Raw genomic sequence first — 72,089 nt, 5'->3', positions numbered from 1 at the left:
AGAGAAACCCACAAATAATGTCTTTAGATAATCTATGGAAGGTGGCAACAACTTGGAGGTGTTTCTTCTAATGAACAACCTGTTTTGGCCACCTGTTTGTGACAAAAACAAAAGAAGAAATGGATGGCAGGTAGAACCTGGTGCATCTTAGTGATGTCCCCTGTAGAGCGGAAGGGGAAGTCTAGGCAGAAATCACCTGTTTTTTTTTTTTAATTTTTTTTAACGTTTATTTATTTTTGAGACAGAGAGAGACAGAGCATGAACAGGGGAGGGGCAGAGAGAGAGGGAGACACAGAATCAGAAGCAGGTTCCAGGCTCTGAGCCATCAGCCCAGAGCCCGACGCGGGGCTCGAGCTCACGGACCGCGAGATCATGACCTGAGCCGAAGTCGGACGCTCAACCGACCGAGCTCCCCAGGCGCCCCAGAAATCACCTGTTTAGAGTCCCTCTATGGTGAGCAGGATTTGGTGGGAAGTCCAGTGTCACTTGAAGGAGTATTACTCACCTTTTTTCTCAAAAGTATACTTATCATGTAAAACTACATCATTTCAAGAAAGAAAGGATTTATTTAATACCTCACAAGGAACTCTTGACTTTCAGGGTAAGCATAAACAACATTGGACACTTTCAATAGGTCAAAGAAGTGAAAGACAGTGTAAAATGTGTTTCATCCACCATCCTGCGATTTAGATCTTCTAGGAAAATATTTTAATTCCTACAGTAATAATTTAGTGATGTCATTGTTCTTTTGGGGACAATGGATAAAGTTATATTTGCTCTTCAGTTTGTTAATGCTCACACAGAGAATGGGACTTTCTGAATGCCCTCGTCTCAGTACCTCTTCACAGTGACTATAAAGCAAGTGTCTATTTATTTAGACAGGTGCATATCAGCCTCCAATTTCATATGCATATAAATTGTGTTTAGTTCTTCTAGAAGTCAGACAATGTAGCTTATCTGCTTGTCAATGTACTATAGGCTAACTATATATAACTTTATAATATAACTATGATAGATAAGTCTTCAACATTCAGTAGGCTTTTATTGTAACGACTTAAAATGACAATTAAGATGGGTTTGCTGGTGTTTAAAAAAGAAACAGGTTCAAAACAGAGTCAGCTGTGCTAAATGCCCTCAGCAAACCAAGACTTGGTACCTAACCTAATTGCAGTTTTATTTTTCCCCAGTAATCGTATCTTAACCCAGTCAATCTGAAATTTCCTGGTCAGCAATAGTAAGGAAACCTGCCTGACAGATCCCTCCTGTCCCGCCCCCCAGAAGATGAGGTAAGCCTCTCTTTCTTTGCCCCTGCCCCCTTCTGTTTATTAAATTCTTCCATTTTGTACAGCTTTTTGGATCTCCTCTCAATTTGCTAGATGGGATGCTCCCCAATTCATGAATTGTTGAGTAATGCCAATTTGACTTTCAAGTTTACTGAGTTAAATTATGTTTTTTTTAATGCTAGTATAGACCAAGAATATTAGATTAACCAACTGAAAGTTATTTTATTATCGGTAAGTGTTTCCAGACCTGGAGTTTGGGAGATTTAGGTGGAACCATTTAAGAACACATTTGAAACATGGAAATATAATTGTTGTTGTTATTGCTGTTCTTGTTTATTGTTCACTAAGAGAATTTATGAATGCTAAAAATCAAAACAGTGTTTATTTGAATAGATGGTTGCTAGAGGAATATTCTGAATTCAATAGCAAACAATTCTTAGAAATCTCCCCTGACATTGACCATGGTCAGTGTTAGTACTTAGTTTAAACTCCAAATCTATAGTGTTAAAAATCTATATTTAGTGTTTAAATATAGCGTTTAAAATCTCTACATAAGAAAAATGTTGTAGAAGATTGAATACTTTAATCAAATACTTTATAGAATTGTGAATTAAATAAAGCATATAAATTATAAAATCAAAAAATAAGGACCCATAATTCTATCCTCCAGCCCCCTTCCTCCACAAAAAAATTTTAAAAAATTAAAAAAAAAATAAAACTCATTCAGGGGAAGTCTTCCAAACTTATGCTCATGGGCATTGAAGGTCATATTTTGCATCATTGGCCAAGTATGTCAAACTTGACATGCAATGTCAGCTGCATTCCAAAAGAAAAGAATATTCTGTTGATACAGCTGTAGCAGGATATGCTTTCTTCCTACAGAAGCAATTGTCTTTTTATTGAAAATAATGGAACTATGGGAGATAATGTCTCCAACAAACTTGAGGTGTATCCAGTGTATATCTAAATATCACAAAATAAAAATGAACTTTTTGCTCACTACATTTGTCTTCTTAATAGTTTGTGTGAATTCATGTACATGCCTGAGTAGGTTACATCTGCATTGTAACTTTTGGTTTGTTATTTGCCTGAAAGTGGTGATGATGTTATTAAGACCTCTAAAAGCGGACAGTGTTTATTCTCCATTAATAATAGCTAGTACTGACACTTAGAAAGTTTTCATTGTCCGAGAGCAGAATATGGTAATTTTTTTTTCTGCAAAGGTCCAGATAGTAAGTATTATAGGCTCTCAGAGGCATCTAGTCTGTTCGGCAACTATAACTTTGTTGTTGTTGCATAAAGGCAGTCATAGATAATATATATATGAAGGAGTGAGACCCTGCTCCAATAAAACTTTATTTATAGGCACTGAAATGTAAATTTCACATAATTTTCACATGTCACAAAATATTATTCTTCAATTTTTTTCCCTAACCAATTTAAATTATGAAAACCAATTACAGCTGGCGAGATGTACAAAAACAAAACCAGGCACTGGGCTGCATTTGGCCAGTGGGTCAGAGTTTGCCAATCCCTGTCCTAGAGGAATGTTTGGACAGACATTCACTACACAGTTTGACTCATTTTATGTTATTTTTGGTGTAATATTTTGGTTCTCTGGAAGAATCAGCTTTATATATTTCTTCATACTGAATGTCAGAGATTAATAATTTTCTTTGAAGATCAGGAATGCAGAAGAAAAACAGTGAAGAAGAGGTGAGAAACTAAGCTAAAAAAAAACAAGAAGGCAAAGTCACTTGAATTTTGTTTTTCCAAAGGAAAGCTGTTTTTTGATATTTGACAGTCTCTCAATAATGATGTTGCAACCTTGAGACTCTCTGGAGAAATGTGAAAGTGACACCTTCTATAATGTGTTCATTACTGTGTTACGTTTGTTAAGAAAATTAACATAATCTGAACAAAATGAAAACTAGCAGTTAGCATATTAGCAAATTTCAGCATATTTCTGAAAGTGTAAAATTGAAGTAAAAGTTTATTTTCTCAAAATACTACTAAAATATGATAAACATGTTGATATGAAAGAGGTTCCTAATTATTATGTACAATTATCATAAGCATTGATATTTATGTTAACTCTAGAAGAAATTTTTAGTTCTATGACCTTAGACAAGTTACTTAACTTCATTAAGCCACAGTTTATTCCTATGGAAAATAGGTATAATTTTACCTACTATATAGGGATTTTTTCAATGTTTAAATAGGTAATACAGTTAAAGTGTTTAGTATGGTTGTAACATGGAAAGAATAAATGTTCAGTAAGTGTTAGTAATTATTATAAATAAAATGATATCACTTTTTCATTTTTTAGCATTTTATTTGAAAATAGTGCATGGAAATAATAAAACTGTTATGTACAGTCTTATAATATTTGCCTGTCCTTTGTACCAAAAGACTTAACCTATAGAGGAAACCACTTGTAACAATTGTAACTGTTTTTCAGTGATTAACTTTTTTTCTCCAGGTGATGTGATATTACTATTTATTGATTTATTAATTTTTTACAATATATGTGAACCTCATATTAAAATAGGTAAGAATTGGGGCACCTGGGTGGCTCAGTTGGTTAAACATCTAACTCTTGATTTCGGCTCAGATCATGATCTCACAGTTCATGAGATCCAGCCCCGTGTCAGGCTCTGAACTGACAGTGCTGAGCCTGCTTGAGCCTCTCTTTCTGTCCCTCCCTTGCTTTCTCTCTCCCAAAATAAAAAAAAGTAATAATAATAATAATAAATTTAAAATAGGTAAGGATTTACCTCATTTAAACCATTCTTACTTACTCTCTTCCTGATTTTAAAACATTAATTATCTTTCTCTTCTTTCTTTCCTTTCTTCTTACTCCTTTTCCCCTTCTACTTCTTTCAATTTTTTTTAAAAAACTAGATATATACTTACTCTTTTCTATAACAAGTATGTTTAGAGGAATCATTGTGAAACTAAGGATATATATCAGAATCACTTGTGAAGCATTTAAAAAATACAGTTATCAATCAATCAGAATCTTCAGGGATTGAATTTAGGCATGTGTACTTTTACAAAAGCATACCTGATTAAATCACTTGTTACAAACTTATTGATCCTTTTTAATCTATAGAATGAAGAATTTCTTTAGCTCAGGAAAGTTTTCTTCTATTATGTCATTCATTATTTTGTCTGTTTCCATTTTTTTTCACTCTGAAATTCCTATAATTTTAATCTTGGTCCTCCATTCTCTCTCTCTTCCAAATCTATAATCGTCTTTCTTAGTGTTCTGATTCATGTACTTTTCTTTCATTTTAACAATGACTGTACCTTCAGCTCTGTACTCTTTTGCTTGAAGATGATGACACCGATAGGATTGTTCTCTTTTCAGTTAAATTATAATTTAAAATATAAAACCAATATTGTTATATTTAAGGTTTGTTTTGTCACTGAAGCTGACATATAATATTCCCATATTTGACTGAGACTCTATCCGTAAAACCTTTAGTACCTGAAACCTTTTTTTACATAGTGGAATGGAAGTGGTATGACGGTGTCTTATCTCTCATCATGAGTTAATACATATAGAAGTAACTAGGGAGGCTTGAGGATAAAACCCCAGGGAGTTAAACTTTTCAGGGATTCATAGGGTCCCTTTAGAGCGAATTCATCTTGTGGGAAGACAGAGACCAAGCAAACAATGGATTTGTCATGGAAGGCTGAGAAAAATGGCAGAATTTAGTTTACACTGTTCCTTTACTAGACTACCCCAATTGACTTCTTCATGGATTTCCTTTCTCCCCAATATACACAACATTTGCCACTAAAGCATTTGAGCCAAAACCATAATAAATGGAGGCTGTAAGATTTTTAAAGCACAGAACTCAAAGCATTCAGTGCACTGAAATTTAAATAAGGGAAAGTGATTGATGTCATTTTGATATGAAATACGTCATTATTTTAGAATAAGGTAAGTTACAGAATACATAATGTGGCCTTGGCATATGAATGGCTTATTAAATTTTCTATGGCCTTGGGACCCAGCATCATGGCTGTTCCAGTGATAAGACTCTGTGCTCAAACCATAGCTATTTTAGCTCTTGTAGAGGCAGTACTCTCAGCAAATAAATATTGGCAGCTTTGATGTAGACCTAGGCAAGTATCATCAACTTCCGGAGCAGCATTGTCATCTCATCATCCATGGCAACAGATAATGAGTCAGTGTTCAGATTTAACTAAGAACAGATCACAATGTCAGCTGAGACGAAGAACTTCATAAGTAAATGAATGAGGATTTGGTATGGAGAGGGACAACTTCCTAAAAAAGAGGTAGGATGCATAGAGCAATGGCATTTATTTTCTCATGAATATGAGATAATAATAGATCGCATTTCTTTGTATTTAAGATTGGTCCGCTTGATGCACGCAGAAGATGTCAGATTTGGAATTAGAGTTTTAAAGGCCAAAAAAGTCAAAAGCATGTGAAATTCCTGAGATTCTCTGTTTAGGAAAACAATCATCAATAATCGATAGGTCAATTTTCCAGATATAAACACTGTGCTTACCGTAACTTACAAAAACAACTCAAATTTTTCACAGTTCAGACTCAGAGCCTAATTCTGCTTATATCAGAGGCAGACAGGGGAGTCCTGCAGGAATCCTGGGGACTGGTAGTCCATAAAGGTTTGGCTGGTTTTGATGAAAATTAGTGTGAGATGATACACAGATGAAAGAGCAAATGGGTTTTCTTTACTTGATGAAAGCAGTGAATTCTGAAATTATGCACAGCAGGTACAGATGGAAAGATATTGCACAAATATCGCACATAGTTTTTATGCTGAAACATTTGTTTTATCCTTTTACCTTCCAGCCTTTTTGTGGGAAGAGAAAGAACAAAAAGTGAGCATATTAATCTAAATAAGTAGACCTTATTTTGTAGGGAAAAATAAATGATAAAAAGACAATGATAAATCATGCTGCTTACTCTTCCTTCCTCCATTCATTAAATAAATATTTATTGAGTCCCTACTATGTGCCAGCCATTGTGCCACAGCAGATTTCTAACCTCCCTCCACTGACTAAAATAGAATTGTGTGTTTGGGTAATTTCTAGGCAAAATTGCGAAGCAAGTGAATTTTTCAGAGACGTTGCTCTTCCCTCTCCTGAGACTCTGCTTCTTGCCTTCCCAGAATGATCACTCTTCAATTCTACCTGCTAGCATTTTTCTCTCTCCTTTCAATTATAATCTCTTCTAAGCATCAGCCTATAAAGGCCTAAGTCTGAAATTCAATGCTAACATAAAGCAATAAGGCAATGTGTGTGTGTGTGTGTGTGTGTGTGTGTGTGTGTGTGTAGAAAGATGTTTTGGAGTGAGACTTCTACTTGAAGGCCTACAGATCACATAATGTTGGTACCATTTTCTTTACCTTCAAAAACCAAATTTGTGTACATTTCTTTGAAATCCTTGGGGATAGAAACCATTTATATTTCTTTGATCTCTCTGTTAGATAAAAAAACTTTTCTAGAATGAGTTAGAAATTTTAGTTTATTCACTAATTCATTCAACATTTGAGTACTTACTCTATGTTGTTCTAGGGGTTTTGGGATATAGAAATGAACAAATTAGACAAAAACAAAAAAAATCCTTATTCTCATAGAGCTTACATTCTCTTGGTGGTAAGATGACAACAGAGTAAACATCATAAATAAGTTAATTATAGAGTTTGTAGTAATATATTAATTTTCAAGTGAATAAAGTAGAACAGCAAAAGAAAATTTGGAAATGCTGAGGGTAGTAAAATTGAGATTTTAAGTAGGATGAGGAGTAGACCTTATTGAAAAGGTGACATTTGAACAAATACTTGAAGGAAGTGAGGAAATTAGCCACTTGGATACTTGGGTAAGAGTGTTCTAGATAGAAATAGAGTATGTGCAATGGCCTGAGGTGGAAAGTATTTGGCATACACCAGGAACAACCAAGGGGTCAGTAGATAAGGAACAGAATGAACAAAGGGAAGAGAAGTAGGTGTTGAGCTCACAGGCACCATAGTGTGTGGGCCTTTTAAGACATTGTACAACTTTAGCTTTTCTTCTGATTAAAATGGAGAGCCATTACAGGGCTTTGAGTGACATAATTTGATTCATCATTTTAAGGGCTCCTTTTGGCTGCCTGGGCAAGAGTGAAGGCAGAGAGACCCATGGGAAGCAAATTTCATAACTGAAGAGTAAGTTTCATTGTTTCATTTGTTTTAAGTGGAGAACTATAGGGGTTCCTGGGTGGCTCAGTCGGTGAAGTGTCCTACTGCGGTTCAGGTCATGATCTCACAGTTCATGGGTTCGAGTCCCATATCAGCTCTGTGCTGACAGCTCAGAGCCTGGACCCTGCTTCGGATTCTGTGTCTCCTTCTCTTTCTGCCCCTCCCCTGCTCACACTCTGTTTCTCTCTGTCTCTCAAAAATGAATAAACATTAAAAAAAACAATTAGATGGAGAACTCTGATTCTCTCCTGTAGAATCTCCCCACTCCAATTAACCGCTACAGGAAAAAAATTGTTATTTCTTTGTAGGCATAGATTAGTTGAATCCTGTGCTTAAGGGCATGGAAGGCATCCATCTCAAGGGAAAGGGGGAGCAGGGAAGAGCAAATTAGGGAGTAACCATTTACTGCACTGGGCGACATTTCAGGCTTCTTACTTTAGAAACACCAGGGCATCTGAAACAATAATAGCACAGTAATAATAATAATATTCCTGGGGCCGAAGCCAAAATAATTAAATTGGAATCCTATGTTTGAAGCTTAGCCACTAGTTCATTTTAGAAGTGTCCTATCTGATTCCCATGTGCAGTCAAGACTCCTAGTTACTGGGCTACACATTGGAAACTCTAGAAATCTGTCTTCTACATATGATTTCCAAGGTTATTCTATTCATTTATATTCATTTTCAGCCAAATGGGAAGGAAACAGGAATAGCATGTCCAGGGCTAGTGTCTTTTAAGCAGAAGTTCTGCTTCCTTGTTTTTATATTTCATCAATGAAAAATGAATTTTTTATTCATACCTAATCACAGGGGAGACTAGGAAATATAATTGAGTTGGGTATCCAAATGCGGATAATTGTGCATTGTGGAGGGGGCAACTAAAGTGTTTGCCATATTATCTTGGTATGACAAGGGGGAAGATAAGTTTGGGGACTACTTGACATGGGCCACTTTTTTATCCAGCCAGTTAGAGACAAAAACCGAAGTCTTTGAAAGCTGAGGAACTGAAACACTTGAATTCTAAAAGGTTTTCCTTTCTTGTCTACTCTGCGTCAAAGTAATGTGAAGGGCGTGGAGTTGACTATGAACATAAGCATAGCAGCATACGAATTTTCTCTGTGGATTGTTTCCATAGTTTTTATAAGTGACACTGACTCAAAAAGCCTGGAGTGTGGGAGAGAAAGTGGGGAGGTCACAGGATAGTGTCTCGTTGTACTGATAACCTAGGCTTGTTAAATATATGACCTATTTAACTTCCCCTCTACTAGAGATCCACCATCGTGAGTTTTCTTAAATGTAGTGGGTTAGAAACAGAGCATCAGGATCTGACCGTGCTGTCTCAAGTGTCTATTACAACCAGTAATTGTTAGGCAAGAAGACTGGAGATGTCATGCACAGTCATTGGGTGTCCTGACACCCAATGGGTGGTAGGAAGACAATTGGATATTGGCCGAGGGAATGCCTAGCGTACAATAAGCGCAAAGAAGCATTCCGGAAGCAAGTGAAGAAGGAGAAGAAAGGAGAGAAAGAGAAGAATAATTTTCCATTTTGGAATAGCCAACTTGAGGTCCTGGAATCTGAAAAAAGCTTGCTCGTATCAGTTCAGGGTGATTATACAATTAAGAGCAAACGAGTCTCACAATCCAAAACTCACAGCTGCTTCTTTTGAAGCTATGATTGTAACAATTGCTCTCTTAATCAGAGAGATTAATTAACTTTCCCAAGGTCGCATAGATTCATAGCCAAGCCTGGCAACTTCATCAGACTTTGTCTTTTAATCTTGCTTGATTAGTTTTATTTTATTGTCTCACTTTTCCTGATCCTGTAAGTTCCTTTTGCAACTAGACATTAAGTTGCATTGATTGCAAGGACTCAAGCATTGCTGCTCACAATTATTTTTATACAATGTACCCAAATATCGTTTTTCTAATAAATGCAAGAAAATGAAATACTATATAAAGAAGTTCCTCTCATCTTCATAGAAACCAGAATATATCCTTTTATAACACTCTATCCTTACAGAATAGCATATCAAATTGTGGGAAATTTAAGAAAATGTTTCCCCCAGGAGTAGTCAGGTTATCTCTTTTGGGTTCATTGTTTCAGCAAATATTTTCCCATTGATTCAGAAGCCTTTAAAAGTAACTTCTCTTATCTTCAGCTGGTGAAGAATGGCTTGATTTGAACTAAATGGGTGCAATTCTCCCTAATGTCACTGGGTATAACATCTGCTGTCATTTATTTTTCTTACTAAATTGTAACAGGTGAGACAGGCTGGAAGCTTAGGGGTAGCATTACTGCACAGAGACAGGCCAATTCCCAATCTAATGCCCAACTACATCGGGTGCAGTAAAGCCAAGTTAAGCTTTAGGATCTCAAGTGGATGTTATGGTGGTCTATGACACTGGTCATGTCAAGGAATACTTGACATCACACATAGCTGTGATGTTTTGGAATATTTTCCAGCATTTAAGATATGGACTTTTATGGGGAACTGTTCTAGTCTCAAATCGATTGGGGTAGGGGGTGGGGAAAGGATTTTTGTCCCTTGTTTTTTCTTCACTGATATACCCCTAATATGCAGAATAATATCAGGAACATAGTAGGTGCTCAATAAATACCATCTGTTGATTTAACACCCAAATCACATGTGGATTACCTCTACCTTCATGGAGAGGTCATGGAAGATGGAGCAAGACTGCAGTTTAGCCCAGGACCTAAAATTTAAACATGCTCAGGCCATACTCTCTATCTGAAGTCAGTGGCCTCCTTTTCACACCCACCCTTCCCTAACCCATTGTCAAGTGTCCATCCTTCTAGGTCCAAATAAAATCCTACATTTCTACTGATACCATTGCAATTTCTTCATGAGAATGTGTGTGTGTGTGTGTGTGTGTGTGTGTGTGTGTGTGTGTGTTTCTTTTTCTCTTTGCTGAGTTCATCCGGGAACTCTGTGGAATGTAGCACTTAACACCTTTCATTACTGGCTTATCACCCTAGCTTGACACAGTGCCTAGCCCCAACCCTAACATACCAACATACCAAGGAGGAAATTATTAACACTTTATTGATGATTGATCAAACTATATTACTCACTGTGGAAAACATAATTTTCAAGTTTCTTTCTTCATTTTGGGCCAGAAGAATATATGTAATAGAATAATGGAAATATCAGTGCTCCTAAAACTAAAGACTATTGCTCTAAACAAAAAGGCAGAAATATCTATCATTTAAAACACATTTCTTGGGGCGCCTGGGTGGCTCAGTCGGTTAAGCGTCCAACTTCGGCTCAGGTCACGATCTTGTGGTCCGTGAGTTCAAGCCCCGCGTCGGGCTCTGGGCTGACTGCTCAGAGCCTGGAGCCTGCTTCGGATTCTGTGGCTCCCTGTCTCTCTGAGCCTCCCCTGTTCATGCTCTGTCTCTCTCTGTCTCAAAAATAAATAAACGTTAAAAAAAAATTTAAAAAAAAAAAAGAAATTTCTCAGAGAAAAGAGACCATAGTTTCAACAGGAAAATGTTGGGAAGTAAAAGGTTGTCTTTTATCCTATATCCTGTGTGGTGATATATATATATAATTTTTAAGTATTAGAATAAAGAGGTTTTGTGAATCTTATTAAGGTAGTTGACACTTTTTTTTTTGAAGGAGAAATAAGCAATCCCATTCTTATGTCAGCAAAGCATTTCGGTAACTGTACCTTCTAGTCTCTTGAAGGTACAAAAAAAAAATCAGCTCTTACTCACAAACCTGGCTGATGGCATGTTAACCTAAAAATATTCCTTAGCGTTCTTGGGGTAACTTGCTGGCTTGTCAGTAGAGCATGACTCTTGATCTCAGGGTCATGAGTTCAAGCTCAGGTTGGGTATGGAGATTACTTAAAAATAAAATGTTAAAAAATAAGAAAAATAAAATCAAATAATAAAAATGTAAACATTCCTTAGCGTTCTATTTCTACCGAAATTAATTTATGAAGTTGGGGTAATGCTATATGAAGATGAAATGTTAAATGGCACATACCGAATCCCAGTGTCTCTGGATTAGGGGAACCCCTTTTCATTGACACAATTAGTCTCTACTCACCATGATGTGAAGATACATACCAGGAGCAGAGTATTCAATCAGAAAATTATTAGTCGTATTTAGAAATATTTGACTTTAAAATTATTAGCCAACAATTTTGTATGTAAAGCTAATTTCCTATATTGAAGTTTTTAAAAATTTTTTTCCTATATTTAAATTTTAATCTGATTTCATAGATCAGGCACTTTACATTAGGAAACAAAATATCAAACACATCTAGGATGCCATGCTGAATCCCTGAGAAAAATACTATCTGATAACAATAATTTTTCTATTGCCAATCTAAGTACATGCCGTAGTAATTTGAAACTAGCCCTAGGCATTTAAAGTATAATAAATATATCTTTAACCTTTGCTGAGTGGTAGGTGGACTAGTGATCTAAAACTTTTTTTATGTGTATATCCTTTTCCTTATAAATGTGTAAATGTACATTCCCTACATATCTATTTTTTAACTTGAAACACAAGTATATTTATACTGAATATACCATTTATAAAGCATAAACAAAATTAAAACGATGAAGTAAAACTTCTACTTAAAGGTACTTTTATGTAAAGAATTGACTTGCACACAGGCTAAGTTGCAGTTACCCTACTTTGGAAGTCACTGATCTAAATGTACATAAGGAACAAAGGGTACGGTCCAGGACCTATGGCGAAAGGGATCTTTTAGCAATATGTATGAAGGAAACACTAAATACTGCAGTGAGGAATGGTGACCTGCAGTTCTGGAAAAATAGAGGCACAACACTGCAGTAGTTTAGAGGTATTATCAAGATTTCTTTTGGCACCTGGGTGGCTCAGTCAGTTAAGCATCTGACTTTGGCTCAGATCATGATCTCAGGTTCCTGAGTTTGAGCCCTGCGTCTGGCTCTGTGCTGACAGCTCAGAACCTGAAGCCTGCTTTGGATTCTGTGTCTCCCTCTCTCTCTTCACACCCTCCCCCACCCCAGCTCACACTCTGTCTCTCTCTTTGTCTCAAAATAATTAAATAAGCATTTAAAAAATTTTTAAAAAGATTTCTTATCCTGCTTTTATCAAAATGATCACCTGACTGTATGGGATGTTTTTCATAATTGTAGAATGCACAAAAAGCTATTATGTAGTACATCTTTAGAGGTCACCTAATGTAAAAGTTTAGTTTAAAAAGAGCGGCCAAATGTTTTTGGTAAAGACTGCTGCTCTTCTGATGATACCAGGAGAAACACAATGAGTTCCAGCTTCATTTTGCCTTTTGGGTCTCTCTGGTGCTTCATGTGGTATCATAACACCATCATTTAAGTACTGCCTTGGCTTAAATTTTCCTCATTTATTTTTCAAAAGTAATGCTGTAAAAAACACTTCCAGGAACGTTATAAATCACATGGTACTATACTGAGATACTTAACTAAACCCAGAGGCATTCCTGTTTTTCAAGTAAATACGAATTCTGTCTTGTTTGAATATGTACCCCAGATTCGTGCTATAAATTATTTTGCCTTTTGTCACCCACATAAGCGCACACACATACACACACATTTCTAGATAAATATTATTTTAGCAATTGACTGTAACTAAATACTTAGGCACTTGAAAAGATTTTTTCTAAACAAATGGATCATACGAATTTCTTTCAAGCCATTAGGTCCACACCACGAATACAGCGCCACGTGGGAAACAGCATTTTGTACACACTTTGCAATGGCAAAATAAATGTGTTTTTAAAATAAAATTGAATACTTTTCATTTTAGAAGATTAATAACAAGTGAATTCTCCATTACTAACAAATAGCCATACAGATTCCGTTTAGAAATAGAGGCCCGACAGCAGATGTAAGTGACTATTTGGATACCTCACATTTAATTATCTGCAGGGGTAGCACATTATTACTCCTGAGAAGAGAGTTCTGAAACAGGTCAATCCCCAGCAGGCACCTGGACGTTATGGGGGTACCAGAGTGTCGCTCCATCACTGAAAAATGTCCTAGGAATATCTGAACACCAGGGGAGAGAGATTTTTTTAATGTGACTTTAAAAAAATCATCTTCTTAAGCTTCCTGATCCTCCTATATCATCATCCCAATGACATGACCAGTTGTCATTTTACTTTCTGTCTACGTAACCTCATGCACAGCTAGGAAATAATGATTTAGGACTTGAAATTCAAAACATAATGGTGTTCCTTTTTTTTTTTCCATTCCTCATTTTACTCAACACCCCTGCAGAGTTGATGCAAGTACTGAGCTCCCTTTGAAGTCAGCTTGCATCATCTTTGATGGAGTATAAAGCAATAGGAGATACTGACTGTAGTTTTGAGCATCTCAATTCCCATCTCAGATGATGCCGATACATTTGTCATTAAATGCGTGACATGAGTAAATCCTTGGGAGAATTGCCAAGCAGTTAAAATTGGCAGGTATAGACTACATATTTATACTTTTATAAAAGAATAGGAAAGAAAAGTATCAACCTGTGTTTAAAGCATTTTATCTCATATTGCACTTAGGTTGTTCTTACTGTGGGTGATTTTGTAACAAATTCTTGTACTTGGTTCACTCTTTCTAATACTTGGAATACTTTGTGAAAAGTTATGTTAAACGGATATATTCAGATGCCAAAAACACTCGAGGCTTTGAAGGATGATGTTCTTCTTTGTTTAAGTAATGGTAAAATAAACCGGTTCTGTGGATGAATGCTGGTAGTGTTCGCTTTTTAACATAGTTTGCTCTTGGCAATAATTATAAGCCACAGAGTGAAGATGAGAGTAATTTGGAGATAAAAAAGAGCAGGGCATTTGATTTGAAATTCTGTCCGCCTGTATGGTAGGCACAAGTACAGACCACCCATCTCTGGTTCTTGTCTTCGATAAGGCACAAGGGAAAATTGCACTCCTCTGCCCCTTTAATGGTGGGTGTCAGCCATAGGACATGTTTTGGCCAATGAAATATGAGCAGAGGAGCTGGGTGAAGCACTTGATGACTTGAGCTCTCTTCTTGCTCTTCGTTTGCAGAGATGCTCACAGAAGTATGTGTGCTACAGGATCAAAGCATGCCGGAATGCCAAGTAAATACGTGGCATACAGGTGCTGTGGAAAGTGACCAAGGAGAGACCACAGTAGATTTGCCTGCTCGAAACTTTAATTTTGTTGCTTGAAACCATTGGTATTAACGTGCTGCTCGTTAACATAGCACAACCTAGGCTATCCTAACCAATATGTGTATGTGTGTTTGTGTATCTATCTGTCTATCTATGTATCGATCTATAATTAGAAAGAAAGAGAATTTTCATAATTACAACAATTCAAAGTGGAAGATACCAAAAATCCATTTGTGAAATATCCTACGTCATTTTTGTGATTCCCATGGGCCTCAGTGCAATATTCTCCATATAGTTCTGTAGTAAATGTCTGAAAGTCTTCTCTAAACACTCACATTCTACTTTTGTTAGGACAATCACATCAATGCCTATTGCCGTATCCCCTTCCAAAAGGGAAACCTTCGAAATCACCTTATTTTTATAACAATGTAGAATAAATCTTGATTGCTGGTGAAGAATTTCAAAGGAGAAGGACCAGCAGGTAACAACTTTATCAGAGCTTTAGAGAGCATAGTTTATTTGAGAGAATGTCTAGTTGATTTGGGTGGCTAGATCACAGGTTACAAGAAGGCTGGGAGTAGAGAGGAGGATTATGGCAGAAAATATGTGTGGCTAATTCTTTCCTGTGTTGCCTTAAGTCTATATATCACAAGATATTACATTCCATTAAGTTCTACAACATTTCCATTAAAAATACAATCTGAATCCTAAGAGGAAAATAGTGACTACCAGAAACATAAGATTCTCGGAAGGCTCAGCAAACTGTATGCTAAATTGCAGACAGACATGTTAGTTTCCTTTGAATCAGTAATTTAAATCTTTCCCCTTATTTTTCCATCTAATTTTCTGTAGGTCACTCTCAAGTCAAAATTTAATTTTATGTGGTTGAAGTGGTAAAGCCAAAATGAAATTGCATGCTGTAGGGGGAAAACTTTAACCTACTTTTAATAGCCCCTTTGAAAGATACTTTGAAGACATGACTGACTCTCATAGTATGTTGACTATCTGAAGAATGAATTATTATATCCTTGTCAAATTTTAAATAGCATGCTGTTAAAAATATTAGTCACACAGGGGGCTGTTTGACAGTAATGTCACAGAAAAGCTCTGGTCTATACGAACAGGCAGAGTCTGCAACTTAATATCATGGTTCCATGGAGCTCTGTCTTCCACGGGCATCCATGGAGGAGGGGTGGGGGTGGGAACCGGCTTCAGGTTTCCTTGGAACATTGGCAGGATTCTGCCAACTGATGCATTTTGCTTGCTGTTCCAGCCAGCTGAAACGGCCTATGTCTTTCTCCCTTCCGTCCATTCCTGGCAGAGCTTAGACGAGAGCCTAAAAGAAATGGAAAAAGCTATCATTTCAAGTGAGGAAGAGTTTTTTTTTTTTTCTTTTTTTTTCTTAATACATCCAAGAAATGTGAGTTGAGATCTAGACTAGGGGTTATAAAGAAAATGATCCAAAGAATTTCTTTTAAAAGATAGGTTTCTTTTTTTTTTTAAGCCTAAAAAAATAAGATTAGAAACTGGCTTGGATAAGCCCAACTGTGATTAAAAAAATAAATTCTTTATAGTTAAGTCAAGAATTTTTCCCCTTTTTGTTCTTTGACTTTTCCTGCAGGGAAAGGGGCAATCTTTACCTAATCAGAGCAAAGCAAGAATTACTGAGGCAGCGGAAGCATCATGCAGGTGAAGGTCAGGCCAATTTTCCCCAAGTAATGCTGTTTTATCACTCATCGAACAAAGATTGGGGCCTTTCTTGCCTTGATCCTTTGTGCCTTTCCCTATTACTTTACCAGATCTGAACAAACCAGAGGCCCTTCATCCAAAAGTTCCATTTAGCTACATTTATTTCAAATCCTCCAAATTTCACGTTTCAATATTAGAGCAACTTAAGGATGATACAAAATCCACGTGTCAGGCAGGAAGGCAAAGTTACCTAGAAACAGAATTGACACGGGACAGGGTGATTGTTTTCATTGGTCCTTTGCCGTTTACTGCTGGCTGCATGTCAGCTCCATTAATTCAGGCACCTTTTGGTTTCAAAGATTTCTGTCTTCTGTGTGTCTACAAAACACGAACGTTGTTGGTGAAACATTGAATTACAAATTGAATGATGTTACTCTTGGCAACCCGGATAGGGGTCAGGCGGAGAAGCCAAGACTATAAAGCAAACACTCACCCTAGGGATGTGTGGTGTCCTAAATAAATGTATTCTGCAGTTGCCTCTGAGTAACTGCTACAGAACTGTTAACACTCCTGGTCACATGCTGGTCACGTGCTGGTCACATGCTATGTCCGTTTACCCTCATTAGTAGATGTGGTGTTTTCACAGGGGGCATCAAGATGAAGACATGGGAAGAGTGTCATTATGCAAAGACGAAATTAGGAATTAGTTTAATGTTTTTTTTTAAATCATCTCATTTTAAAAAGATAGCGTTTTGATTTAAACGTAGCACTGTGGCACTGCTTCTTCATCCTTCGAGCTTTGACTCTGTTTTCCCAAATCTGAGGGATTTTAAGTAATCCTGGCTTGTTTATCCAGTCCTCTCCCTATTTTTCTCCTTTCATTGATCTTTCTTTTTCTCGTATCTTTACGTGCCAATTACTTCTCCCTCCTTTTTTTTTCTCCCTTCCTTTCCAGGAGCCCAGCTAAGGGGATGGTTGCTTTCAAGTTGAGGGATCCATCTGGACACTTTTCCCCCTCCCAAAGTGGCTTAAAGTACCTTTTTAAAGCTAAAAATGTCACAGCCTCACAGGAATACTGAAAATGTTACTTTGAGGGTACTCCAATGAATGTCTAAATACTAGTGATCTGAATTCTTTACAGATGAACAGACTAGACACCCTGAGATTAACATTCATATTTAATCTTAAATACTTTTTAGTCATTAGGAAAGATCCAGAATTACTTGGTGGCATTTTACCAGCAAGTTAGTTCCTACTGCTCTCTCTCTCTCTCTCTCTCTCTGTCTCTCTGGAAAGAAAAAAAGAATTTAAAAGATCCCCCGTTTTTCCCTGATTTGGGGATATATACTTTCTACCACCCATTTCAAATCATGAACTTTCACAATATATTTGCTTCCCATTCTCCAGAGTTTCATTTACCTTCAAACAGAACAATTTCAAACCACAAGTTTTTTTTTTTTTCTAATTATCATTAAAAGAATTCAGTGACTTCTATCACAAACATGGCTAAAATAAAAATGCTTACTTGGTAGGTTTTTAGTTGATTCAAGGGGTTTTCAGAAACCAATAATGTATGATTCTCTGTCTGGCACAGTGAGCAACAGGACTTTTTTTTTTTTTTATCCGCTCAGCCAATGTTTGTATGCTCAGTTAACCAGCCCTTGCATGCTCTGTCTGTTCCAAGGGTTGTGGAAATTTAAATACAGTAAATGCTCTATGACAGTGCTGATGTCGTGGAGCCAATTCATTTCCTTGAGTACAAGATCAGTTCACAATTACTTCGGGGCAGTCCATACAGGGCCTCTTAGTTGGCCATTAATTAGGCAATAGGACATGACAGGCAGTATATTTCTGGGCCATTAAACATATCTCTTGAGAGATTTTTTAAAGCAGGAGGCTAAAGGTCAAGTGACTTCAACCACTTGAGAAGTTCACTGCCAGGACTTTTTTATGACTACCAGAAAATTTAAATAGGAATTATTGAAACTAAGACAAACATGAGGATTTTTTAGCGTATACTTAGGAAATGAGGCCAAAACAAAACTTTAAGAAATGAGTTTATACAATGCCGTGTATTGTACTATGGTTTCCCATATATCATGTCATTTAATTTTCCCAATGACCTTGTGATGGGTCCATTATCTCTATTATACAGCTGAGGCATGTGAGGCTCAGAGCAATTTTATGGCTAAAATGCTCTGTGTTATGTTTTGGAATTCTGAAATTAAATATTATTGGATTATAAACTCTTGAATTATCCAGTCTTAAAGCATTGTTCTCCCCAAACCGAACTCCACCTTCTTTTGATGAGAGCAAAGATCTTTTTAGAAAACATGGCTATCCCATGGGCTAGTAGAAAACCACTTCTTTAGACTTCAAGGCTCCTTTTAGTGAGTCTTGCAAAAATTAATAACAGAGTTTATTAAATAATTATTAATCCAATAAGTCAAAGAATAAATATAATGGTAGACATGTTAGGCAAACCATCTGGAAGAAATTTTTGAGCTTCACTGGGCAATATTTGAAATGTGTCTAGAAACTGACCCACCACGCTGAGATTCTTTCTTGATAACATCATCCTATTCAAGTACCTTATTTCATCTCCCCTGGCCCAGACATTTGTCCACATCTGTCTCCTAGGTGTCACCCTCAACTCCACTCTTGCTGTATGTATAGACACATTCTATTGATTTCTTATTGTGAAATGAACGTGGTCAGCTCTCTTTTGGGGTCAATTGTTTAATTTTCCCTAAGTTATTCCTGACCCCTCACTCAGTACTCGGTATGCCTTGAACTTAGCCACTCAAGTCTAGCAAACTCTCTTGACTTTTTCCTACTCTACTGATTCTCACCTTCACCTGCTTGCTGTTTTCAGTAGAGATACCCAGATAAGCAGGTACCTGATTTCATTTTTTATCCGAAGTGTGTGTCATGGTATCAGACATAAATGCTCAATAATTGTTTTCTTTGCTAAATTGATGGATGAATTATTTTACAGATTTAAAATTTTCAAACCATAACTAAATATTAATCAGGACAGAATGTTATTTAATATCTAGTTTGATTTTTTTTTTATCCAGGCTTTTTTTTTTTATAGCTTCCCAAACTCACTTTCACTTAAAAAACAAACAAAAGAAACAGCTTATTTTATTCAAATTTCCCCAAATGCATGCTCAATATATTGTTTCTAAATGTATATCACCCTTTATATAATGGTTTTATTATTTCATCTTTATTTTTATAGTGTTTTCATCTTGTCTTTATATAGTTCTTCAGCAGAAGCCAGAGTCCTATGTTGCCTAGTTGGGAGCCTCTGACCTACTATTCTGATTAAGTTTCTTCTCAATATTTTTGACCAACATCTGCCTTCTAAATGAAAGGCTTTTGGTCATTTCAACCACTCACTGATAGGGTGAGACTACATTGTTACCCATAACCATATGACCTAATTTAGAATCAGTCTCGGCATCCAAACTTGCATTTCTAATCAAATTTACAATCCGCCTTTGAGCTTCTTCTGGAGTCATGGTCAGTTTGCCTGTCAACATGTTAATGCCGATACACTAGTGGATGTGAAAAAAAGTCTTAAATACGAAGAGATGAGCATTTTCTTTTTCTTTCTTTTTTTTTTTTTAATTTTTTTTTTCAACGTTTATTTATTTTTGGGACAGAGAGAGACAGAGCATGAATGGGGGAGGGGCAGAGAGAGAGGGAGACACAGAATCGGAAGCAGGCTCCAGGCTCTGAGCCATCAGCCCAGAGCCCGACTTGGGGCTCGAACTCACGGACCGCGAGATCGTGACCTGGCTGAAGTCGGACACTTAACCGACTGTGCCACCCAGGCGCCCCGAGATGAGCATTTTCAATGAAATCCTCAAGACAAGCCAGCAAGAAGTCATTCACAAGTACTGAATCACATTCCCTCAGCTTTTTCTGAGCCCCATCAAAGTTGTAGTTAACATATAAGCATTCAACAAATTCTGTAATTGAGTCTGTGTCTGTATATGTGTAAGACTCCTGCTGAATGACTTTAATCAGATCTTTTAGCACCTGCTGGCATTTTTGAACATTTTTGTTTGTTATGACAACTGTAGTCAAATATGTGGACAAATGGTCTGAATTGCATTAAGATAGTGTGACTGGTAAAGGAAGAGATCGATCATGTTATCACACCTTTTGGGGTGGTCGAAGGCAACAAATAAAGGCCAGGGGATGAGCCATGTTCATTACTGAGGAGACCAAAATTAAGATCTCACAAAATTATCAATGATCTCTTTTAAGCATGTAAGACCTTCCATAGCTGCATCCCAATTCTGCATTAAGATTTCAGAGGCCAGTTTTCTGCCATAATGAACTCAAAGCATTTCCGTGTTTGCTGGAACCAATACTCTAAAGAAGTAAAGATGTTCTGCTGCTCCAGAGTAATTCCCACATGCATTTGGAATTCTGCATATTTAGAATGTATCTAAATATTCTTGCCATGCTTGTCCATCAGTTGGTCAAGCAGCATTTGACCATCTCTGGTTGATGGCATTTGCCTTGTAGTTTCTGGATCTTCCAACATCTTCAAAATCGGTTTAGTTTCTCCCTGAAGCTGTTTCAGCTGTGCAACAACTGTGGTCCTTTTTTTCTGTCAAAGCATGTGGAATATCATCAGAAGAAAGATTTTTGTATACATCCATAGCAAAGTCTGTCATGTTGGTAACATTAAGAAGATCCTATTTCCTTTGTAATAATTCTTTTTCATTATTTATCTCTCCCATAGACAGAAACTTGAGCAACAGAAAGACTAGATGTGGATCCAAAAAGTGTGCAATGCAAGGAGTCTAGTTGTACTCTGCCCTCTTGCCAAGGAAAAAGCCACTTTCACTTTTAATACACCCAGAGCATTAAATATATTTTCTTTGCCTTCATGAGAAGTTTCTTCTGTCAGCTTCCATGACGCACCACTCACCTCATTTTTCTTCTGTCGAATGACTTCATTCATTCATTTATTCATGTTTATTGGGGATCGGCTATGCGTCTTCTACTTTTTATATTATCAAGATTCTACTTTTATCAGGATTCAGTAGCTTTATACTTGGTTAAAATTGTTTCCAGATTCTGAGCCTACATTATTGCTCAGTCTGTTTTCAAAATTGTACGATTTTGTTGTGTGTATGTGTGAGTGTGTGTGTGTGTGTGTGTGTGTGTGTGTGTGTATGTGTACCTCTGGATATACTCCAGGTCAGAATTGAGTGAGTCAAAAGTTGTTATGCAAAAGACATTTGAAACCAAAAGAATGTCCTTTGGTCACCCTCTTGGTCAAACTCGTAAGAAATCCACATGGTTTTCTTTTGTCTCCACTGGCTAAAATCAGAGGAAATCCCTGTACATTTTTTTTTTTCATTTAAATCTAGGCCAGTTCGATTAAACAACAATCAAGGCTTTCTTGAGTTTTCAAGAGGGGGTTGCAACATTGAAGGGAAGGGAATAGCTATTGCCATAAGATATGAGCTTGTGAAGATGTGAGCAACCTTGCAGGTGCTGACAGCCTTCCTGTGGAACCAAGAGGGGTGCTTGCCTGAGAGAGGAGCCAGCCTAAAGAGAAGACCCCATGAAAGGTAGGGAAAAGCAGGCTGACTTCTGATGTCATCCTTCAAACTTCTGGATCCAGCTTTGCTCCCAAACCAGTTCTTTTTATTACTCATGAAAACCAACAACCATTCTTTCTACATCTTTTCTTTAAATCAGTTGGGCATTTAAATTTTGTTTCATTTTTTTTTGTCATTTGAAGCCAGTAAAATAAAGATAAGATTCATAAAATTCTGGGTGTAGGGGCTCCTGGGTGGCTCAGTCAGTTAAGCGTATGACTTCAGCCCAGGTCATGATCTCACAGTTCGTGAGTTCAAGCCTCATGTCAGGCTCTGTGCTGACAGCTCAGAGCCAAGAGCCTGTTTCAGATTCTGTGTCTCTCTCTCTATCTCTGCCCCTTCCGTGCTCACACTTTGTCTATCTCTCTCTCTCTCTCTCAAAAATAAACATTGAAAAATTTTAAAAAAATAAATTACATTCTCCAAATCTATTACTTGAAATATTGACCCAGTGCTCAGATTTATTCTGTAAGAAAGAAATCCTGTTTTTGCAAGGACTGTTCATATGTTGGGTCACTCATATTTTGGACTCTCTGCCCAAATTTGCAATTATTTCCATTCCAGTAGGTCCCAGAGAAGTACAAATAATGAAACTGGTGAGGAAGGAAGTATTTTCAAAATTCAGTACTATTCTGAATAATGATGTTGTCAGGAGAGTGATATAAATGATCACAAATATGCGGAACCAAATAAGGCTAGCTCTCCATATATAAATTTATGGTAGAAGCATATTTCTAACCATTTCCTCAGAGTTCTTTCATAAGGTGGATTAGATAGAATGTTTACCACATGACTTTTTCATGGTTTCACTGGTAAGGAAGATTTTCAGCCGTCAAGTTATGGTGTCATGTAAAAAATTTACTCAACGAAGTCTTCTTGTGGAAATCTCAAGCAAAATAGTCTTTACTGAGGAACTGTTTGAGTGCTACTTCCTGTTGAAATGGAGTTCCGTGGAAAGCATGCATTTTGAGGTCCACCATTGAGGCCAAACTTCAAGGTGTATTTTGTTCATCTTTTCTAGGCATCTGACGTCTGCACAAATATTAAGCTTTTATCCTTAGAATGCTTTTTCAGGTCATTTCCAGGAAGACCTGATCTGCTATATTACTGCAGATGGCTGTCTCTAATACACCAATAGTTATTAAAGGCTCAAATCACGGGTTCTTAGATTTCCTCCACATTTTTTCCTTTTTTATTTGTAAAAGGCTTCTATAGGAATTACTGTACATGCACAAAAAGGCCCCATTTAGAAAATAGTTTGTGAATCCCCATTCTGTACAGTAATGGTCCATATAACTGTATTAAGTCAGCACCTTTAATAGGGAGAGTGCCTTTTTAGTTTGTGAGAAATCTGCCCCTGCTGAGATTTGAACCAGGTACCCTTGGATCTAAAAGCATGTGCTTTACTCTTTAGATAAAGTGAAATCTTCTTAAAAGTGGGGGGAGGGGGAGAGAGATGGGAGTTCTCTTTGACTTTGGAGCCATTTCTTTGACAATTTTATTTTTCTTTCTGAGTTACTTTCTCAGTCTCTTCCCTCCATCCTTTGTTTTATCTGTTCTGGGGTCTTTTTTTTTTTTATTTGATCATTTGGCTGGTGTTGACCTTTAAAAATATGAATATGACCCTCTGAATCTAAGACCCACATTTAATATCTAATGAAAGCAATGTTGTTAAACCAAATAATCTTATACATGCCAGGTCCTAGACTTGGGCTACACAATCTCTAATATTCTCCCACCTCTAAGAATTCGTGAGTGTAAGTTATTTGTGTCAAGTTAAAAATGGAAACTTTTTTTTCCCCTGTGGAAGAAAAATGATCATGTGGTCCTTTGAATTTGCTACTTTCTGTGTATTGCCTGATGGTGGTCATTTTACCAACAAGGCTTCTGGAATCCTCTTCTTACAAATATATTTTAGTAATAAAAGAAAAGTTTGATTTTCTATATTTCCTAAGTTTCATTATATATGCAAAACTAGCCAAAGTCTAGTGTCATGTAACATTCCTTCACCCCTTGCAAATCTCATCATATTCAATAAGGTTTAATGAGAGCATTATAGGTACTTGTGAGCTCTGAGAAGATGAGCTTGTTTTATTCTCAAAACAAAATTGTGTTCCAAGTGCTTTTTAAAGTAAAATAGAGTGTGGGGATTTCTAATAAACAGATCAGATGGGATAATAGGCTGTAATAAAGTAACCGAAGTGATGTTTCCTCTTCCTTTGTCATAGCAGAGTTCCACTTAGATTACCATAGCCACAGGAAACCAAGGTTTAGATTCTTAGTTGCCATTGTTGCATCATTAAACACTTCTTAAATGCTCACAAAATGCCAGGTGCTTTATGGAACATATAAAGACTAGGTCTTGCATAGTTTATTCAAGGATGACATTGGACACATTGTAATTACTCCCACTGGAGCCATATGTATAACAAAAAAGGATTTGGGTACAAGAAAGAAAATTTAGCAAGGCATATTTTCTTTTTGTTGCCATGCCAGCCCTAACTGCTCACTCATAACTCTCTGAGGTCAAACTGGCAACAATCCAGATCTGGATTTGGTAATTTATTCAAGGTTAGAATATGGTGAAATTTGTTATTTAATAGGATCTTCGAAAAAAAAACAGTGAAACTTGTGCGGATTCTTTCTTGGATAGTCAACTGCAGTCCAGCCCTAAATTCTTGGAGTCACCCTGTATTTGTCCTAGAATAAAGTCCCAAGCAATAGCTAGGACCTTGATGTTCAAAGTTGACCCCAAATCAGGCTGAGCCCATTGGAAAGTTTTGTATTAGAGATTAGTACCAGTTCTAGTACACTAGATTGGGAGACAAAAAAAAAAAAAAAAAAAAAAAAAAAGAAATGTTGTTTAATTACCCAGAGTCTCTTTAGTGTCAGACCCAGTTGACTGCACAACACATATAAGAATGACAAATGGTCAGAGAAGTGCTTGCAATATAAAAATCACTCAATGAATATTTGCGAAAGAAAGGAATTTCTAAGAATTGTGGTAAGAAAATATCAGGCATGATACCTTGCCACAAGAAAATGAAATTAAAGTTTGTAAACCAATTAGATTGGTAATTGTGAGGTGCGGGATCTGAATTTCTAGTTTTCCGACCTCACCTTTTACATGCTATTAAATGTCAAAAATAGTTTTTCTTTCAGGGTCAACATGGACATCATTAAGTCTTAGGGGCAATAAGAAGGTTCCACGTAACACCACCCCCCGCCCCCCACCACCAAGTGATTTCTTCCCTCTCAACTGTTTTCTAAAAGAAAAAAAAAAAGGAGCGAGTTCACAATTTCAGTAATAAAAGGTTTCAATGCTTTATTTCACTAATTGGAAAAGTTAAGATGAAAAGGTTTGCCAGAAAGGTTTCTTTCTTGTTTCTCTGGGACCTGGATATTAGAAAGTAGGAGGGCACTGGATACCGAAAGGAAATAAAATAAATATCATGGAAATGTTTTAAGACTATAGAAAGGAAACATTAAAATTTACACTTCTTGCTTCTGCTTGAAAAAGAAGATGTGAAAGTTGTGTATGGCTATTTCAAACAATCATGAGCACTCCAGTTAAGAATTTTGTCATTTTTTGTATGAGTGCATTTGCCTGTTTTGTAGCATATCAAGGAGCACAATTTTCTCCAGGCAGTGGTTACTATTTCCCCAAATATGACTAATGTGATCAATACCTTTTTCCCCCCACCTTAAATTCTTTATTAAGGAAGCATAATTATCAGTAAACGTGGTCCATGGAAAGATACGGAGATGTGAAATTGCACTTAAAGGTGTATGAATGATTGCCTTCCACTGTATATTCCTTTGATTAATCGGCCTGTCGTCTCCTGCAGCGTAACTAGCACCTTGAAAGAGGGAGAATCCACAGGGTGCAGCCAGAATTCAACGCTGCCTTCCTTCTCCCTACTCCTTCCACTTCCTGCCATCCTCACCTTAATCTTTCAAACCTCTTCTCCAGCCTTGTTCTTCTCTGCTCCTTGGATGAAATTTTAAGCAAGTACCGTTACTTTCCCTGGACATCCTTAGGTAGTAAGTCCTCTAGTCAGTTTGGGTAAAATCAAGGACTCACAGGTATTATGAAAAGGTCCCATTCATGGTAACATTAAATATGACATGAATTTCACATAAAGTCAAAGTTCTTTCTCCTTGCCAGCTTGGTATTGCTTTAGGCATCGGGCAAGAAGAGGAAGAACATGGCCGGCTCCGTCTTTGTTACTTATCCCTAACACCTCCCTCCTGTATCTGCTCCCCTTGCTAGCTGAGGTTTCTAATCCTTCTTACAGATGGAGTGAGGAAAAGGAGAAGCTAGACATAGTAAAGATCTTATTTGACAGTATTAACTTAATCCAACGATGTTGTTCTTAGGAAGAACACCCTAGATTCCTAATTCTGATTCTCCCAGAGCGTAATTTTATGGATTATTTCGAGAATACCTTGTTGAGATGCTCTGGTTGCAATGATCTCATATGGTGAGGTTTCCATTTGGCTAGCTGCTAACAACTGCCATCCTCAGAGCATGGGCGGTCCATGGCACACAGACTCTCACTGAAGAGGCTCTGCTGTCACGCCAGGCATCTCACTTGGGAAAGTCCTTCTCAGACTGGCTTGAGTCTGACTCCCTTTCACATGGCCCACATTTGGCCCATGGGACACTTGTGCCTTCGTTTCTGCCAAATGAAGACGGAAATTGCCATTTCTCTCAATGTCATCATTTGTCTTTGCTCACCAGCTGCACAGATATTTCCAGTCATAGGCTTTAGCTTTTTACTTTCTCATGTGCAGGTCAAATGCCATCTGATACAAGAAGACACATTGTTAGCTCTATGAAAGTGGTCCCTTCTATCCCAACCCCTTCGTTATGGACAAGGGAAAATTCAATAATTTTCCCCAGAGAAATTCTTTCTCCAGAAACAGTCATTTTTCTTGGCCTCTCCAACCTGTAAATATCCTCAAGGACAGTGTTAAATTCAGAGTTAGAAGATGGGTTCTTCACCATCTTCTATTGTAGGTCTTGCGTGGTCTAGTCCCCCATTCTGGAGTTCTCAGCACGCATGTTTATTCTCTACGTTTGGGGTCTCAGCTAAAGCTAAGAAAGAAAGATTTTTACTTTAACATCCTTTTCTGATGGTTGCTAATTAACTTGCCTTTCTTTTCTTACTGGAGACATCCATCTACTACAAAACTGTAGCTCCTGCCTCTCTGAGCTTAGAAACATCTAGGGGAAAGGACGAGGCCAATTAGGTGAGGAAATGTTACCAAATATACTCCACCTCCATTTATTCATATTTACAGATGAAGACTCTCCTCCACTGAGATGATATTAAACCACATTGTTTGTTCTTCATCCAATTTCACCTAAATTCATAGACAAAGACCATGCCCATCTCCAGCCCTGGGTTTCTGTGTCTGATCTTTGCCCAGGCAGAGGTCATGCCTTGTGTCTGGCCTAAGTGTGAGTACACAATACACAACAGTATATTGCCATATATTCTTAATCTCTAACTAAACCATATACTGTGGGACAGTAGTGGTGCCTCACTTCTCCTTTTGGTTAATTTAACCCAATTAGAACTTTGCTTGTTATCTCTTCTGCTTCCACCAGGGAACATTAGTTGTACAATAATTGGTTGCTACAAATTCATACTTTAATCCATTCAACAATCCTTTAATTTCATTTCTGAGGAATGTTAGTGACTTATAGATAAATAAAAAGAAACAACACAACTACAAAAATTTAATGTAGTATATAATTTGTAGAGTGTTTTTAATATATTCAAGGGAAAATGCTGTGAATATTAAAAGGAAAGAGATTCACTTTAGTTGAGAGTGGTGAGACCCTAGGGAGGACTTCTGAGAAGGAATTTTATTTCATTGGGGCCTTGAAAATAAAGCAGCAGATTGAAATGGATGTGTTATGCAGGATTGAGAAAACAGCATGGATACAGTTAAAATATTGGGGCCTGTTTTCAGTAAAATCTTCTCATTGTATGTCATATACAAAGGGAAAAATCTAAAAAGGAAGACTTCTGCCAGACTTGAGAGAACCATAAATGTCAACATCAGAGAGACTGGACTTTATTCAATCAGGAGAGTGTATGAAGGATGGTGTTGAAATTTCTAAGGAAGAGAATTAATTGGGGCAGTCATTTAACAAGGTTAAATTGGTAGCAGAAAGAAACCTAATAAGTAGAATGCCTGGAAATGGAAAACAGAAAGTGAACATGAATTTATGACAAGGATCTAATCAAGAAGCAATGGATTCATGAATGAGGGAGTATGGTGGGAAGGAACGAGGGAATATGGGAGCTCTGTCCGTGGTAGAATGAACGAGACCTGACTACTGACTGGACGTGAGATTAGAAAAGAAGAGTAGTCAGTATGACTTCAGGGTTTATAGTATGACCTATAGTAATCAGTATGACTTCAGGGCTTAATTGCCAGAGGTGCAATTAAGCAAAATTCAGGAGAAAACCTTCCAGTACAAGAAACAATTGATAACAGGGGCACCTGGCTGGCTCATTCAGAAGAATCTCTTGATCTCTTGATCAAGTGACTCTTGATCTCAGGGTTGTGGGTTTGAGCCCCATGTTTTGTTTTGTTTTGTTTTTTTAATTTTAGTTGGTAGTGTACAGTGCAATATAGGTTTCAGGAGTAGAATTCTGTGATTCATCCCTTTACATACAACACTCAGTGCTTATCACAACAAGTGCCCTCCTTAATGCCAATCACCCATTTAGCCCATCCCTTGCCCACCTCTCTCCATCAACGCTCAGTTTGTTCTCTATCATTAAGAATCTTTTGTGGTTTGGGGTGCCTGGGTGGCTCAGGCAGTTGGGCGTCCGACTTCGGCTCAGGTCATGATCTCACGGTCCGTGAGTTCGAGCCCCGCGTCGGGCTCTGTGCTGACAGCTCAGAGCCTGGAGCCTGCTTCAGATTCTGTGTCTCCCTCTCTCTCTGACCCTCTCCCATTCATGCTCTGTCTCTCTCTGTCTCAAAAATAAATAAACATTAAAAAAAATTTTTTTTAAAAAGAATCTTTTGTGGTTTGTTTCCCTCTCTTTTCTTTCCCCCCTCCTTCCCATATGTTCCTCCTTTTTGTTTCTTAGGTTCCACATATGAGTGAAATCATATGGTGTCTTTCTCTGACTAACTTATTTCACTTAGCACACTATCTTCTAGCTCCATCCACATTGTTGCAAATAGCAAGATTTCATTCTTTTTGATGGCTGAATAAAACTCCATCTTTTTTTAATCCATTCATTAGTTGATGGCTATTTGTTGAGCCCCATGTTGGGTGTAGAGATTACTTAAAAAAAGAACTGATGACATAAAGTCAAGTGTTATATGACTTTCAGAGAGGAGAGCAATCAGATGTTGGAATAGTTGAAGAAAGACTTCATTGGAAGCTTTGAAAATTGAACAAGAATTCCTGGTGAAAATGTGAGATAAAATGAAGAAGTGCATGAAGGACTCTGGCTCCTTCCAATTTGTCATTAGGTTTTCTAATAAAAATTTGTTACAACAGATTATTCTGTCCTTTAGATAGTACCCAAGTTGATCAAGGATAGAAATAATAGAGTTAGATTCACTTAAGATGATATTCAAGGTAGCTCAGTCTTGGAAGGAACAGACTTCTTTTAATCTCATTTTTTTCTTCTTCAATTTATTTTTTAAGTTAACAAACAGTAAGTTTCACTATTTTTGGTGAACAGTTCTAAGAGTATTGAAAAATTCAGAAAGTCAGGTAGCCACCACTAAAATCAATATATGGAACATTTTCATTCATCCCAAAATATGTTCTCTTGCTGTCCCTTTGTAGCCAGCCCCTTCCCCTACATTTAACCCTTTTGCCACCACAGATCTGTTCTCTTTCCCTACAGTTTTTCCTTTTCCAGAAAGTTGTTGTAGGGAACACAATTTTAAGACGGCATTTAACCCTGCCCATAACAACTCCCATAATTATGCTACATGATATGGGTGGGTCTAACATAATCACATAGGTTCTTTAAAAGCAGAGAATTTTTGCCAGCTGATAACAGAAAAGGAATCAGAGATTTGAAGCAGAGATTTGAAGCCTCCTCTGATAAAGATGGCCATACGGACAGAACCTGAACATGGCCCCTAGAAGTTGAAAGCAATCCCTGACGGACAGGCAGCAGGGAAATAAGCACCTGAGTACTACAATCATTAGGACTTCAATTCTGCCAACAATTTGAATGAGCTTGGAAGTTGCTTCTTCCCTTGAACCTCTAGGTAAGAGCCCAGCCCAACTGATACCTTGAGTATCATCAGCCTGATCTGACTGCTGATATACAGAAGCGTGACCTAATAAAGGGAGGGTGTTTTAAGCTGCTGAGTTTGTGGTAATTTGTTATGCAGAGATAGAAACTTAATTGTCATATAAATGAAATAATAGAAGGTGTAGCCTTTTACAACTGGCTTCTTTCACTCAACATGTTGCATTTGAGATTCATGCATTTTGTTATAGGGATCACTGAGTTCCACTGAAGGGATTATCTCAATTTGTTTATCCATTTGCAACCTGGAGGACATTCGGGTTGCTTCTAGTTTTTGAGGATCCGAGAAAGTTTGCTCCAATCATTAGCACACAGGTTTTGTGTGAAAATACGTTTTCGTTTCTCTTGTGTAGCTACCTACGAATGGGATCTCTGCATTGCATCATAAATATATGTTAAAATTTTTAGCAACAAACTTTTCTGAAATGGTTGTTCCATTTGCCTTTCAACCAGCAATATGTAGGAGTCCCAGTAGGTATTGAGGTATTTAGCCATGCCAATAGGTGTATAGGAATACATCATTTTGAATGTGATTTTAAATACTTTTACCACAAACATTAGAGGTTCTGCACAAATTACCCTTTTAATAAAATTGTGATGCAAATATAATAAGGTCTTAGCATCTTCAGTGGTAAGTCACATTCTGAAAATATGTCATCGGTAAAGACCAAAGTTTTTCAGATAGTAGTTTTCCACTAAGATACAAGGGAAATGACTTGACCTGAGATTATCAACGTTTAGCGATAATCAGCTACTGACTATGTTCCAGGCATGATGCTAGGTGCTAGAGATAAAAGATGAGTAATACATGCCCCGCCCTCAAGAAGCCCATGCTATCTGAGGAAACAGACACATAATGTGTAATTATAATATAGTCTAGTAGTTGTCATGATTCATGTATTATTAGGTCAGTCCTACTAGGTCACAGGTGAGGGAGCAGTGAATTTCGCTTAAGGGAGCAGGCTAGTGAGGCGATAAAATTGGACTGTAGGTATACAATGCCTGAGACTGAAGACTTATTAGCAGTCAATATTAGCAGTGAAGATTTACATGATTTACATGAAGATTTACAGTTGTGCGCAATTGGGAGTCACTTTGAACAAAGTTTAAGAATTGAGAGATGTTTTCTCTCAAATTCTTTCAGATTTTTGGAATCTTCCCAAATAACTGTGTTGGATGTATAATTAAGGATACTATATAACATGATTTTGTGGATTCCCACAGGAGAGATTCTCATTCTCACAGATGCATGTTCATCTGGGCAAGTATGAAAAAATTCAGTGCTTTGGATTTTTCTTTGAGGGTCACCAATAAACATATTAAACAGGATTTCTTGGTGGAATCTTTCTCACTTTGATGTTGTCTTTGTTTTGAAGTTAGTCAATCATTTATGCAGTGTGTGTGTGTGTGTGTGTGTATCAGTAAAACAGTTAGATGGGAATCATTAGAAATAAGGCTTCACGAAGGCCAACCAGGCCAACCATGTGCTTGTAAGTGGCTACCTCTGCTAGTGATATGATCTTTGAATTTCATATTCAAGATTAATTTATCTAGCGGTGCTTGGGTGACTCAGTCGGTTGAGCGACTGACTCTTGATTTCAGCTCAGGTCATGATCCCAGGGTCATGAGATTGAGCTCCGCATCTGCTAGGCGTGGAGCTTGCTTAAGATTTTCTCTCTCTGTCTCTCTCTCTCTTTCTCTGTCTCTCTCTCTGCTCTTCTCCCCACTTGCACGTATGCTCTCTCTCTAAAATAAAAACTAAAAAAGAATTAAAAAAGAATAATTTACCTGTATGGATAGTATGTTAAAGGCAATAAAAGGGGCATTTGTAGTTCTGTTTTTCTAGTACAGCCAGTATCTCCCATATCCACGGCCGAAGCCCATGTGGCAGGACTATACGTGCGAAGATAAACTGAGAGGAAACAAACTGGTGTCAAACAAATTAGGGATTGCACATAATTGAGTAAATGTAGGGTTAATGATCCAATCATCGTAAAATCGTTGTAAAAAACATTTCTCACACACGACGCCTGAGTTCTAAGGAAACCATTTGGACACTGTGAGTTTTATTTGATTTTACATTTCAGAAGAGTTTTCACTGAGGTAACATTTACTTTTGAGGTATGTAATCTAGGCTCAGCAGGTTGTAATGCTAGAGCCTTTGATGTTCGCCAAGTTTGTTTATGAACTGTGTCAGAGAAGGCAATCCAATATCTTCCACAAAAATTCGGAAACAAACACAGGACCTCTTTTTCTATTCTATTCATAATAGTGTCCTTACTGCCCGAATGCGACCACAGATCTGTTAGAAATGGAAACAAGATTGTCTCTGTGCGCCAGAGAGAATGTGATTGGTGATATCAAAAGCCGGTGCATTTTAGATGATTGTAAAATGTGCTGTTACGGGTGCCATAGCCTCAAGCATCGCTAAAGCTGCCCGAAGCAACACATAGACACCGAGTCTACAGAATATGAGTGATTTGTGCGCATCGTCATATTTTGAAAACATTAAATATGTTTTCCTTTGTTTGTGTTTGACTTTTTGCAACCTGTCAGCTTGAGCTAGGGTTTGTGAGAGCTACTGAGACACCATATTGCAGATTTTGAGAGCTCTGCCTTTGATGGCTTGTAATAAACCACATAGGATATTCCCATTGGGGGGAAAGAAGTTGTAAACTGTCAGGGATATTACAATTTACATGATTTGGAGCTTGGGGATCTCTTGTTTAGATTTTTAACTCCAGCTAATCACAGATTTTTCTGTTTTGAAAACAGCGATTTGAATGTAAACCAACTCAAAAAAGCACAATAAGGCAATTTCAACAAGCTAATTAATTTCCTTAAAAAAGAAAGAAATTTCACATGTTCTGAATTTTTTTTTTTTTGGAGGATGGCTCCAGAACATAAACTTCATTTACGGAATCATTCAAAACCAGTTCTACTGGTAAACAAACATAAGGTAGAACTCAAGTGCCTGTGTCTAAGGATGACATCTAGCCAGGTAGCACTGTGAAAATATATTAACACTCATTCAGAAGAAGCAATTAGGAAGTGTCAGATAAAAATGCTAAAAATAAAAATAAATTAAAAGAAACACCTTTACTACAGACGGGAAAAGGATTTTCATTTTCATAAAACTATTAATTTAGAATTTTAAATGAAATATTTATCATCTCTCTTATGTTCAAAGCAGACAGAATAATAGCAGAGCTCAAGCTTTGTTTAATTTGTTTTTCCTTCCAAACAAAAATATTCTTCTTGACTTTTCTACAAATACCACCATCTTGTCGGAATTACTTTCAAAGGGAGATGTATGGTAAATAAACCAGATGCATAATCCATTTGGTATCTTGTGAAAGTAAATGTTACCTGTCTATAAATAAATACTCCTTGAATTTATATTAACAGAAGTAGAAATGTTTACTTGTGGACATTTAAAAAGAATATCTATTGATCTAATTTCAAAAAATCTTTGGGGGCACTTAGGTGGCTCAGTACGTGAAGCGTCCAACTTCGGCTCAGGTCGTGATCTCAGGGTTCCTGAGTTCAAGCCCTGCATTGGGTTCCGTGATGACGATGCGGAGCCTGCTTGGGATTCCTTCTCTTTCCCTCTCTCTCTCTGCCGAGTGCACTAGTGTGTGCATTCTCTCTCTCAAAATAAATTAATAAACTTAAAAAAATGCCTATAAAAAATCTTTGTACATGTCTTTTGTTCAATTTATGAACAGGCCATATTGTGTTTAAACGAAGTGTTAGCCATCACTGTTGAGATGGGAAACCTTTTACTACTCATTAGTTTAACAAGTATTTTCAAGGACCAGAGTCAACCATTTTCCCCATCCCACTGTTACTCTTCCATTGAGCGCCTCCATCATTTCTCACCTGAGTCATTACAGTAGGCTCTCAGTAGATCTCCCTGATTCTGCCCTTGTATTAGTGATCTCATGGCTCTTTTCTGTGTCAAATCTCCCGGTCGTTTCCCATTGCACTAAGAGTAAAAGCCAAAGCCCTTGATTGGCCTCCAAGACTCTAAATTATCTGTTCCCATCTTCTACCCCCACTTTTCCTCTCTGATTGCATCTCCCACCTCTTTCCCCCCTGGCTCATGCGGTTTCAGACGCTTAACAAAGTAAACCATTCCCAGAGAACTCCAGGTGCACTTCTGCTTCAGGATATTTGCCATTGCTGTTTCTTCTGCTTAGAAAGCTCTTCCCAGCTATCTACAAGACTCACTCTCTTGCTTCCTTCACGTTTTGACTCAAATGTCACTTTCTCAGTGAGGACTTCCTTGCCCATCCTGATAGTGGCACCTTCGCACTCCCCGCAAATGTACACATCCTATCTGTCTTGCTCTGCTTGATTATTTATCTTCTTTAACGCTTAACCACTATCTAATAGACTATTTTACTTATTAATCTTATGTATTGTGGGTGTCTCTCACTAGAATATAAAATTCATGAGGGCAATTACCATTGTTTTATTTATTTATTTATTTATTTATTTATTTATTTATTTATTTATCCCTAGCATCTGGAACAGTTCCTGACACAAAATATGATACTCTGGGCAGGACGTATTGCAAGTGTTAGGGTCCAAGAAGTGGTAAGTTCCACTCTCATGACAAGAACTTTCTAATAAGAAAAACAGATAATAAACAGGTAAATTAGATAGCATCAGATTAGGTATAGGTGCTACAAAGAATAAATATTGCCATTAAACAGCAAGGCTTTATTTCTCAAATGTGGTTAGTCGGCATGTGGCTTTTAAAGAACATAAGATAGTTACTTACTATATACCTGGGGACACAACACTCACTAATATGAAGCAACACGTAATAAAACATGGCACTTCAGTAAGGAGATACAAACTACAACGTGAATCATAATAATCAGCACTGGTGAACGTGGAGGAGTGATGACTGGAAACCATCTGGGCAAAGTGAGAATGAGCACTGTATGCAAAAAGAATAAGGAAGATTGATGACTGGGGTTTTGTAGTATGGAGAGGGGAGCTCGGGATGTAGAACACTTGCTTTGAAGGCTGGACAAATGAGGTTAGGACCCATCTGCTGGAAACCACGGGAGCCATGCTTGATTCTTCCATTTTCTTTCGTTTTTCTTTCATTACCTTCAGTTTATCAACAAGGCATGTGAACTCTGCCTCCAAAAAATATCCTGAAGCATCCACCATTCCAGCTACTACCTTACCCAGTTCACACTCCTTTCTTGCCTGGACTATGAGAATTCAAACCATTCTCTCTGTTTCCACTCTTTGACCCCCTGCATTCCATTTTCCATGCAAGGTGTGTTCAAAACATTTCAGTAACTTCATTTTGAACTTAGAATGAAATTCAAACTCCTTACCATGTTCTAGAAGACCTGTGTAATCTAACATGACCACCTATCTTGTGCAAGAACGCCTCAGTCTCTCCATGCTCCAGTCATGTCTTCTTTATGTTCCTCATTTTCTAGATAGTATGTGGGGTTGATAGGCTTTAGGACCTTACCTTTTGGTATGCTTAAATATTTTTTGCTATCTTCACATAGCTTTCTCCTTCTCATTATGTGAGATTTACCTTAAATATCAAGTCCACATGGAAGAACTCCCTGACCATCTTATCTAAGGGGTGTCTGTGTGGCTAGGTCAGTTGAGCGTCTGACTTGGACTCAAGTCATGATCTCACAGGTCATGGGTTCAGGCCTGTGTCGCGCTCTGTGCTGACAGCTCGAGCCTGGAGCCCGCTTCAGATTCTGTGTTTCCCTCTCTCTCTCTCTCTCTCTCTCTGTCCTTTCCCTGCTCGAGCTCTCTCTCTCTCTCTCTCTCAAAAATAAATAAAAATTTTAAAAAATTAAAAAAATATATCACCCCTTGCGTGTCTGGGGGGCTCAGTTGGTTAACTGACTGACTTGGCTCAGGTCATAATCTCACAGTTCATGAGTTCAAGCCCACATCTGACTTGTTGTCAGTGCAGAGCCTGCTTCAGATCCTCTTTCTCCCTCTGTCTCTGCTCCTCCCCCACTTGCACTCACTCTCTTGCTCTCTCAAAATAAATAAACATTTAAAAAATAAAATAAAATAAAAAACATCACCCCTATCATTCTCTATAACATTACTCATTTGCATTTTCTCCTTCATTTTTAATCATTATGTGAAATACTTTATGTATTTGTTTACCTATTTATTATTTGTCTACCTCTACCAGGATGTAAGCTCTGTGAGAACACAGATTCTGTTTGTCTTGTTCCTCACCGTGTTTCTCGAGCCTAAAAACCATTTTTCTAGGCATTCCTGAGATGTAGAAGGTAGAAAATAAGTTCAATTGAATGAATGAAAATAATTAACCATTGAAACCTTTTCATCTATTTACATGAAATGGAAAAAAAGTGTATTTCAGAGTAGCCTAGCAGGAAGATCCTGAGTATCAGGACTGAAAATAAAGAGGGATTGACAGCTATGAGCTATTTCATAAAAGAAATCAATGGGGGCCCCTCACTGACAGCAGTCAGAGAATTGCAGTGAAATCAAAGGAGGATATATCAAAGATGATTCGTTCTGTAATCATCAGCGAATGAGTCAAAAATAATTTTTAGAAAGAGTCCAGTGGCAGGATTATATAGTTAACACAGGATATTAATAATTAGCAAAGGGTGCTTGCTCTATGGTTGGGGAGAATTCTGTGTACAAATTTGTTCTTTTGTCGTTATCCTGGCATAGTTTTGCAATATTATTGTAGCTCTCATTATTGTACATTTATTTGCAATTGTGGGCCCATAATGAGGTGTGAACTACTCCCCTGGAGTAAATTAGGCACTTTTGGAAAGTTCGCATCACATCTTTGAAGCCATCAGGGTGCTATTGGGTAAGCTGCTACACCCCCTTGGCCCCACCCCATTTCCCCACACATGCTTTTCTCAGGATACTCTAGCCTCAAGGAAAACTCTTAATGAGGCTTGCCGCCGTATTTCTCTTTCTTAGCTCCTTTGTAGGAGAATACATTTTAGCCCTAACATTTCCCTACCTCTGTTTTACCTGGAATAGTTTGGAGAATTGACTGATCAATATACCTCACACCAACGTTTCATTCTTAAAAATTGTTAAGACCCCCAAAGAACTTTTGTTTATATAGGTTTTATCTATCACTACTCGCCAGATTAGAAATGGGAAGTGTATGCCTGCAAGAAAATGAGAATGGAAAATTAAATAATATTGCCATTAAAACAGTATTTCTCAAAAATAGTTTTGACCTCTTAGGCTCCTTGAAGGGAGGTTGAAACCCTGAGGTCCCCAGACTGCACTGGAGAGCCACTAGTATATAATAAGTAGCCTTTATATAGATCTAGCTGATCTGTCATCGTTCTTACATGACATAAAATCTTATACTCACAAAAGGACAGATTTTAGAGCTATTATTAATAACTCTCAATAAAAACTTTTTGGGTTTTGAAAAAAACTGACATCTTTCATTGACTTCTGAAGTTTTCCACAATTCTAGGTTTGTGATCTATGGATGACAGTTTTATTTTTAAGAATCACATCTAAGGCCCATTTTGTTTAGTTCAAAACATGAAATAATTTGGCATATTTACCAGCAAAATTTATAATTTTTTTTTTGCTGAGACACCATACTTTATGCTCTATTTTCAGAATCAAGTTGTATATTATGGTATACCAAAAATGCCAACTTACGACTTCTTCATAAATACAAAATAGCATTGTTAATGCCAAATGCAAAATTGAGAATTCAGGGGCTCCTTGGTGGCGCATTCATTTGAGCGTTTGACTTCAGCTCAGGACATGATCTCACAGTTCATGGATTTGAGCCCCGAGTCGGGTCTGTACTGACAGATCAGACCCTGGAGCCTGCTTGGGATTTTGTGTCTCCCACTCACTCTCCCCCTCCCCCGTTTGCACTTTGTCTCTGTCTCTGTTTCTCTCTCTCTCTCTCTCAAAAATAAGTAAACATAATTTTTTTTTAATTGAGAATTCAATCAATTCAATTGAATATTCTTTAGAGAAAGTTTGAGGGCAAGAAGGACTAATTCTTTTAAGTTATAATACCTAAAAATTTTGTGGTGTTTTTTAGTTTACAATGCTCTCTTCACAATCATCATGTCTTTTAGTATCTGCAACAATTCTGTGAGACTATGCGTTATTTTCTGTATCTTTGTTTTGCACAAGGAAAAAGAAAAAGAAAAAGGTTTTGGGAGTGATTAATTTTCTATGGCTGCTGTAAGAAAATACCACAGACGTGGTCACTTAAAACAACACAGATGTATTATTTTACAGTTCTGCATTTTAGAAATCTATTGTCATTGGATTAAAATCAAGGTATCAGCACGGCTGCATTCTTTCCTGGAGGCTCTAGAGGAGAATCCATTTTCTTGCTTTTTCCAGCTTCTTGAGATTTTACACATTTTTTAATTTCATGGCTTCTTTCCTCCATCTTTCAAACCAGCAACATGGGGCCAGTCCTTCACATACTGCCGTCTCTCTCGGTTTGTCTTCTGATTCCCTTTTCAACTTTTAAAGACCCTTATGATGACACTGCACCCATCTGAATAATCCAGGATAGTCTTCCCACTTTAAGGTCATTTGATTAGCAAACTTAATTCCACTTGCAACTTAGTTCTCCTTTGCCATGTGTCCTCATATTTTCATAAATTCCAAGGGTTAGGACATAGACATCTTTGGGGTAAGGGATCTTGTTCTGCCTATCACTTGGCCATTTACCAAGCTCACCAAGGGTGAGATTTGGACTCACATCTGGCCCGCTGACTTTCTTGTTCTTACAGGGCAAACTGTTCTTGCTCTTGAAAGTCTTACCATGAAGGACAGCGTAACTGCGGAAGAAGGATTGATGGTAGAGAGAATTGGAGTATGAAACCTGAAGCCATCGTGAGGAATTTGGGGCCTTTAAGAGGAGGTTGTATGTTGAAGGAAGAGTCGTTTTCTGAAGGAGACAAGAAATTGAACTTTCCTCATTTTTTCTCTATGCTTAAGAGTTTTGTCTTTACTGGTCTATACTCTTCATCTTCCTTTTATTTCCTTCAGTCATCATTACACGGAGATGACATATAACCACAATGTTGTCATGGTTTTATTTTTAAAAATATTTTTATATTCTTATTTTTAAATACATTGTTATAATACCTCTTGTTAACTTAAATTTTCTTATTTTTTAAATTAAAAAACAGTCTAAAACCAATTCTGCTCTAATTCTGTAACCCAATGTCTGCATTAGATAAGTAAACTTCTGTTTTTGGGTGTGAAAATGATTTTTATTTCTGTGAGTTGGCGAATTTTGATAGTAAAAAAGACCCAGCTATTACTTCCTTCTTTTATTTGATACAAATATATTACCTTGGAAATAAGGCACATTAAGCTAAATGATTAGGTCTGAATCTACCTCATCAATGAGTTATATGAGACACAGGGCAAATACATTTTGATAAAGGCAAGAAGACAAATGAAAAGACACAGGCCCTCAGACCATGAAAATAGTGAGGATCCTGGGAGACAAAATAAGCACTTTGACAGTGGACAATTTCAGAAAATTACATAATCTTTCTGTGGCATGGTTTCCTCATCCATAAAGTTGGGATTATGATACTGTCCTATTTTAAATGTTGTGAAAATTAAATGAGTTAATTTAGATAAAGTGCTCAGAACCTTACTTAGAGTTTTACATATATTAAATTTTCTTTTTCTTTTTCTTTTTTTTTTTTAGGGAGAGAGCGAGTGAGCAGGGGAGAGGGGCAGATGGAGAGAGGGAGAGAATCTCAAGACGCCCCATGGTCAACACATAGCCTGAGACAGGGCTTGATCCCACGACCCTGGGACCATGACCTGAGCCAAAATGAAGAGTTGGAGGCTCGAGCAACTGAGTGAGTCAATTTACTCAAATTTGCCCTTGAACTTACTTATTTTAAGTGTGCAACTATTATCATTATTTTTGCTATTTTTATTAGAGATACAGCCCTAGAAGAGAGTAAAAGGGTGAAAAGTAAAATGTTAAAAGAAAAACCACTTTTTGCCTAATTCACAGTTTCCTCTGTCATTGAGCCGGTTCAGACATTGAGACTCAAGATTTCTGTACTTTGTTAACATGAGACAAACCCCTTCTAAATTGTTTCCACTTTCTGTAGAGAAACATGCCTATAAATATATAGATCTCTAACCTAAATTTAAAAAGCTTTCTTTGGAACCTTGGGCCTCCTATAATCACTGTTTTCCTCCTTCTAACTTTTGATGCCAAAAAGCTCCATCCAGGGGATGGCTCTTACTTGCTTTGTGTCCTTGCCATGTATTCTCTTCTCAGTCTCCTAAAATCTAGCTTTGAAGGCCACCACATCAATATCAGTTATTTCATCACCATCAAACCCTTCTCGAAACGGTGCTGCATTCAGAAATAGTGGCAGAATAAAAGCAATCCACAAAGAGGTAGGTTAGACCCTCTCAAGTTACTCAACCCAACTGGATCCTCAATATCCTTTTCTCTAAAATGGAAATAATCAAAAATAAACATCACTCACTTTAGTACCTATCACATAGTCTCTGTCAGTGAGTGGCTTTTATTGTATAGGTCACTTTATTGAAATAAGGGAATTGCATAAGGCATGAAAATTAGTACGCTCGTTTGTACACCAGATTTGGAAAATGGTCAAGAATTGTGTAGTTTGATTTTTTTAAATGTTTATTTATTTATTTTTGAGGGTGGGGAGGGGCAGAGAGAGAAAGAGAGAGAATCCCAAGCAGGCTCCTCATGGTCAGCAAAAAGCCCGATGTGGGGCTCGAACTCACACACTGTGAAATCATGACCTGAGATGAAATCAGGAGTCAGAAGCTTAACCAACTGAGCCACCCGGGTGCCCCAAGAATTTTGTGGGTTTAAAGGGGCAGGTGGAGTTAAATGGAAATTGTATCTGCTATGGTCACTTGCTGACAGACAGAAATACAAAATAAACGATATCATTGATCACGACGTACATATCGCAGAAATTTTGTGAGTAATTTTGGTAATGATTATAGTATTAATTTTTGAAGTATCAATACTAAAACTGAAGTCCTAGCTCTAATAATGTCGCTCGAGTTCTCCTGAAGTTGCTATGTTAACACTTGCTGAAAAGATGAAAAACTTTGGAAAGCTGTTTAGCTATAATAAAAAATACACTTTGAAAAGGATCTAGAATTCCCATAATGCTCTGTGCTCTTAATTTAAGAGAGGGTCCTTGGGGTAGTTTTACAGAAAGTGTCAAGAAAAAGAAGGCACTTTTTGATTCGTATACGTCCTATAACTGGGAAAAAATAATCTTTAGAAACAGGAGGGAAAAGAATATGTGACCTGACATGGCTGCAAGATTTTGCAAAAAGCCAGGTCAGGTGTCTCTAAGCCCCATTGGCTAGAAATTTATGCAAATCAAAAACACAACCTTTCTGTTTATTCCCATGGGAAAGTCCATCTTAAATCATGTGTACATTGAATGATGTGAGGTCTTCAGAAACACATCCCTTTCACAATATTAGACCACCCTGCGTCTTTAAGTTCAAGTCTGGATTCAGTCCACTGCGCTGGTGGAGTGTTTAAACAATTTGTTTAAATAAATACTCCTTGTAAAGCTTGCATTTATAAACGGACGACTTATTTTTAAAACTACCTCTGATACGTCTTTCTAAATGAACAAAGAAATGTATCCTGCAGTGAAGAATCACATTTCCCCCTCTGCGAGCTCAGGGATGGTCTTCGGCTCTGTTCTCCTTGTCGAGCTGCAGGAAATTCCCTTACCTGTCGTTCACACGTCTGGCCTGTGTTAGAGAAGCGGTTTTGGCAGAATCCAACGGCTTGTCTGATACTTCTCAGGTATATGTACGTGACAGGTCAGGGCCTTGATGTCCAGCTCAGCTGTGACACTTGTGAGGCCAGGGATACTTCTTGTTTTCTAATAGAGCCTGCTAAGGGACTCCTCCTGCCCCCATCAATTCTCATGCTCTTGACCCCTAGAGACCTCTACCGGAGGTAGCAAACTCTATTTAGTGCTTCCTAGAGACACTGGGGATTCAAAAACATGCCCATGACACTACTGTCCACTTGTCTGTGGTCCTTAGCATTGTGTGGCTGCTCTGGGAATCCTCTGTTCATGGTGCCCAGAGTTAGCAGGGGTGGGGGCTCTGGGGACAGCCGAACAGGCACCCTCTGAAGTCACAGAGCCCATCAGAACCTGTACACGGCTAATTCACTCTGTCAGTGTATTTACTGATGAGGTCACTGCTCTGCCTAACATACATCTCGTCACTACGTTTGCAACAGTGACACAAAAACAACAAACAAAATAAAACAAGAAAAACCAGCCTGGACCATAATCTGCTCCTACTTTAAAAAAGAGCTACTACAACTCTTGAAAATTTGAAATGATGACTATTCCAAATGGAAGATATTTCTGCCAAATGCTACAGATAGAGTGTGTGAGAGAAAGGTTTTCTCAAATTGCACAGTCTGTATGCACAGTCTATATGTCCTTTTCTCAAGGCTGCCTATCTAACTGTTTAAATAAATGCTGGCTGGAGAGCTTATATGAATAAGAGCTTTATTATCTAAGCTGCTTATTTTACAAAGTCCATCTCTTCCATCAATCATATACCTTCTCCCCTCTTTCCAACTCCTGCCACCAGGATTGTGAATCACATCTACAGACAGAAAACTGTAACAGTTGTGGTATGCTTATTTCTACATTTCGGTTTATCAGATTCATTTGAATCTACAAGTGAATGAAAACTATAGAAATGTGAAAAAACTTTTCTCTATATGAATTTATACACACTCTTAGAATTATACGTGTCTTCCTTATAACAACAAAGAAGCTATTTTCTCCCATATAATGCACAGAATATTTTAAGTTTACCGATTTATCTATTTTGAGAAAGAGAGACGGCCTGCATGAGTCAGCGTGAGGTGGGGTAGGGCAGAGAGAGAGAGAGAGAGAGAGAGAGAGGGAGAGAATTCCAAGCAGGCCCTGTTTAACCAATTGAGCCACCCAGGCGGCCCCACAGAATAGTTTTTAAAACTGAAAGATTGGGGCGCCTGGGTGGCTCAGTCGGTTGAGCGTCTGACTTTGGCTCAGGTCATGATCTCGCGGTCCGTGAGTTTGAGCCCCGCGTCGGGCTCTGTGCTGACAGCTTGGAGCCTGGAGCCTGCTTCGGATTCTGTGTCTCCCTCTCTCTCTGACCCTCTCCCGTTCATGGTCTGTCTCTCTCTGTCTCAAAAATAAACATTACAAAAAAAAAAATAAAAAAAAAACTGAAAGAGAACTTACTTTGTCCTACGAAACTTCTAAATAAGAACTGATTTATGACAACAACAGCTTAATGTCCTTCATATTATGAGTGATATTTAAATATGTAATAAACCTTAAGGGCATGGGTGTCAGTTGAACAGAGGGGGTAGTGACCAGTTGGAATTGTCCCTTATAAATAACTGTGATACAAGCTCTGATACAGGATGCTGGCTGCTCCTTATTGTGATTTACATGGCTTCTCTTTTCCTAGATGACAAACACAGAAAAGAAAGAGAATGACAGATAGTTTTTGCTTTTCCATCTACTCCCTGTTGGACAAAATGGGTTAGCCGTAAATTGGGACCTGCAATGCAACTGAAAAGATTCTTAAAGAATATCAATTTTAAATTAAATCAGCTGAGAAATGTTTCTTCAACTTCTTCCAGTGTATGAGACATCATTTATAAGTTATTGTGCTGGTGAGAACACAGTGACATACAAGACCAAGGTTGAAAAGTGCAAAATTGCACCAAGGAACTACTTTGTCCGTAGAAATTCAGATTGTGACGGCCAGATATACTGGCTCAGTGTCCACCACCTGGGTGAGTACCCCATTTTTTTTCCCCTGAAGGAGCAAATAACCGTGTTGATCATCTACAGTCTGTCAGGCACCGGCCAGGGGCATTTGACATACTTCACATTAACACTGCATCTTCTGTGAGTTTAGTTTCTAACGTTACCTTGTACAGCCAAATATCAAAATTATTCCTGGAAATCTCTTACAATAACATCACCATGGAGATGGAAACTCCATCGCTTAATAAATCCAGAACCAACGCTCTTTTTTTTTTTTTCCCATCAGCTTTGGGGCAGGATGTTCTTTCTTGCCTTAATTCATAGATTGAATAGTTAGCTTGCACCGAAACAGAAATGCTTATCTTAAAGCACTATAAAAATAACTCAAGATGGTAAGATGCTTACACCACAAGAGATGGATAGGACCTGAGACCAACTGAAGGAAGTGTGGATTCACACCTCTCAGCTAACGCTCACTCACACTGTCACGAGTTCTTTGAATACATAAGTAGGTGGAATCTCCTACATTTTTTTGCAAGTGCCTTTTCTCTTTCTTTTCCGTCCCACTTTTGAGACCCAAGAGTGCAAATTTGAATTTGTATTACCGCTAAGTGAATGTGTATATCCTGTTACTCTACTGTATCCATAAGATGTGCAACAATCCTGCAAGGTAGGGTAATTATTCTCATTTAAAAGATAAAACATTGAGGGGAGCCTAGGTGGTTCAGTCAGTTAAGCATCTTCATTTTGACTCAGGTCATGATCTCACGGTTCTTATGATCAAGTCCCATGTTGGGCTCTTGGGAGGGGAGGCTGCTTGGGATTCTCTCTCTCCCTGTCTCTCTGCCCCTCCTTACTTGCTCATACAAGCACATGCACTCTCTCTCTCTCTCTCTCTCTCTCAAACTTAATAAAAAAAGAGATAAAACACTGAGGCTAGGAGAGGTTAAATGGCACACTGCGGATCTTGCAGCTGGAAGAGCTGAGTTTGAAGGATCATTGCTCCGAAGGCACTGTGTTCTCACCAATGCGGTGCGCAGAAACTTTGGAGCTAGTGCTGTGCTACTGTGTTATTTACAGAAGCTCCAACAGGCCCCTTCTTTTTCAGACATCCTGACATCCTGTCCTCAAAGTCTATTTATGGACCAGACATACGGCTCAGGAATCTATCTGACCTATGGAGTGATAAATTTTTCAACTAGATGCAGGGTCTTAAAAAAAAAAAGAAAGAATGAAAAGCTGAATCTCAGATAATTCAGGCCCACAATAATTATGAACTTGAAGTAAAGCATTAATATAAAAACCATAGGTCTAAAGATTCTGTCTGCTATTGGTTCTCAGGGTTATCAGCTATTATGTTGAACCAAATGATATGCCATTTTTGCCATTTTTATAAATGAAAATGTTGATTATAAGCAATTTCATGTGGTTCAGTGTAAATTTATCAGCATGACTTTCATAGCAGAAAAAGGCCTTCAAATGACATAAAGTATTTTCTGGTCACCTTAGGAAACACAGTCTTCTGGTGACTATCGTATCAACCTGACTTGCTTGTGTTTTGTGTTGTTTTGTTCTGTTTCTGTTTTGTTTTCTCTCTCTCTTCAAAGCAATTATCAGAATCTGGACTTGTTTTGTCTTTTTTTTTTTCTTCTTTATTTGTGTATCCTCTGTTTCCTTTTCCACAGTAGAGTTTACTCTCATCACCTAGAAAAGTGCCTGGAACATAGGAAGCACTCAATAAACATTTGTTGAATAAAATAAACTTGATGGGTTGAAACATCTGCCTAAAATGTTGAATTATTAGGTATATTTTCTATTTGGAGTGTTGCTATAAAACATACATTTCCAATTCCCCAATGTGCCTTTGAAAAAGATAAATTAATTCATTTTGTTAGTGATATTGCATTGCCTGTGGCCTGACTTGTCAGTGTGGCTACAATAGACTAATGATTGGGTAACAAGAGTTTATTTATCATAGAACCAATTTTTGCTACTGAACTGAAGTATAAATAATGGTATATCAGGATTTACATTATAAATACTGTTCTAGGGTTTGTTAGTTGGTCATAAAAATTCTCCCTAGGCTGAAACAGCTAGTGTATATACCACATACAATATATCAAAATAAGAGTGAAATGCTCCCTTTGTTAGGCAAAGAACAAACATTGCATACAAATTATTTTTGTACAGGGAGAGTGAAGCTATTGAAGAACCCCAGTTTCTTGATGACACTCAGGATCTTGGAAAAATGATTAAAATAGGAGGAGATGAAGTGTATACCACACAGAAGAAATGGAGTGCTACTAAAATGTTCATTCAGAAGAGAAAATTAGATTTTTTTTTGATAACATCAAGAGGCAAGAAGGTTTCATAACTGTGGCCAAAAACTGGGGGTACCAAAAAGAGTTGCCAAGAACTACACGTCAGGCTGCTGGTGGTATTCCATCGTGCCAGCACTCTTGACGTTGAAGTGCAATCTGACCTCCTACAAGCATAAGAGATTGAGTTTTACAAACCTCCTGTATAAGTCATTACTTTTGGGGAAAATACAATTTGGCTACAAAATTCTCTCTCACGTCCAAAAAACTTATTCTGTAAAGCATAGTATTTTGGTCAATTGAGAATATTCAAAAATCCTTCCTCTCCTACATCCTCAGACCATGGAGGTGCCAAAAGCAAGTGACTTCTCCAATGGGACTTCCCTGGCTAAATATGTCACCACTATAGGGCGCCTGGGGGGCTCAGTTGGCGAGGCATCCAACTTCGGCTCAGGTCATGACCTCGTGGTTCACAAGTTGGAGACCTGCCTCCAGCTCTGGGCTGACAGCTCAAAGTCTGGAGCCTGCTTCAGATTCTATATGTGTCCCTCTCTCTCTGCCCCTTTCCTGCTCACACTCGTTTTCTCTCTCTCTCTCTTTCTCAAAAATAAATAAACATAAAAAAAGAAAGTTGTCACCATTACAGAACAACTTAATGGAAGTCTACCCCGGAGCTTCTGGTTTTCTGGTAGCTAGAGTAGGCAGATTTTGCAACAGCCAGCCACAGGAAATAATGGTGACTGCCCTGGAACCAATAAGCATTAAAAATCATTGTTCTGATGACTTACCTAACATTTTTTAAACATTAAGAATTGTTGTTCTAATGACTTACCTAAAATGTTTAAAATTTCCTCTGATGTGACAAGCTCTTCAGAGATGTTATACATATAATTTTATCTGCCTAGATTGTTCTTCCCTTGATCACGGCCTACCTATCCTTTCAGGGTTCTGGTTGTATCTTATTGTCTCAGACAAATCTTCCCCACCAGCCCCTCAGCCCTTATCTTTTGTTTTCTTTTTCTGTTTTTTTTTTTAAATTTTTTCCTAACATTTATTTATTATTGAGAGAAAGAGAGACACAGAGCATGAGCAGGGGAGGGGTAGAGAGAGAGGGGGCGACATAGAATCCAAAGTAGGCTCCAGGCTCTGAGCTGTCAGCACAGAGCCCGATGCGGGGCTCGAACTCACAAACTGCGAGATCGTGACCTGGGCCGAAGTCTGTCGCTTAACCAACTGAGCCACCCAGGCTCCCCCCCCTCAGCCCTTATCTTAACTGCCATAGCTACACACAGAGGCACACATACTCGGGCCTTCCTAGTACACATCCTCATCGCCCCTTCTACATTTCCCCCATAGCACCTTGATATGTGTGTGACCATTAGCTCTGTAAGGGCAGGCACATCTTTTCCGCTTTCTGCTGCATCCCCAGAATCTGGCAGACTACCTGGCACATAGTGGTTACTTAATAAATATTGCCGAATGCTTGACGCTTTGAAGTTGTTTTTCTTCGGTTCCTCTGTGTTTTCCTTTGAACTAGAGTTTATAATAGATACAGCCGGTGCATTCCTTTGTGGGACTGCCCTGTTTTGTTTCCAGCCTCAGCTCCACACTCCTGCCAAACCAACCATTTGTCATCTCTCGTCGATCGCTCCACAGCTGCCAACTGCAGCGGCTTCTCTGGGGTTGGCTCTCCGCTAACATTCACGTCTGAGGCAAGTTTCTTTGGCGCCCAAGTTTTAGTTCTAGTCAATGAACATTTATTGAGCATCTGAAATTTGCCAGACACTGTATGAGGACCTTAGATTTAAAAATGAAGAAGATTGTGGGTCGCCTGGGTGGCTCCGTCGGTTAAGCGGGGGACTCTTGATCTCGGTTGGGGTCATGATCTTGAAGTTTCTGAGTTTGAGCCCCGCATGGGGCTCAGCACTGATGCTGCGGAGCCTGCTTGGGATTCTGTCTCTCTTTTTCTCTGACCCTCCCCTGCTTGTGCTCGGTCTCTCTCAAAATAAATAAAATTTAAAAAAAAATTGTAGAAAATTATTTTTACCTTTGAGGATCTCTGAGTCAAGGGTGAGGAGAGAAACACATTGATAGATCAATGCAGTGAAAGGTGCTAAATGTCACAGTTGGGGTCCTATAGGATTTAGCCTAAATGGAGGGAAAGGAGGTTTCCTCATTGCTGGGACTTGCTAACACTTACGGGTCCCTGGTACGTGTATATTCAGCGACTGTCTCACGAGAAGCAAGTGGTCTGTAGGTTGAATCATGAGAATATCAGATGCTGATAAATATCCTTTTTTTTTAATTAAAACATTTTTGAATTTATTTTCAGAGAGTCAGAGACAACATGAGTGAGGGAGGGGTAGAGAGAGAGAGAGAGGGAGGGAGAGAAAGACAGAGGGAGGGTGAAAGTCCCAAGCAGGCTCCCCACTGCCAGCAGAGAGACCCATGTGGGACTTGAACTCACAAACTGTGAGAACATGATCTGAGCTGAAAAGAAGAGTCAGATGCTTAACTGACCGAGCCACCCAGGTGCCCCGCTGATACAAATTCTTAAATACCCACATAAAAATTTTGTCTGGGACAGGAACTTCATACATCTCACTCTTGGTGTGGGTTTCTTTTTAAATGCAGAGTTCCAAGCTCTAAACTCTAATCAGAGTTATTGCTTCAGGAGATTTGTGTCTAAAAATTTTTTTTTAATGTTTACTTATTTTGGGGAGAGAGAGAGAGAGAGAGAGAGAGCGAGCGAGAGAGAGAGAGAGCTGACAGCAGAGAGCCTGATGTAGGGCTCGAACTCACAAACTGAGAGATCATGACCTGAGCCGAAACCAAGAGTCAGACGCTTAACCAACTGAACCATCCTCTCCCATCACCCCTCCCACACCCCCAGGAAATTTGTTTCTAATGAGTATTCAAGATATTTCTGATGCTGCAGGGCTACAGACCTAGCCCTTCCTTCACAAACGTCAACATCAGCCTTCTGGGTTGTAACAACTGTGTTTCACCTGGCAACCGTCTTCTCTTTTACCCTTTCCTCACTACCTTACAGAAAACTTATTTTCCCAGAAATCGTTCTCATTTTGAAGATATTCTCCCTTTAAACAACGGGAAGACATCATTATGTTTGGTGGGGAGGACAGCCTCCAAGCACAGATGTCCTTCCTCTATTGTTCCGGATAAAAGATGGAACTGCAAAGCCAACTCTAGGTGCCAGTGCATTGCATCCTGCTTCCTCACTTGTTAATGACCAATCTCTTTGAAACGCTCACACACAGTAGATTGGAGTTGTGAATGGAAATCCTAGGAAACAGTGATCACTGGTTTTGGGGCATTTATACCAGCATAAAGCAGCCCATTGTGGGAATCTGCCATTTCCATCAGGTATGTGTTAGCTCTAATTGAGAAGCCTTCTGCTATTACCCCAGTTGGATATGGTCCTTTATTCCTCAGGGCTTTATTTATTTATTTTTGGCACTTCCTCTTATCTATTATACTTAATTCTTTCTTGAAATATATTCTGCTGGAAGATAGAATCTGAGCTCTGAAAGGGACCTTACCTTGTCTCTGAAAATACAGAGCAAGATCAAGTCAGGAATGTGAGCTAGAAACCACGGGTCCTGCCTGCCTGCCTCCGGCCAAATTATAACTAACTTTTTGCAGAGCACTTCATGCATTCAAAATGCATTTTTTTTTACATATTATATTATTTAATTCTCATACTTCTCCTGTGAGTTAGTTATTCATAAATATTTCACAGGTAGAAAAATAGGGCGCAGAAGTCAAATGACTGGCCAAAGATCACAGAGCAAGCAGAGGGGAAATAAAAAAAAATCAAAAGCAGGCCTTCAACCGTTAAATTCTGTGATGTTCCTGTATCTTGTAAATGTACAGTGTCACCCCCTACAGCCTGTGTCAGTCCCCTGGAAACCAAAGGTTTTATTCATCTTTACACCCGCACCCCCAATGGCTCTTTCATCTGGCGTAAGGGGAGTTTAATGTGTTTATTATTCGGTTGAACAGAATTTGTTTTTTGGGTAAGTGTCTGTTGAGTATTTATTTGTTTTCCTTAACAAAACATGTGTATTTTACTTTCCAAGCTGGCCTTCAAAGTTCAGAAGTAAGCAAATAACAGAAAAGCAAAGCAAACAAAACAACAAAAACGAACCAGCACTTCCTCCAAAAAAAGAACGCAATGCCATTTAAGCTTCAGTTACACTTCTCGCTGCCCTGGGAGCAGCCACGCCAGGGCCCGAGGCCTCTGGCTGATCCAGGGCCCATTTTGAGTTCCCCGCATTGTTCCTGGCACCACGGCGCCTGTGTAGCAAGCAGGATATTCGACTTGACAAGGCTCTTTCTTTCTGGATCAGGGAGGGAGCAAGGTTCTTGTCAGTTTGAATCACGAGTCCACACTTGGCGGAGCCGACTGGACAGGCCCAGTGGGGGCAGGGGCCATGTGCGCGCCATCCGTGCGCGCGTCACGTGGGCCTCTCTCCCCATCTCGCAAATAACTCCACTGGCTTCAAGCTACCCTGCTCCGAGAGGGCCTGTTTACCATTTGGCCAGCTGATCCGCTTCTGACACTGAATCTCCTCGTTATCCAGCAGCTAAAATTTTACTTTCAGGCTTCATCCCTCTACCGCGATTTTTCTCACAGCGGCAGCTGAGAATATCCAGTTCTGCAATTCTCAGGGTTTTACTGTTTTAAAACGCATTTCTAAGGATATATATATATATATATATATGCCTTTTTTGGAGTCCACGTCAAAAGGCTTTCAGAAGTCATAAAAAAAAAAAAAAAATCCCCCAACTGAAAACTTAGTATATGTTGTTCTAAAAAATGTTTTGTCTTTATTATTATTTTTTGAAAAAACGGAGTTTTAGAAGAATAACATAGAATTAATGAAAGGTACAGTCTGGGAATTTTGACTGGGTAACGAAGAAAACAAAAGTGCTCACGTTGCTTTATCTCTTTATCCCTAAAAGTTCGCACTTCAGTTGTGTTTGTTGGAAGAGGAAAGAAGAAAGTTTGATTGGTTGCGAATTCTCACACGTGTCTGAAAAATAAGTAATCTGGTTCCATGTTTCTTTACATGGACCTTGAGAACACTATTTTTGATTATCATATGAATGTGAAATTCTATCCTTTGCCGGTTTTTCTTTCCTAATAGAGAAATGGCAAGAAAGCCTTTTTTCTGAGCCCATGCAAACCACTCTTTAAAATGTTTTTATGGCAACAGAACCGGTCACTAGCTATTTGTGATTTAATTACAGAATTTTGTGATGCTGATTATCCAACCAACTTGCTAAATATGTCAACAAACCAGGTAATTTAAGGGAAGGAAAAAGGAAAATGGCTGATAATGTTAAATTCAGTCAAAACAATTGTTCTGTGCTTTTTTTCATCCTTTTCAATAATGTTTTCTGCTGAAACTGAAACTCAAATAATAAAATCACACTTTGCGTAACAAACATGATTTTTTTTTTTGTCTAGTTTCCTGATCCTCAACGAAAATTTACCACACTTTTACAGGTATATCTGAAGCTGAACTTGCATTAAATTTTTTTCAACAGGTGATAATTATAAAAACATTGCTCTTTGGGACTTTTGGCCATGCTCTTTTTCACTTTTTCATTCCCTTGTTTTAGTTACGTTCGGCTTGTCCCCTTTGCCAGAAACTTATAGGGGCAATATACTATTATTATTCTATTACCAACGTAGCTACACTTTGGGTGTAGCTTTTTCTCATTGGGGTACCTTATGGGATTTCTCTGATGCACTAAATCATTACTGCCATAATTCACTGATAATTAGTTTTTGAGTATTTACTAACCTGGATGGTACCCAACAGGGCGCTGTGATACTGCTTCATTGTTCAGTTATCATTATAGTTCCAGCCCTAAAAGATTTTGTATTCTAAAACCACTAATAGAACAGTCTAAACCCATTAATATAGAGGTTAGTGATTACTCATAAAATTGAGAAAAGAACTAAACAGATACGAATATGTAACTCATCACATAAATTTGGAGCTACATAGTATTTAGGATCAAGGTCAGTTGAGAACTGAGCCAACAGATAAAATCCAGACCAGTCAAGCAGAGATTAAAGTGCAAAGCAAAACAATGTACAGAGCAGAATTTTTCCCCCATGGGGGTCTTCAGGATAGTGAGAATGTCTCCTGTTGTAAACAGATGTTCAGAGAAGTTATGAAATTATTCAGAGTTGAGAAAGTGTCTGTGCCCAGTAGATGGATGAGGCTTTCATATTAATCCTGAAAAACAAGCATTGCTTAAAACCTCTGTTGCTCACTAACCTTGGAGTATGTAACTTGAGGATTAGAGTCTCACTCTCTCAGTTTTTGAGAGGAGATGGAGAAAGGGTACTTACTTTGCTACCGCTTGATACTACTGGAAATACATTGGGTGACAGGAACCACCAACTTCCTAGGATGTTAGAGAAGCCCCTGAATGAGAGCAGTATAGCCCAGCATTGGGTAGGGGAGTCAGCGATAGGGGAATGAGAGGAAGTCACAATTAGGAAAATCTCATTCTCCGATCCAGTTCATAGATTTCCCAAGTGCAAGTTGATGCAACACAAAAGTGAACGAAAATTTGTTTTGACTTGTCGTTTTGCCGTGTTTGTTTAGTTACGATACATAGCTGTGTATTCCATTAAAAAATGTAAAAAAAAATGTTAAAATAGTTCAGAGATGATCAGATGAACTATCTGCAGGAGAGACAATAAAGAGCATTCTAAAATGGAATATAAAATCATCTGTAAAAAGCTAGACTTTGAAACAACTGAGTACACTCACATGTGTTATGAGTTAGTGGTCTTGTGATTTTCAAATTATGCCACTGTACATAATAGAGCGTTGTTTGATAGACCTCACTAAGTGGCCTGGCACTAAACCAGATCTGTCATCTACAGGAGAAGGAGAATTCCAATTTCATCTAAATAAGCTCATATTAAAATAAGGAAAAACAAATGTGACACAGCTGCAGTAGTTTGGCCAAGTCAAAAATGCTTACAAATATTTTATGTCTGTAATATAAGACTGCTTACTAATGGGAGGATCTTATGTGTAAAGAGTGCCAAATTGCCTCTGATATAAGTTGGTAATAAAAACGCTATAGGGTTAGTATTTATGATCCCTGTAGGTTATAATAACATGCTTCCTGTGTTATTGCTTTAACAGACACTAAGAAAAAAAATCTGTACAATGTGGTCACTTTCCTTAAATAGCACCTATGACATGTGCACAATCAGCTAGGACATTGAATCAACATTTTATCAGAACTTGTTACACATCTTGTAAGCCACAGTTTATAGAAACATGTGCCTTTTCTTTCCTGAAGAGAACGTCATGCGTGCTCTGGATCATGCTATGTTCCACTGACATACAAACAGGGAAGCATGCCAAATGAATAAATGTCATGTTTTAGTCAATACCTACAGTGTTCTTTAGTAGAAGGGGAAAAAGAATGTAGTGAAAAAGAATGAAAGTTAAAGCAATATAATAAATGATGAAGTTCTGAGGTTTGTTAATAAAGACACCTTATTTACTATGCAAAGTCAAGGAATTTCCCCTGGGGAAAAGAAAATGTAACATAACTCTACTGATGTATTTGAAACAACAACAAAAAAATAGTCTCCTAAAGGGAATGGTGCAATTCCTATCACTTCAATCTGCTTGGCAACTACGAAATATGGGAATAACCTCAAGGAAAATAACCCAACCGTTCTGTAGATCATTAAGCAAAGGGGAGATTGTTGTGACATTTTGGTTTTGAAGTCAACAAAGGATTTAAGTGTGATTATTTAATGGATATTATGTTAGGAGACACGTATGTGGATGCTTGTAATGTCAATCCTGAAGTATGGAGATTACTCCTATCTCAGTTGAACACTGAGGTGTTCCTATAAGAGTGTCATCAACATTAAATTTGAATCCCCCCACCCTCAGACCAATCGCCGCCAACTCATTTACCTCTTGACTTTTAACTGGGGATATCTTTGGAGGATGAATCCCACAGAGTGGCTCTACTGAAGGTGATGTCAGGTTTTATTGCAAGCCTGGAAAGACACTTTTAGGCAGGCATGGTGATATGGCACCCCTTCAACCACATAAAGGCTGACTATTCTACCTCTATGCTGGGCTGGCCCATCCACAAGTTTTCCTCTTGGGAAAATGTTCTGCAAGCATTTTTGATAGGAACAAATGGGACTTCTATCTACTCCATAGTTAGAGTGAGATTCAGCAATTAAATAGAAAGTGATATAGTTTGGAGTCAGATATGCAAAAATTGAGATTGTGTGGTAGGCAGGATTCCAAGATGGCCTCAAAGAGTCCTGGCCTTTCACATGCATAATATAGTCCTTTCCCTATTAGTGTGGGTGGGACTTGTGAATATCATGGGGTATTAATCCCATGATTCTATTATATTAAATGACAAAAGTGAAGTAATTTTGCAGATGTGATTAGTTCTTAATTAGTTGATTTTGAATTAATCAAAAAAGGAATTATCCTGTGTGGGCTGAATTAATCAGGTGAGCCATTTCAAAAAGAGTCTAGAGGCAAGACACAAGGAGCAGCAACAGACTCTCTCCTGTTTGCCTTGAAGAAGCAAGTGCCAATGGTGTGGAAAGGGCCATGTGCCAGAGAAGGGAGCTTCAGTCCACACAGCTGCAAGAAACTGAATCCTTTTTTTTTTAATTTTTTTGTTTTAGATTTATTTATTTTTGAGAGACAGAGACAGAATGTGAGTAAGGGAGAGTCAGAGACAGAGAGAGACAGAATCAGAAGCAGGCCCCAGGCTCTGAGCTGTCAGCACAGAGCCCGACGCGGGGCTCGAACCCACGAGCCGTGAGATCATGACCTGAGCCGAAGTCGGACGCTTAACCGACTGAGCCACCCAGGGGCCCCAAGAAACTGAATTCTGCCTACAACCAGTGAACTTGGAAGAGGACTCTGAGATAACACGAGATTATACCTCCAGTGAATACTCTGATGTAAATTTTGTGAGACCCTGAGCAAATTACCCAGCTAAACCGTGCTCAGACCCACAGAAATGGTAAAATAATGAATAGTGGATGTGTGTTGTTTTAAGCGCCTAAGTTCGGGTACAGACTTCTTTGTTACACGGCCAATACCGATAGCCTAGCATTCTCTTTGTCAATGTTTAGCTGCTCTTGCTCCCAAGAAAATTTTTACTGAATTGAAGTCCATATCCTTCAGTTCAGCGTGCTAAGGAGACAGAACTGTTGGAAAACCTCCTCCTTATAATAACTTAGTAACTTTTTTCTTCCACTCTAGTTTATACATCAAGAAATCTGGATTCCCTTAACTTTTATATGTAAAACACCTAACCTCCACATTCAAATAACATTCCTATAATACATATTTTCAGTTCTTAAGATGTTCCTTTCTGAATAACTTCAGTTTTCCCACATATCCTGTGTTGACTTAAATGGACTTAAGATCCCATAAGGAACTTGCCACCGAGAGTGGAATAGAGGCGTGTGTCCTTTCTTGCCCTTGTACCTCATGCATCCTTGCATGCTATATATAGGAAAATATCTCATTTGTTTGGCCTTTTGTATATTTGTTGATTTGTTACAATTTGTTTTTTTGTTTTTTTTGTTTTTTGTTTTTTTGTTGTTTTTTTTTTTTTATTTGATTTGTTACAATTTGTAATGCCAGCTGGAAGTTGTTGATTCAATTTCAGTTTGGGTGTGCATTCCAACTCATGTGTCTTCTCTTTGTCATTGAAACCATTGCAGATGTTTCCCAATTTTAACTGTAGTTTATTTCAGATCCAGTAGAACCAGGCAGGTATTGATAGCTTGTCATTGTTTTCTGTTTTGCTTCATTTTGTTTTAATTGTGGTAAAACAAAACAAAACAAAACAATCTTAACTCTTCTAAGAGTACAGTTCACTGGTGTCAGGTGTATTCACATTGTTGTGCAACCAATCTCTGGAACTTTGTCATTTTGCACAATTGAAATGCTACACCCATTAGACAACTCCCCATTTCCCTGTCCTCCCAGGCCCTAGCAACCACCATTCATTTTTATGTTTATATGAATTTGAATATTCTGAATACTTCATATAAATGGAGTCATATAGTATTTATCATTGTCTTTTTGTGCCTAGCTTATTTTGCTTAGCATAATGTCCTCAAGTTTTATCCATTTATTGCTCAGAGTTCTATATTAGAGTTCTCCAGAGAAACAGAATCAATAGGAGATTATGCATATATATGTATATACATATGTATATACACATACACACATACATAGAGAGAGAGAGAGAGATAGAGAGATAGAGATGATATAGAGATAGAGATAGAGATGAGATAGTGATAGAGATAGAGATTTTAAGGGATTATCTCATACAGTTATAGAGTCTGGGAAGTCCAAAATCCACAGGAATGGCAAGCTAAAAGCCCCAGGGAAAAGTCAATGCTGTGGTTTACATCCAAAGGTTGTCAGGCTAAAGACCCTTCAAAAGAGCTGTTGTAGTTCATGTCCAAACGTCCTCTGCTAGTATTATTTTCTTTTTTAAAGCTGAATAACATTTCATTTTGTGCATATAACACATTTTGTTTATGCATTCATCTGTGGATGGATACTTGGAGTGTTTTCATCTCTTGGCTATTGTAAATAGTGCTGCTAGGAACCTAGGTGTGCAAATATCTCTTCAAGATTCTGCTCTCAATTCTTATGGGTATATGCACATAAGTGAAAGTGTTAAATCATACGATTGTTCTACTTTGAACTTTTTGAGGGACCATCATACTGTTTTTTATAGTGACTACACCATTTTCCATTCCCACCAACAGTGTGCCAAGATTTCTGATTTCTCCCCATCTGCATCAACACTTGTTATTCATTTGTTATTTTGTTTTGTTTTTGTTTTACCAGTAGCCATTCTCACAGGTGTGAGGTAATATTTCGTTCTAGCTCTGATTTGCATTTTTCTAATGACCAGTGATGTTGCGTATCTTTTCCTTTGCTTGTTGGCCATTTGTGTCACCTCTTTGGAGAAACGTCTATTCAAGTTCTTTGTACATTTTCTCATTGGGTTATTTGTTGCTGTTGTTGAGTTTTCGAAGTTCTTTGTATGGTCTGGATATTGGCCCTTAGTAGATACATGACTTGCAAACATTTTGTCCTATTATGTAGGTTGCCTTTACACTGATTGGGTTATTTTATATGCAGAAGTTTTTATGTTTGATGTGGTTCCATTAGTCTATTTTTTTGTTGTTGTTCTTGCCTGTGCTTTCATGTCATATTAAAAAAAATACTTGCCAATCCAATGTAATGAAGGCTTTTTCTGTGTTATTCCAGGAGTTTTATAGTTTTAGGTCTTCCATTTAAGTCTTTGATCTGTTTTGAGCTAATTTTTGTATATGATGTAAGCTCGCAATCCAGCTTCATTCTTTTGCATGAGGATATCCAATCTTCCTGATGCCATTTGTTGAAGAGACTGTTCTTTCTCTCAATGGACGGTCTTGGCACCCTTGTGGAAAATCATTTAACCATAAATGTGAGGGTTTATTTTTGGGATCTCTGTTCTATTTTATTGGTCTTTACGTCTGTCATTATGCCAGTATCATACTGTTTTGATTATTGTAGCTTTGTAATAAGTCTTGAAATCAGGAAGTATAAGATCTATAACTTTGTTCCTCTTTTTCAAGATTTTCTTGGCTATTCGGTGTCTCTTGAGAATCCACATGAATTTTAGGATGGATTTTTCTGTTTCTTCGAAAATATTATTGAGATTTTGATAGGGATTGCATTAAAACCATAGATCACTTTGAGTGGTATTGACATCATAACATTACTAAATCTTTCAATCCGTAAACAGGGGCTGTCTTTCCATTTCATTGTTTTCTGTAATTTCCTTCAGCAGCATTTCTTAATTTCCTTCAGTCTTCAGTGTACAAGTCTCTTACCTCCATGATTAAGTTTATTCCTAAATATTTCTTCTTTCTTACGCTATTGTAAGTAAACTTGTTTTTTAAATTCCCTCTTTGAATCATTCATTGTTAACATATAGAAACACAACTGATTCTTGTGTATTGATTTTGTATCCTGCAACTTTGCCAAATTCATTTATTATTAGTTCTAATGTGTATTTCTGTGGGATCTTTATAGGGTTTTCTACCCATGACATTATTTTGTCTTGAACAGAGGTATTATTTTTTCTTTTTGATTTGGATGCTTTTTTTTTCTTGCCTAATTGCTCTAGATAGGACTTCCAGAATTATGTTGAATAGAAGTGACAAAAGCATACACCTTCCTCTTACTCCTGATGTTAGAGGGAATGATTTTAGTCTTTCACCATCAAATATGGTGTTAGCTATGGGCTTTTCACTTATGGCCTTTTTATGTTGAGGTAGTTTTTTTTTTCCTATTCTTCATTTGTTGTGTGTTTTTATCATGCAAGGATGTTGAGTTCTGTCAGATATTTTATGGATCAGTTCAGATAATCATGTGGTTTATGTTCTTCATTATATTAATGTGATCATACAAAATTGACTGATTTTTTTAAGTTGAGCCATCCTTTCATGCCAGAAATAAATCTTGGAATCTTGGTTATTGTGTATAAATGTGTATAAATAGATTTGCTGGTATTTGTTGAGGATTTTTATATCAATATTCATCAGGGACATTGATCAATAGTTTTCGTATCTTGTATCGTCTTGGTGTGGCTTTGGTATCAGGGTAATGTTGCCTCATAGAATGACTTCTCAAGTGTTCTTTTCAATTTTTGGAAGACTTTGAGGAAGATTGATGTGAATTCTTCTTTAAATATTTGATAGAATTCACCGATGAAGCCTTCTGGTCCTGGGCTTTTTTGTTGTTGGTAAGAGATTTTTGTTGTTGTTTTTGTTAAGTTTATTTATTTATTTTGAGAGAGAGAGAGAGAGAGAGAGAGAGAGAGAGAGAGAGAGAGAATATGAGCTGGGGAGGGGCAGAGAGAGAGGGACAGAATCCCAAGCTGTGAGCACTGAGCCTAACTTGGGGCTTAATTCCACAAACTATGAGATCATGACCTGAGCCAAAGTCACCTGAGTTGAACGTTTAACCAAGAGCGCCACCCAAGAGCCCCTACTGGGTGGTTTTTGATTGCTGATTCGATCCCTTTACTAGTGAAAGATCTGCTAAGGCTTCCTATTTCTTCATGATTAGTTTGGGTAGGCTCTGTGTTTTCAGGAATTTATACATTTTATCTAGGTTATCAAATTTGTTGGCATACAATTTTTTATAGTATTCTCTTATAATTCTTTTATTTCTGTAAGATTGATTATAATGTCTCCTTTTTCATTTCCAATTTAATTGAATCTCCTTTCTTTTTTACACAGTTAATTTAGCCAAAGTTTTATTTATTTGGTTGATCTTTTAAAAATATAATTCTTGGTTGTGAATTTTCTGTACTTTTTTCTTCTTTCTATATTTTGTTGATTTCTGTTCTAATCTCTGTAATTTCCTTATGTCAGCTAGTTTTGGGTTTAGTTCTTTTTTTTTCTAGTTCTTTAAGTTATAAAATTAGGCTCTTGATTTGAAATCTTTCTTTTTTATTGTAAGCAATAACAACTATATATTTCTATTTTAGCACTGTTTTCACTGCATCCCATAGTTTGGAATGTCATATTTTTATTTTCATTTGTGTCAAAATATTTTCTAAGTTCTCTTGTGATTTCTTTTTTGACTCATTGGTTGTTTCAAAATGTCTTATTTCATTTCCACATATTTGTAGATTTTCCAGTTTTCCTTGTATTGATTTTTAGTCGTGTTCCATTTTGATCAGAAAAGATGCGTAGTGTGATTTCAATTTTATTAAATTTACTAAGACTTGTTTTGTAGCATAAAATGCACTCTGCCCTGGAGAATGTTCCCTGTATACTTGAGAAGAGTGTATATTTTGCTGTGGGTGGGTAGAGTTTTCTCTCTATGTCTGTTAGATCCCATTGGTGTAAGATGTTGCTCACGTGTTGATTTTCTGTCTGGTTATTTTGCTGTTGTTTTTTAATTGTGAAGTTTACTTCTGCACAATTTGTTTGATTACTTCTACTGTACACTTTGTTTGATCTTTCTCTAATTCCCTAATTTGTTTCTAAGTAAGTTTTTTTTTTCTTTTATTTTTGGTGTTTGTGGGGGTGGATATGGGGGAAGGTATGGAGAGAGAAGAATAGCGTCATATAGACTGTTATAGAAACAAGAAAATGATTGGGCTATAGAATGGCAAACTCAGCAACTTCCTCCAGAGCTTTCTGAGTGGTTGACTCAAATATTCATCATCTGCCTAAAGTTGTACATATTACTGTCTAAAGTAGGAGGGCAGATACCTGAGATTCCCAAATGAGTCCTGGGGCCAGAGAAATGGGGCAAGGATTCCGTACAGCTTAAACCTTCTGTGAGGGATAAGTACTTTAGCACTTGGTGGACAATCTGCATACCTTAAAGCAGACCCTGCTCTGCTGCGGGTGCTCATTTCTCCCTCTGTGGAGCCTCAACTTCTGCAATCATCGTTCCTTCATCAGACATTGTATTTATTGCCGCTGCGTAGATACCCTCATTTGGGTTAATGAAATGTAAAGAAGGAGAAGGAGAAGGAGAAGAAGAAGAAGAAGCAGCAGCAGCAGCAGCAGCATCAGGATATAAAAAGGGAAAACTAATTCAAGTGGAAGAGAATTAATATAAGAAAAAGAAGAAAATATTAAAATAGTTATAGTGGAGATTTTATTTATTTATTTTTAGGTACTCTGTATACCCTACATAGGGCTGGAACTCACCACCCTGAGATGAAGCATTGCATGCTCTTCCTCCTGAGCCAGTCAGGTGCTCCTTCTCATGGAAATTTTAAATAATAGAATTCAAAAATCAGTAAAATAGGCAGCACTGGAGAAATTCCTGGAAGTTAGACTTAATTTTCCATGTGTCATTTTTCATCTTTCATTTATTAAGTTGATTTTCTTTTTTTTAAAATTTTTTAATGTTTATTTATTTTTGAGAGAGAGAGAGAGAGAGAGAGAGAGACAAAGTGTGAGCAGGGAAGGGGCCGAGAGGGAGGGAGACACAGAATCTGAAGCAGGCTCCAGGTGCTGAACTGGTAGCACAGAGCCCCACATGGGGCTCGAACTCACATTGGTAAGATCATGACCTGAGCCGAGGTCGGGCTTAACCAACTGAGACACCCAGGTGCCCGTATTAACCTGATTTTCTAAACAAGTGATTAAATTTCAAAGTGTGGTCCCTGGACCAGCAACAATAGTGGCAACTGAGAACTTGCTAGAAGTGCAAAGTCTTGAGCCTCAATGTAGACCTACTGAATTAGAAGGTTTGGGTATGGAACCCAGAAATCTGTTTTACTGAACCCTGCAGGTGATTCTGAGGCATGCTAGAGTCTGAGACCCATGGCTTGACTACTTATTGGAATCATCTAAGGAATGTTAAGAGCTGCTGGTGACTGGCTGCTCCCCCAGGCAATTCTGACTTAATAGACTTGGGGTGCAGTTTGGGTTTCAGGAGTTTTAAAAGCTCCCCAGGTGATTCTAATGTGCAGCTACAGATGAGAACCAATGATCTATATCTACTGGGCTCAAACCCTTTAGATCCCTTTCCAGATCTGGTTAAAACAGTGATTTCCAAACACATCTGCTCACTGGGATCACTTGGTAAACTTCACCAATAATTGATACACTGGAGCACCCCCAGAGACTGAGAATTAATTGGGATGTGACCTGAGCCTGAAAAATACAAACATCAGCTGATTCTGATGTGCAGACAAGTTTGGGAAAGAGTGGGTTAAAGACTAAATTCCCAGTTCTAAAAACTAAATTACTAGCTTTAAAGTAGACACTAAATTTATGACCTTTATAAAAACTAATGATATATAATTATATATATGTATAACTGAAGAGTTAACTGCCTCTCAATATCCCTAAACAAAATGGAGATTAAAAAGAAAAAAAAAAAGGGTGATTCGTAGCCCAAGGTAAGGTAAAGGGAGCAGTGCTTCTCAACCTTGGCAACACATTAAAATCTCGTGGGAACTTTTAAAACTTCTAATACCTAGGCCTCACCTCACGCCAATTAAATCCAATTAAATCCAAACCTCTGGGTGTAACTGGGGTATCAGTATTGTTTAAATTAAATCAGAACGTTGCAGAGTAATCAAAGTTTCACTATTCCTTAAATCTCCTCCAAAAGGGGAACCCTGTTAGGGCACCTGGGTGGCTCAGTGGGTTAAGCGTCAGACTTCGGCTCAGGTCATAATTTCAGTTTGAGCTCAAACCTTGCATCAGACTTGCTGTCAGTGCAAAGCCTTCTTTGGATCCTCTATTCCCCTCTCTCTGCTCTTCCCCTACTCTCTCAAAAAAATTAAAAACAAATACTAAACAAACAAACAATACGGGAATGCTTGAGGACTGTTGGTGGGAATGCAAACTGGTGCAGCCACTCTGAAAAACAGTATGGAGTTTCCTCAAAAAAGTTAAAAATAGAAATATCCCATGACCCAGCAATTGCACTGCCAGGCATTTACCCAAAGGATGATAAATACTGATTTGAAAGGATACATGCATCCCAATGTTATAGCAATATTATCAACAATAGCCAAACTATGGAAAGAGGCAAAATATCCATCAACCGATGAATGGATGAAGAAGTGATACACACACACACACACACACACACACACACACATATGCACACAATGGAATATTACTCATCCATCAAAAAGAATAAAATCTTGCCATTTTCTATGACATGAATGGAACTAGAGTGTTTTATGCTAAGCGAAATAAGTCAGAGAAAGGTGAATATCATATGATATCACTTACATATGGAATTTAAGAAGCAAAAAGGAGGAACATAGGGATGGGGAAAAAAAGAGAAGGAAGCAAACCATAGGAGACTCCTAACTATAGACAACAAACTGAGGGTTGCTGGAGGGGAGGTGGATGGGAAATGGGCTAAAGGTGTGATGGGCATTAAGGAGGGCACTTGTGTTGAGCACTGGGTGTTATATGTAAGTGATGAATCACTAAATTCCACTCCTGAAACCAATATTACACTACACGGTAACTAACTAGAATTTAAATAAAAATTTTTAAAAAATTGAAAAATGAAAAATCTCAGAAGTTTCCACAGGGCACCTGAAGTTGAGAACCATGGGTTAGAGTGTAGCATCACTTCAGGAAAGAAGATTTAGTCATTCCAGTTTTCTTACAGGTCACAGATGAGCTGGACCTGCCTTGTGTGCTCAGGGAAGGAATGACAATGTCACTAGCAGGGGTTATGATGCTGGCACCAGCATAGGACTTTTCCTAATATATGTCTGTCCAGTATACTTTTGGCTTTTATTGCGAGTAATTTGGCACTTGGTGGCTGAATACTACCTACATAAGTCACCTAATAATCTTTCAATGTTATATTATTACTAAAAGTCAAACATTTGAGCCCCATTCAGCTTATGTTAGTGCTTATGTTAGTGCTTATGTTAGTGCAGTGGTTTTCAACCAGTGGTGATTTGTCCCCCAAAGAATGTATTACAATGTCTAGAGATATTTTGATTATCACAACTGTTGGAAGGGTGGGAATCTTCCATGAACACCTCATAAGTAAAGGCCAGGGAAGCTTCTAAACATCCTATAATGTACAGGACAGCTCCAGACCAACGAAGAATTATCTAGTCTAAAATGTCAGTAGTGCTGAGGCTGGAAAACCTTGCTTTTGTGGTAAGCCTATAGGCTTCATCTATTTCAGGAGAAAATGTAGATCAAAGGTAGAAAGTACATTAAAAAGAAGAATTTGCCTGGGGAAGAGTCCAGAAAAGTCTCTAGAACTTCTTGATAGAAGCAAATACTGTGAATTCGATACCTTTTTCCTAAGGAAAAATAAATTCATCCACAGAGTGGTTTTGAATCGACAAATAATTATTATCACAATATCTATTTAAAGTTTGCTCCTATGTTTCTCAAAGTGAATTCAAACTTACAAAATCAAATATATTTTAATGATAGAATCCCACATCTGTGGAAATATATTTAGACCAACCAACAAATCCCCTAGAGTATGTCTTCCATCCATGCTTTTGTTCCCAGGACCCTGAGTGTCCTTTGCTATCTTCTATCCAGCCTAGTCCAAGTACATTTTTGAACTCACAGTTAAGGAGTCAAATCCTCCTTTGGCCTAGGACCCTCATGCTAAAAGAGGTATTTCTTCTTCGTGTTCTCAGAATACTCTGTGCACATTTGCATTATAGTATTCATATAAACATTTTAAAATATGCATCTGTCTCCTCAAATAAATAGTTTCTTGAGGGTAGAATATTTGTTCTGTAGTTCCAGGATCTAGCAAAATACCTGGCACATTATATCTACTCAAATTTTTGTTAAATAAACAAAAAAAAGATGATACATTTACCTCCTTAGTTGTTCCTTATGCAATACTAGGAAAACAACTATTTTGGATGAACTCTTACGTAGGTAAGAGATCTATCATATTAAAAACAGTTTTGAAGTTCACTCGGACACAAAAGTCCACATTTATATTTAGACTCAATTATGGGTTTTGCTTCCTGCCTCTCCTAGTCACTTTCAACCCTCAGTTTTAGAGTTCAAGGTCACTGAGCACAAGTAATAAGTTATTTCTTTTCCCCATACAAAATGCTGTAAAAACCTAACCTAAATGGATTAGCAAAAAAGCCTTGGAGTTTAATGTGTTTTTTCTAGGCTCATTATTAAAACGATCTTCATATGAATACATTTTGATTGTCTAAAAATATTTGTATATATAAAAAAGAAAAGCTTGAAACTTTGACACTCTGAGAATATATTTTCCAGCTCTTTCTAGCTGTATCCTCCCAAGTCCTAGTTCTAGGTACTCATAAGGTATTTTTAATCATTTCTGTCTGTTCATTTTGATTAAAGGAATTGGGTTGGGGGAGGGGTGAAGAAAGTAAGTTTGCCCTTCCAGAAAGGGCTACAGAAAGTATGTCATTAACATTTTTCTACCGCCAAATTTAGTCATCAGCTTAATTGCTGGGATTTAATTGTTCTCATGAGGTTTTAACAGTGACTGCTTCATTGACCATCTTGTTCTACAAAGACAATATATGTACAGACTCTGAGATTCTATATTGTTTCTGGTAAAAGATCAGCATTTAGCTGATAGAGAAAGCAAATATACCTAGTTCAAAATATGTGTTTGTGAGAATTGTGGAGAATAGTCACTGCAAATCTAAGAATACTTCCTTTTCCATCTGTACCTGACAGCTAAAAGTCTCAATGCACCATGTACGGCATATCAAAGTGAGCAGCTAGTCAACAAACCTCTAATAAGACTCTTTCCCTTCACGTACATTTAACAAAAATAGAAAGACCATTGAAATGCAGACTAAAGAAAAAAACAAGACTGTAAACTTTACATCTGACTCACTAAGGACTTTTTATGTCTTCCTTGCTGCTGAATTTCGATTGTTTATGTACTTTTTGCTGCATTTCTGTGAGTTTTCTTCCTGTTCTCCCAAGATAATTTTGTATCGAGGAGGAGGCCGGAATCGAGGCTTTTGTTCTGGAGGTAAGAGACCAGATTCCTATATATGTACTTTAACATTGCTATTCATACTGTACAATGAACATCTGCATAGCATTCTAGTCTTTGTATTTCCCATAAATCATCACCGGATACAGGTTAATTCTAAGTAAAAGACCCTTAAGTCTTATTTCATGTCATTCCACCCACCACAATTATATTTGTATATGTGTATAAATATACAGATTTATGTGTATTGTTCCGGAAGCAAAGTTTAATGGCTCTAGAAACCACTAATTGTGTATTGTGATGTCATAGAAAGAAAAATATAAGATGCATTTCCCAAAGTTATATATACACACATACACATACACATGTGGGGGTGTGCTACTGGATATAGAAAAGTGGGAAGCATGAAGGCTTACTTGAGAGTGGCATTTGCCCACATGTTTTGGATGAGTGGCAAAGACACATACGCATGAGGAAATGCATAAATATATTTTAAGCCCCTCCCCCACAACGTAGGTGAATCAATTGCCTATCAATTAAGTTGTTGAACTAGATCACGTAGGTTTTGTATTTCTATAAATTTTAGGATTCTATGAATGAGATTTTTTTTTAAGCAATGCATACACCCACCAAATTTTTCATCTGATGGTGAAAGCTGGAATCTCTATCTTTGTGGTCCTCCCAAGTGTGTTCAGATTTTTCTAAACAGAAATTGGTACCCAGTCCATCTTTTTCATTTTCCTCATCACTCTATGGTTAGCTCTTTCTTCAAGTTCTCTATGAATCATTTTTTGAACCATTAGAAGTGTTTAGAGATTTAGTAAGGGAAGAAAATTACAGGGAATGTCTCACAAAGTAAGAATATGAAAATCTAGGTGATAACTGGCCTCTTTCAAGGGACATTACTAACATTTTCTTCCAATTTTCTAATTTGCAACAAAGTAGCTTACTTTAAAACATTTCATTATTTAAAATTATTTCAGAGCTGCATAGGCTGCATGGGGAGAGTGACTAGTCCAATTATCTTAGCAGTTATTTCTAACATGTAATGCTGTTCTGGAGGCACAGTAGCAATCAGACAGTATTGTTTGTCCCTGGAGAAACGTTACTTCACGAAAGGAGGAGTCTCCAATATTTTTTTTCCTGGAAAATGAAATGGTAGGTCCTAATAATGTACTATTTTATTATTTTAATGTTTACTTATTTACTTTGAAAGAGAGAGCATGAGTGGAGAGGAACGGGGCGGGGGGCGGGGGGAAGAGAGAGAATCCTAAGCAGACTCCACACTGTCGGCACAGAGTCCCAGTGTGGAGCTCAGTCTCACAAACTGTGAGATCATGACCTGAGCAGAAATCAAGAGTTGGGCGCTTACCTGACTGAACCACCCAGGAGTCCCTAGAGGTATTATTTTAAATTGTAATTCTCTATTCTAACATATACACTTGGTTGCAGATTGTAGAATCTATTCCAGTTATTTTAAGTTGTAGAGGATTATTAAGAAATATTAGAAATATAACAGAACTTTTGGAAGCACTGAGGGAAGAGATTCTAGGTTCAGCTAACAGTAATTATTCCACTCATCACACCACAGAACTGACCTTGCCCACATCAGAACCACAGTACTTTTGCTGAAGTCAGCCATTTCCATCGCCAAGCCCAGAACCATGCTTGGTTCCATGACAAGAAAACTGCCAAGGCCACTGGAAATCTCAGATATCTCCATCTCTGCCACTCCACACCTGATGCCCTCTCCTCACATCTGTTCCAAATTAAACCTCATACAAGTGCATCTGATTAGTAGAAAATGCACTTAGCACAGAGGAGGAAAATGTAGATTTAAAAAATTCTATTTTGGAAAAGTTTCCCATGTAGGGGACTACCAAATGTGAGAATGAGATTCAGAAACTTGGAGATAACAACAGGTGACAGTTACCTACTCTATGAACTCTTTAGTAAGCACAACCTCTCAATATTGTGGTGTTACCTTTATAATGGTTTACCATTTTTTGAGGTTCCAGTTTGGGATCTAAAAGTCAGGGTAAGAAAAACCAGCCAGGTAACTGGCTGGCCAACCTTGAAATATACAAACAACAACAACAACAACAACAACAACAAAAACCCAAGTCAGGACTTGTTGGCCACCCTGTGCTTGATGATCTAACTTAGCAGATATTTAGGCTTCCCTGATACAGCATTGAATCCCATTTCAATACGGAAAACTTGAGTTATCAGGTCAGGACCATTTTAGCAAAAATTATTTCTGTAGTTGCTAATGAGGTCCAGATCAAGCCATGAGGTCCAGATCAAGCCAATAGAAATTCAAAGGTTTCAGCTCCCCTGGCTTTTGGACTGTTGAAATTTCCAATTCACTTTTAAACAGTTCTCTACAGAGAGCACATCTTGGCATGATTAAATCATAATGACCTCCCCATAAACATAGTCTTAACTTTCTCTAGGTAATGGTTAGCTGGATATTCTCTCCAAATGTAGCCAACTTCTTCTATATGAATGTGGAAGAATATGGAGTAAGATGAATATAAGAAAAATATAAATAAAATATATAAAAATATATAATGTACATAATATCTAAATATACAAGTAAACAAATGTAAATAATAATATAAAAATACACACTACAGTACTGAGTTTCAAGTAAAATTTATGTTTACACTTCACAAATAAAAAATACCATCTACATTTGTGCTTTCCAGAGAATGAAAGCATTATAATGGAATATTTGAGGACTTAACTCAATTTTACCAGCTTTCTTTCCTTTGGACCATGTATGTGTGGTAAACATTTCATATAAATAACAGCATGTGCTCAAAGTTCAGGCAAGCACATAATTGCTTAATGAAAACAATTAGTAGCATTAGAAAACACTTATCTCGACATTTTCTTTTTCCATGCCCATGAATGGATCTATGTGAGGAGCATTCACATGCATTTACAGTTTTCTAATATTCCTTTCATAATTTATGTCTCTTGAAGTATTTTCTAGGGCTCATGTCATCTTTATCCCAAGCAAAATCTTCTCTATACTGAATCTGTTTCCCCTACTTTCGTGCCAGTCTCTCCCCTTTTCATGTTCCCTGGGGCTATAACCACTTCTTATGGTTTGTTCTTTGTTGTTGCTTCTGCCCAATCTCTCCCTGTGTTGCTCTCTCTTTCTTGGTTTTGCTCTATGTATTTATAAGTTTTATAAGGGTTTTCATGTACATATCAGCTCTCCCATATAAACACAATGGACTGTCACCCAGTGGGCTAACAGTAAGGCCAGTCCATTAAGTGGCAGTGATGGTACAAAGGATGATATCCAGGAAATGCTGGGATGATGGTCCCTACGTGCTAAAAGGAGCATGTCTTTATTTCTTCATGGGTTGGGACATTTGATTTAAAGCATTGTTAAGAAAGTAAGTTTTTAATCCTAAAAGTCAGACTATCATCTAATAACACTGAAGGGAAAAAAAGAAAGAAACTATTGAGATTTAAGAAAGTTTTCAGGGGCGCCTGGGTGGCTCAGTCGGTTAAGCATCCCACTCGTGATTTTGGTTCAGGTCATGGTTTCATGGTTGTGAGATTGAGCCCCAAATCGGGGTCTGTGCTGAGCACGGATCCTGCTTAAGAGTCTCTCTTCCCCTCCATCTGCCCCTCCTCTGCTCATGCACATGCACACCACCTCTCTCTCTCAAAAAAAAAAAAAAAGTTTTCAGAGCAGGGAAATAAATAAATGTTTTTAATTTATTTACCAAATAAATACATGCCATCTCACACTCAGACACTTCAAAGGAAAGGAAAAAGTAGAGCTGATGCCTGAAAGTACAGCTAAAGTAGTATTTAGGAGGTGATCGAGTACAATACATAGTGTGAAGATTGTTTTTCAGCTAGGAAAACAATGTTTGTACTCTCTAAGGACAATTTCATTTTTAATCATTTATATTTCCTTTTTACAAGACCGGGTGCTTAGTGAAGAAAATGTTTTTTATTGATTGGTTGATTTTGTTGGGATGGTTTCTGATGACTACATAGCTCATCTGACATAGAATATGATATCACCTTTAGCTCCAGAGGGTTTTCTCAAATCTTCATGAGCAAGAGAGAACAAAAGAAAAAAAAAGGGGGGGGGGCAGAGAGAGAGAGAGAGAGAGAAAAGGGGGAGGAGTGAGAGGCAGAGAAAATGTGAGTATGTGTCTGTGTGTGTGAAAGAGAGAGAAAGAGAGGGCACTTACATAGGAATTTGGCTAGGTGTTTGAGTTTGCAAAGGCAAATATAGAATGGCTGTTTTCATGGCTTTTATTCTAGCAGGGAATCAATTCTTTGGGAGTGATGTATTCTGTCTCAAGGATCAAGGAATTCTTCACAGAAGAGTTGTTTTCTGAACATGGTTTTTAAAGCAGTGTTTTCAAAGTCTAGTTCAGTGGTTCTGAGTGGTTTCTTGCTGAACATTAGAAGTCACCTGGGAAGTATTTAAGTCACACCATTGTCCAAACATCTTGTGAGTGCCACCCCACCTTTCTTCAAGACCCTAGGTTATTCTAATGTGCAGCCTGGGTGGAAAATCACCAGTGCAGGGCTCATTACCTATGTCGGAAATACCCAGGTCCTTGGGATCTCAAGGTATGGGGCCCTTGGAACAGTACCATAAATGATACTTATAGACCTGGAAGTTTGAAGACCTTAAATGACCAACAAAATTTTCTATAAGGATTGCATCCTAGGTAGCAGTAGCAACTTATCCAAACTCAAACAGGTGTGAAGCTGGATGGAGGATGATGAGGCTGAAGATTAAAAGAAGGAGCCCCATTATGAAGAACATATGATGCCAGCCAAGGAGCTTCACTCTTGCCAGGCAGATGAGAGCCACTGAGGGTTTTAAAGGTCCAGGCGACATCTTGAGGGGTAAATTTAGAAGGACCATTCTGGTGGGGCTATGTAGGAAGTCCTGAAGCAAGGAAGGCCAATGTAGAGGCTATTGAAAAAGTCCAGGCAATGGATGGACAGAAGAGATGAGAAAATGAAAGATCCTACATACATTTAAAAGAACAATTCACAGAACTTGGAGATGTATTGGGAAGAAGACGAGTAGAAGAAACCTTCCCATGTTTGTTTGCTTGTTTTTTCTTGAGTGGCCATGGCACGATGTGGGTTTTCTACTTGACATGTAATTAAAGGGAATGACAAAAACCCAATCCGTGTTCTCTATGAACATTAAATAAAAATACATGAAAATGCTAAGAAACACACCGTATTGGCAGGTAGAAAAATGGAAACACTATCAATCAGTAATGAACTTCCTTGAAGGGCTAACAAGAAATCTAGTTCACATGGTGAGTTTTAGGATTAATAGTCACATGCAATATCAGCTAAACATAGTTTTGAAAATCTGGACATCGTGTAGTAAGACTGAAGGGTAAAACCAGTTATTTTCTGACCATTTTAGGTTTTCTTAAACTGACTTAGATCTAGTAGAAACAGCTCTGATCCAGAAAAGGACTTCCATGGCTTTACTTGTTGTACCAGATTCTCTCTGGAGCCAGAACTAGAGACAACTTTATTTTTGAGTGCTTTTGTTCGGTTGGATTATATTTCATAATTTAATAACAATATGTGAGAAATAACTAATAAAATTGTTTTGAGCAATGCTGTGAATGTAAAATATGACCACATACTAAATAATGTGCTTAATGAACTATAACGATTAAACGGGTAGATTAATGTCCTGTGAAACTTTAGCAAGTTAATTACAATACAGTGAGAGGCAAAAGCATATGTATTGTACTCAGTGCCATGTGGGAAGGGAATTTTGCATATCCCTGCTTCACAGGTGATCTCTGATACTCTGCATCACAGAAAGAAAAAAAAACATGGTATTTATTAAGGACAAAGTAGGGAAATAAAAATGAAGCAATTATGGCAAATGCATGTCTTGTTTTTAAGTTTCAGTCATGTATTTAAATATTTTAATGGCTTCCAAGTTATATGTATTGTTTGAAATAAAGTTATCTAGAAATGAGTAAAGTCATATTTTTGGAGAGTTACAAGCAAAATGATAAAGTC

The 72,089-nt window shown here is 37.8% G+C and overlaps 1 long non-coding RNA gene and 1 pseudogene across 1 annotated transcript; both read right to left on the bottom strand.

The window, feature by feature from the left end:
- Window positions 1-15,169: 15,169 nt before the first annotated feature.
- On the bottom strand, window positions 15,170-17,588 carry LOC111562291. The gene is made up of 3 exons (XR_002745417.2): window positions 16,857-17,588; window positions 16,614-16,741; window positions 15,170-16,010 (listed from the first exon to the last, which is right to left on the bottom strand). It is a non-coding gene; the product is annotated as an uncharacterized LOC111562291 (long non-coding RNA).
- A 2,176-nt stretch (window positions 17,589-19,764) lies between these two features.
- LOC101084471 lies at window positions 19,765-35,498 on the bottom strand (annotated as a pseudogene).
- Between the last annotated feature and the right edge of the window lie 36,591 nt (window positions 35,499-72,089).

The sequence above is a fragment of the Felis catus genome, chromosome C2 (assembly GCF_018350175.1).
Source record: "Felis catus isolate Fca126 chromosome C2, F.catus_Fca126_mat1.0, whole genome shotgun sequence".
In the NCBI taxonomy this organism is placed as follows: domain Eukaryota; kingdom Metazoa; phylum Chordata; class Mammalia; order Carnivora; family Felidae; genus Felis; species Felis catus.
The sequence above is the reverse complement of the archived record's forward strand: the minus strand, read 5'-3'. Positions and strand labels throughout refer to the sequence as shown.